The sequence below is a fragment of the Aegilops tauschii genome, chromosome 1 (assembly GCF_002575655.3).
Source record: "Aegilops tauschii subsp. strangulata cultivar AL8/78 chromosome 1, Aet v6.0, whole genome shotgun sequence".
Taxonomy (NCBI): domain Eukaryota; kingdom Viridiplantae; phylum Streptophyta; class Magnoliopsida; order Poales; family Poaceae; genus Aegilops; species Aegilops tauschii.
This window is the reverse complement of record NC_053035.3, coordinates 120246341-120318429: the sequence shown is the minus strand read 5'-3', so window position 1 is coordinate 120318429 and position 72089 is coordinate 120246341. Positions and strand designations below refer to the sequence as shown.

Here is a 72089-nt window from a genome sequence, read left to right as displayed (position 1 = left end):
CGTTGAGCGGATTCAAGGAGTAGAGAAGTATGTTTAGTGGACCGCATGATATGGGCATACTAAGCTTAGATTTTCGTTTCGTATGTTTCATTGGGGTTGTATGAGACATGTTGCATACAACAAATATTGTTTGGTAGTATTTAGATATCTTTGATTCAAGGTGCTTGGACATGTATGTCAAATAATTGAAAGATTGTTTTGATGACATGAACTCCAACTCAAATATCTTTGCTAATTGAAGTAAAAAAATCACATGTCTTTAGAATGGCATAGATGGTTGAAGTTAAAAGAAAAAAATCACATGTCTACATATTAGCAAAAGCATTGCACCAGAATCCTCAAGAGTGCACACAACATAATTATCGTGTACAATGAGTTCACATAATTAAAAAGAGCCACAAATCCGTTGTAGTCCAAGTCCACATAATTTAGTGCATATTATAGTCCAACAGAAATGCATATTACAGTCCAACAAAAGAGCATCAATACTCCACACGGATGGAAAAAATATGAATTCTCCACATCACTCCACACAATCTAGTCCTACCACAGTCCAACCATCTAAAATTCGTAGTGCAAAAGAAGGCTGGGAACAGATCCCACGCTATACATCTCTACCCCTGATGGGGACATGGGAGAAGGACGCATCGGGGCCAGCCATGTGCAGTGCTGGGCAAACCCCGAGCCTGCACATGTGGGCCCAACAGGTGGCTGCGTCCGGTTCGTCGAGCCTGCGCATGGCTGACCCCGATGCGTCCTTCTCCCATCGCACCATGTGGAGTAGAGATCAATAAGCTGGGATCTACCCCCAACCTCCTTTTCCACTACGGATTTGAGATTGTTGGACTGTAGCAGGACTAGATTGTGTGGAGTGCTGTGGAGAATTGATGCTCTTTTTCCCATGTGAGCCAGACTGTGTGGAGTATCAATGCTCCTTTGTTGGACTGTAATATGCACTAGATTATGTGACTTGAACTACAACGGATTTGTGACTCCATTTAATTATGTGAATCCAAACTGTACAGGATAATTATTTTGTGTGCAGTCATGAGGATTCTGGTGCTTTGCCTTTGCTAATATGTAGACATGTGATTTTTTTAAACTCCAACCATGTAGTGGAATTGTCACGGCAGATGTCCTCGAGCTAGGACTTAGTCGTGGAGCCATCGCAACTAGGAAGCTTGAAGGGGTTAAGTGGGACAAGGAACATGAGGGTTTGTACTGGTTCGGCCCCTTACGGTGAAGGTAAAAGCCTACGTCCAGTTTGAGGTGGTATTGATTAGGGTTTCGATGACCAGGGAGCTAAACTGCTATGTCTGGCTCTCGACGAGATCTCTCTTGTCCTTAAACCGCTGCCGGGTCGTCCCTTTATATAGGGAGGTCGACGCCCCGCAGCTCTTAGAGTCCCGGCCGGCTCATCAGAGTGTCCGGCTCGGACTCTCAACTATTCTTGCCTTACACTACAAATTCTACCATAATAATGATTGTAACTACGGGCCTTAAGCCATATCCGGGTCTTAAGCCCATCTCTGGCCCACCGTCTTCAAGCTTGGCGCCGGGCTTCTGGCGATGACCATTATGAGTAACCCGGCCCCTTCTGGCGGGTGACTCTAAGGTCTATATCCTCAACATTAGGCCCCAGATTGATTTGAGCCGGCTCATGTCAATCTTCAATTCTTTCGATAGAAAAAATCTCCGGCTTACCATTTGTGTGAAGGCCATAACCCGGCGTGACGTCATCCTCTGGACTCCGGGTAATCCGCCGTGACATCATCTTCCATTAAGCCCGTTTTTTTACTCCACCAGATCCGCAACGGATCTTATCTTTACTGCCATCCCGAAAATCGAGGCGTTTTATGGGGAGATAACCACGCCGCGGTCTCCTCGTTTCTCGCGCCCACTTATGAGCTCGCCCTTATAAATAGCCCGGCCCGACGGGCCTTCAGCCACTCTTCTTCCTCCTCGCGCCACTGTTCCTCCGCTCGAGCTCGGACTCCGCCGCCGCCGCCGCGCCCCCGGTCTTCGTCAACCTTGGCCACTGCATCACCCTGACTCGGTCCAGACAAACGGCGGCAACCTCCGCATTTCTTCAGCACCGGTAAGTCCTCGCTACCCCGTAGAACAGATCTGCAGTAGGGTTCGTCCGTGTTCGTCCGTGTTCGTCGCCGTCTTCCACAAGCTCCGGTAGTTTTCATTTTTACTGCCCTTTTTTGATCTTAGCCCTGTATAGAACCACTGCGGTAGATGTTTTAGCACCCATTTCACACGCAAGTAGACCTCTTTTCACTGCATAAAGGCCTCGTTCGAGCTCAAGAACTCCCTCGCGTCTGTTTCTAGGTCTAGAAATTTTCTTTTTCAGCTGACCACTTGATCCAAATTATTTACCGCAATGTGTGAAACTTGTTTTCACCACACTTAGTAAAAAAAACTGCACTTGCTGAGCCATGGCGGCTTACATTTCTGGTTTAAAGAAACCACACGCCGTAGAACCTTCCGACTCAAAGGAGACCACGCGCCATAGAATTTTCCGGCTCATCTGTGATAAGGCTGTAGATAATTGAATTACTCTCAACACCTTGGGCGGCTTAAATAACCTGATGCACCTAGATATATGTCATTAGTCCCCTCCATAAGCCGCCACTTTAACATTGAACTGTAAATTTCCTCCGGCTTATAGTTAAACGGCCATTTCCTTTTATCATAGGCTGCCGACTTTCACCATGCCTCCCAAAGCTCCTAAAGCCTCCATCACTTGCAACTAGATGAGGTCCAATGTCACCAACGAGACGTTAGCAGATTTTGTCAAGTCAGGCTACCTGCCCAAGAAGGATGTCATGTCCTACCGTGCCCCTGACCCGTCAGAGGAGAGACCACAGCCAAAGGACGGGGAGGTGGTCATTTTTGCGGATCACATGAGCCGGGGCTTCGCACCGCCCGGCTCAAAGTTTTTTAGAGACGTGCTGAACTTCTTTGACCTGTGGCCACAAGATATAGGACCTAACTCGGTGTCCAACATCTGCAACTTCCAAGTGTTCTGCGAGGTCTACCTTGGAGAGGAGCCCACCCTGCTGCTCTTCAGAGAGCTCTTCTACCTAAACCGTCAGAATGAGTGCGCCAATGGGCCAAGTTTGGAGCTTGGTGGCATCTCCATTCAGCGGCGGAGGGACTGCCTTTTCCCTTACGCAGAGCCGCCAAGCCACCCCAAAGACTGGAACCAGACGTGGTTCTATTGCCAAGACACGTCGCCGGCTGATGAGAGTCCGTTGCCCGGCTTTCGCCCCTCGCGTCTGGAACCAACACACCCACTGTGAGACAAGCTGACTCAAGCGGAGCGCCAACCTTTGCTCCCCACCATCAACAAGATCAAGGCCCTCCTGGGCAATGGTCTCAACGGAATCGATCTGGTCCGGGTCTGGATCTCGTGGCGGGTGATCCCATTGAGCCGCCGCCCCGGCTTAATGTGCGAGTACACGGGCCAAAAGGATGACCCCCAGAGACACAGCCGCAACGATCTTCCTAAAGATGTTGCAGAAGATATGACCAAGGCTCTCTTGAACGAGAGCCTGGCAGACTGCGGGAGGACCGGGTTAGCCCCCTTCTGCAAGACCAACCCAGCCCCAGCGGTAAGCCACTGATCTGAACATCTTATCTTCTTCTGTATATAACTTTCATCTGAATCGTTTTAAGAAGTCATCATTGTATTTTTCAGGCTGATGACAAGTTCTGGCGGGTCAAATATGACCATGAGGCGGCCAAGAAAGCCAGAAAGGCGAAGAAAGCCGCCAAGAAAGCCGCTCCCCATAAGAAGGGAAGTGGGCCAACTGCTTCAGAGCTGATGCAATTAAGCGACAGCTCCGAGTCAGAGGTAACCCCTGAACCTGTAAGCTCTTGCTATATCTGCTATTTATTTTTGTCCACCTTATCCATACTATTCATCAACCATGACACCGGCGCAAGTAACCCGGTGGTTGAAGAGGTAATGTCACTTTCCTCCGACTCGGAGCCCTTGCCAAGGCTGAAAGTCCGAAGGGTAACCCGGAAAGTAAGCTTTTCACATCCTTTAGCTTATCAAGACCCTCAATTTATTTTGAAGCGACAGGTTCATGAAAGCCAGCGGCACACCCGGACAAATAAAGACACTGACCTCTCCTCCGGGTTACCTGACGCATCGAGGAAACGCCGGACCGAGGTGATCTCAAAGTTGTACCCTTTTCATCCTTTGGCAGGTGTTATACGTCAACCGCTCAATTCTTCTGACTCAAATTATCAGGAAACGTCCCCTTCTTCTGGCGACTCTATGCAGTCGAACCTGCCGGCTTTCAAGACCGTGCCCGGGTAATGATGACCATCTCATGTCATACTTGTCTTTACTTACACTTTTGTGCTTAATCTTTTTTGTCTTTTCAGTGCCCAGGCAAAACTTACCAAGAAGGCGAAGAAGAACAAGCCGGCCGAAGAGCCGGACTTGCCTGAACCAGAGGTAGCCGCTCAAGAGCCTCCAGCTGCCTCTGCTCCGGAAGCCACAGCCCCAACCGACAAGCCAATAGCAGAAGCTTCTGTTAACCCGGAGGCCTCCAGCTCGGCTCAACTAGCAGATGACCCGGACGTGGTAATCACCCGGACGGAATTTGTTGAGCCGGGGAGACCTACTGCACTGGCCAAGTGTTCTGCCAAGGGGGAGTTGCTTCAGCCCCGCCGGGTTAATCTGGACCTCACCGACTACACCAACCTGAGCATCGGAGAACTCGTCTCCGGCTACGTCAGCCAAGTACACAAGAGCCGGGATGCTGAGCTTGCCATGGTGAACCAGATTCAGCAGAAGTCTGAGGTATTATGCTTCTGTCTTCTTACTTACTGCATAGTTACCTTTACCATGCTAGCCCCCAAGTCGACGACTTATGACTGAATATGTTGTAGACTTAAGTTCCGGCTTACTCAATTGCACCGGCAATTTGTAGATAGAAACGTTCAATATGCATTAGCCCCCAAGTGCCAAGTGTCTTTGCTTGGAAAGTGCTTGGGACTTTAAAAGTGTGCAATAACTGTTCATCCTATAACCCGGAAATTATGCAGGCTGCTTGTAAAAAGTTTGAAGCTGACATCTCCGATCTGAAGAACCGGCTGAAGACGCAAGAAATGGAGACCCGAAAAGCAAATGCCAAATTTGTGTCCAGTATTGCTGCACAAGAACAGCTGAAGACAAACTTTGATGCTGAACGGAGAGCCTGGGCCGAAGAGAAGGCCACTCTGGTGAACCGGGCCGAACAGGCGGAGAAAGCTCTCTCAGAGAAGACCGCCGAACTCTCCGGCTTAAAGCGCCAGGTGTCCTAGATGGTAGCCGCAATCTTCGGTAAGTCATCTCACCGGCTTTCATCAAGATCAGAATCTGTACATCTCATAACTCATCCTTGTCGGCGGCTTATCTTATCCTGTTAAACAGTTTCCAGAAGCGCCAACCTCAACCAGAGTGTGGTAACCAAGCTGAAGGCCGTGTACACCCTGGTGGAGCAACTCTACACCGGGTCACAACGTGCCTTGGCTGTGGTGGCCCTATCCAACGAGGTGCCGACTCACCTGGCGGAAGTTCTTCGCCGGCTCGCCGTTCTGCCTCAACATATCCAAGAGCTGCGACGGGCCTCTGCAAGAACCGGAGCGATCGTCGCGCTGAGCGGGCCAAGGCGTTCCTTCGAGAGCTAGACCCGGCGGACATTGCCCTTGGCTATCCAAGTTTGAAGGAAGACGGCACAGCCTTCGACCAAAGGGATTTTGCCGCCTGCGTGAAGATCGTGCGCCCGGTGGCCACCCTCATTGGAAACGACACAGATCTGACCAAGTACCAGCCGGGTTACAATGCGGAAAATCAGAGGATCCCGACCCCGCGCTATGAAGCCCTCAACTTAATCCCGCCGGCTCGTCAGCACACCTTCGCCCCGGAGATTGACCCGGCCGGGTTAATTGACGAGGAAGCTCAGTTCGAAGCTCCGAGCGGCATCGACTGGAAGTCGTCAACTTTCCAGGCCTTGGGAACAGCCGGAGGAGAAGAGAGGGATGAGCCGGAGACTTCAACCCAGCAAGCGTGTTAACTCTACAGGCGGCTTATAAACAATGCTCCACCCTTTTGGACTCGATGAGTCTTGTAATAGAGTAGGACCAACACTTTAACTCTGCCGTGCCATCGTGCACGCGTTGAATGCCGAAGTCCATTGAAGTTGTCTCCTTTATATTTCTCCGGGTCATGATTGATCATTTATTTTCCTTAAGCTCAAAATAGTTGCCCTTAACTATCCTGCATAAAAGGACAAATCACAAGTCTCTAGGCGGCTTACCGCACTGAGAATCATATGTTTTAGATATATAACCCGGAATACGAATCAAAAAAGACTGTACCTCAATTATGTCCTTAATACAGCCGTAATAACACACTTAGCGGCCTGCAAGCATACTTCCGGTTTAGATAACCCGGGTAATAAGGTTGGTACCTCAATTCTGGTTTACCTGTCTTAATAACTAACACTGTAAATCAACGTTAAGCCGGCAAAGTGAGACCCGGCTGTCCACACTTTGAAATAATCAGAAGAAACTTGCTATAAAGCAGAAGAACTTTATGGGCTTCCGGTTCGAATACGACCAGAGACCCGGCCCAAAGGGGTTATGCTAGGATTCGAATACGATCATATAGCCCCCAGTGGGTGTGGCGATGCCAATCAAGAGGGTACCGACAACTATGTTCTCTTTGGTTCGAATACGACCCATGTTTGAACAGGAAGCCCCCAAATGACTTAAAATTGTTTAACGACGCTGATTCGAATACGATCCACGTCGGTTCCCAAAGAGGTTAAACTATGATTCAAATATGATCAAAGAAAACTCCCCGATGAGCTCGACACTTTGCCAATCACATGGGTATCGACAGCTATGTTCTCTTTGGTTCGAATACGACCTATGTTTGAACAGGAAGCCCCCAAGTGACCTTATTGCCTATGGCTAGATTCGAATACGATCATAAGCCGGATCCTCCTTCAAGCTATCATGTTAATCTTGCAATGAAAACAACACGTGCACATTTGGAAGAGAAAAAAGGACAGAGGTCCTGCTTTATTGCTTTATCATAATATATACATGGCTTGGAGAAATATGTACATTATGAGAGCCGGTGGCTCAAGTGTAGTAAGGCCGAAGCTGAGCTATGTTCCACGGCCGACGGGTCTCTTCCTCCGACTTACGTGAATCTTTGTGCTCCCGAATGTCAATGAGGTAATATGACCCGTTGTGCAAATTTTTGCTGACCACAAAGGGCCCTTCCCAAGGCGGGGATAGCTTGTGCGCATCTGTTTGATCTTGGATGAGCCGGAGCACCAGATCGCCTTCCTGGAAGACCCGGGATTTAACCCGGCGACTATGATAGCAGCACAGGTCTTGTTGGTAAATTGCTGAACGAGCTGCGGCCACATCACGCTGTTCGTCCAACAAGTCAAGAGCATCTTGGCGCGCCTGTTCATTGTCCGCCTCAACATAAGCCGCCACTCGAGGTGAGTCATGACGGATGTCACTGGGGAGGACTTCTTCTGCTCCATAAACCATGAAGAAAGGCGTGAAACCGGTAGACCTGTTAGGAGTAGTGTTGATGCTCCATAACACGGAGGGCAACTCCTCCACCCAACAACCCGGCGTCCGTTGCAAAGGGACCAAAAGCCGGGGCTTGATGCCCTTCAGAATCTCCTGATTAGCTCTCTCAGCTTGACCATTGGATTGAGGATGAGCAACTGAGGAAACATCAAGTCGGATATGCTCTCGTTGACAAAACTCTTCCATGGCGCCTTTGGATAGATTGGTGCCATTGTCAGTTATAATGCTGTGCGGAAAGCCAAAGCGAAAAATTACCTTTTTTCATAAATTGAACCGCCGTGGCTGCATCACACTTGCTAACTGGTTCAGCTTCCACCCACTTTGTGAATTTGTCAACTGCCACCAAGAGGTGGGTCTTCTTATCCTTGGACCTTTTAAAAGGCCCAACCATATCAAGCCCCCAGACCGCAAAGGGCCAAGTAATTGGGATCATCCTCAGCTCCTGAGCCGGCACATGAGCCCGTCGCGAGAACCTTTGGCAACCATCGCATTTACTGACCAAGTCCTCCGCATCAGCATGAGCCGTCAGCCAATAAAAACCATGACGAAAAGCCTTGGCCACAAGAGACTTTGAGCCGGCATGATGGCCACAATCCCCTTCATGAATCTCGCGCAAGATCTCCTGACCTTCCTCAGGAGAGACACAACGCTGGAACGCTCCCGTAACACTATGGCGATGCAACTCACCATTGATGACCACCATTGACTTAGACCCCCGGGTTATTTGTCTGGCCAACGTTTCATCCTCAGGCAACTCACCCCGGGTCATGTAAGCCAAATAGGGCGTTGTCCAGTCCGGTATGATATGGAGAGCCGCCACCAGTCGTGCCTCCGGGTCAGGGACAGCCAAATCTTCCTCTGTAGGCAACTTAACAGAAGGGTTATACAGGACGTCCAGGAATGTATTAGGCGGCACCGGTTTTCGCTGAGAGCCCAGCCGGCTTAAAGCATCAGCCGCCTCGTTCTTCCTGCGATCGATGTGTTCTACTTGGTAACCCTGAAAGTGCCCAGCAATGGCATCAACTTCGCGGCGATAAGCCGCCATGAGAGGGTCCTTGGAATCCCACTTTCCTGATACTTGTTGAGCCACCAAGTCTGAGTCACCGAAACACCTTACCCGGCTCAAGCTCATCTCCTTAGCCATCCGAAGACCGTGGAGCAAGGCCTCGTACTCAGCCGCATTGTTAGTGCAAGGAAACATCAACTGTAGCACATAATGGAACTTGTCACCTTTAGGGGAAGCCAACACGGCTCCAGCCCCCGAGCCCTCCAACTGCCTGGACCCATCAAAGTGAATAGTCCAATATGTGTTGTCCGGCTTTTGCTCGGGCACTTGTGACTCTGTCCAATCATTGATGAAATCCACCAAGGCCTGAGATTTAACAGCAGTGCGTGGCACGTATTTCAGACCATGGGGTCCGAGCTCTATAGCCCACTTAGCCACTCTCCCTGTGGCCTCTCTGTTTTGAATGATATCACCAAGAGGGGCAGAACTGACCACAGTGATTGGATGACCCTGGAAATAATGCTTAAGCTTCCGGCTTGCCATGAACACCCCATAAACAAGCTTCTGCCAATGCGGATACCGCTGTTTGGACTCGATGAGCACTTCGCTGACATAATAAACGGGCCGCTGAACCGGATGCTCCTTACCCTCTTCCTTGCGCTCCACCACCACAGCCACACTGACGGCTCGTGTGTTAGCAGCCACATACAGCAATAGAGGCTCCTTGTCAACTGGAGCAGCAAGGACTGGGGGCTCGGCCAGCTGCTTCTTCAACTCCTCAAAAGCAGTATTGGCTGCATCATTCTAGACAAAGTTATCAGTTTTCTTCATCAACTGGTATAATGGCATAGCCTTCTCACCCAAACGGCTTATAAACCGGCTCAAAGCAGCGATGCGACCCGCCAAGCGCTGAACATCATTTATACACGCCGGCTTAGCCAGGGAGGTGATGGCCTTGATCTTCTCCGGGTTAGCTTCAATGCCTCTGTGAGAAACCAAGAAACCCAAGAGTTTGCCTGCAGGAACACCAAAAACACACTTGGCCGGGTTAAGCATCATCTTGCAAACCCGGAGATTATCAATGGTTTCCCTTAAATCATCTATCAGGGTTTCCTCTTTTATGGACTTAACCACAATATCGTCCACATAAGCATGAACATTGCACCCAATCTGGTTATGAAGACAGTTCTGTACACAACGCTGATAAGTCGCCTGTGCACACTTGAGTCCAAAGGGCATAGACACATAGCAGAAGGCTCCAAAGGGAGTGATGAACGCCGTCTTCTCCTGGTCCTTAACTGCCATTTTAATCTGATGATATCCGGAATAAGCATCCAAGAAACTTAAGCGCGCACAACCTGCCGTAGCATCAATAATTTGATCAATATGGGGAAGGGCAAAAGGATCAGCCGGACACGCCTTGTTTAAGTCCGTGTAGTCCACACACATCCGCCAAGTGCCGTTCTTCTTGAGTACGAGCACCGGGTTAGCTAACCATTCTGGGTGAAAGACTTCAAGAATAAACCCGGCCGCCAAGAGCCGGGCCACCTCTTCGCCAATAGCTTTCCGCCTCTCTTCATTAAACCGCCGAAGGAATTGCCTGGCCGGCTTAAATTTCGGATCAACATTGAGGGTGTGCTCAGCAAGTTCTCTAGGTACACCTGGCATGTCAGACGGCTTCCATGCAAAAATGACCCTATTCTCACGGATGAACTCGATGAGCGCGCTTTCCTATTTTGGATCCAGATTGGCACTGATGCTAAACTGCTGAGATGAATCTCCTGGAACAAAATCAACAAGCTTAGTTTCATCAGCCGACTTAAATTTCATTGCCGGCTCATTTTCCGTAGTTGGTTTTTTCAGAGAGGTCATATCTGTTGGGTCAACATTGTCTTTGTAAAACTTCAACTCCTCTGTTGCACAAACAGATTCTGCATAAGCTGCATCGGCTTCCTCACACTCCAGAGCCACTTTCCGGCTGCCGTGAACCGTAATGGTCCCATTGTGGCCCGGCATCTTGAGCTGTAAGTACACATAACACGGCCGTGCCATGAACTTGGCGTAAGCCGGCCGCCCAAATATGGCATGGTACGGACTTCTTATCTTAACCACCTCAAAGGTCAATTTCTCCACCCTGTAGTTGTTCTCATCTCCAAAGGCCACTTCCAACTCGATCTTGCCGACTGGATAAGCCGACTTACCAGGTACCACACCGTGGAAAATAGTGTTGGACTGGCTGAGGTTCTTATCAATCAACCCCATACGACGGAACGTCTCATAATAGAGGATGTTGATGCTGCTGCCTCCATCCATGAGCACCTTCGTGAACTTATATCCTCCCACCTGAGGAGCCACCACTAAGGCCAAGTGGCCCGGGTTATCCACCCGGGGAGGGTGATCCTCCCTACTCCACACTATAGGCTGCTCAGACCACCGCAAGTAGCGTGGAACCGCCGGCTCAACAGCATTCACAGCCCTCTTATGAAGCTTCTGATCTCGCTTACACAGACTGGTGGTAAACACATGATACTGTCCACCGCTAAGCTGCTATGGATTGGTCTGATAACCCCCCTGCTGCTGTTGATGACCCTGGCAAGACTGCTGATTAAAGCCCCCTTGACTATTCTGAGGATTAGAATTTGAGCTGCCGCCCGGGCCATGAAAGCCGGCGGCGCCTGAGCCGCCGCCCGGGCCATTGTAATTCTTAAAGGCCTTCATGATTGCACAATCCTTCCATAGATGGGTAGCTGGCTTCTCTCTAGAGCCATGCCTTGGACAAGGCTCATTCAACAGCTGGTCTAGCGTCGGGCCTGACCCGCTGGCTCGGGGAGGGGGCCTCCCCTTGCACCGCTGGTTATTACCTTGTGAGCTGGCGTTGGCTACAAACCCTAGGCTGCCATCGGCCTTGCGCTTGCCTCCTCCTTGGTTTCCCAGGTTATGCTGAGGACCCTTGCCATTGTCGTTCTTGTTTCCCTTCCTTGTCCTTTCATCATCTGAAGCGGGGTCCTTGGTACCATCAGAATCGGCGTACTTGACAAGAGCCGCCATCAGTGTACCCATATCATTGCAGTCGCGCTTAAGCCGCCCGAGTTTCATCTTCAAGGGCACAAAACGACAATTCTGCTCCAACATTAAGACTGCAGAGCCGGCATCCATCTTATCCGAGGAATGTATTATCTCCTTAACCCGGCAAACCCAATGTGTCGTAGACTCACCCTCCTGCTGCTTGCAGTTAGTCAAATCCACAATTGACATAGACTGCCTACAGGTGTCCTTGAAGTTTTGGATGAACCGGGCCTTCAGCTCAGCCCAAGACCCAATGGAATTCGGTGGTAGCCCTTTCAACCAAGTGCGGGCAGTCCCATCTAACATCATGGTGAAGTACTTAGACATGGCCGCTTCACTGACCTCCAGCAGTTCCATGGCCATCTCATAACTCTCGATCCAGGCCGCGGGTTGTAAGTCTGCCGTGTAATTAGGCACCTTCCTAGGGCCTTTGAAGTCCTTGGGTAGACGTTCATTGCGGATAGCTGGCACTAAACAAGGGACACCCCCAGCCTTGGTAGGGATACCCACGTCGACGGAAGTCGTCGGATAAGCCGGGGGAGTCTGGTAAGCCGTCAACTGAGGCACCTGCTCCACCTCTTGCCGCGCTCTGCCTTGGTCTGCTGCGTGAAAGGCTCCATTATGAGCCGGGCCATGGCCAGGGGGCGGGTCATGGCGTCGGACGTTACTTGATCCGGTCGCTGAGACCATGTGTCTGCTGTAACTCGGGCTCCGGCCTAGACGAGGGGTCGAGTGGATCCTGTCCCGGCTGTAGGAGTACGCCTCTTGCTGCACCAGTGCTGTCTGAAGCAGTTCCCTGACCCGGCGGGTTTCAATAGCCGTCGGAGAGTCACTGTCAATTGGGAGAGCCGCCAGCCGTGCTGCCGCGGCGACCATGTTCTCCAGCGGGTTAGCATAATGACCCGGTGGTATTGGCACGTACTGAGGCGGGGCAGGGTGCACTTGGGGAGGCCCCATCACTTGTGGCTGAATAGGGGTCCTGGGCCCGGGCACTATGACCCCTGGCGGGTTACTAGACCCTGCACCCGGCGTGTTGAAGAGGTTTCGTGGATCGTAAACCGGAGGGAGTCGAGATTGGGCCTTTTGATGCCTCCTTCTCAGGACCTCATTGGACGCGTTTTGATCCATCGTAAGCCGAAAGGACTGCGCTTGAATCAACTGGGTTTGGGCATCGAGAGCCGCCCTCTCCGCAGCCATCCTGATCCCTTCTGCTGCCAGATCCTCCTTAGCTTTCACTAGATCCAACTTTAACTGTGCCACCTCCGCATCATGCTGAGCTTGATCCGCCGGGTCAACCGTGGCGGTTAACAGGGCCGTCATCTTGTCCGTGAGATCCATTAGCACCTGAGCCGGCGAGGGCACCGGGTTTCCCGCTCCAGCAGCAGGGTTCTGAACAGGCTGCGCACCGGCCATGAAGATTCCAACCCGGCTTGGCGGCTCAAACGGGTCCGGAATACTGTCACCATCGGAACAACCCATGAGCTTGCCATCTTGAAGTTGATACAACGAGTTTGACTCATCGGTGGACGACTCGCCGTCAGAGCCGGCGGCCGTCTCATCACCAGATCCAGATTGATCAGAGAGCCCTCCATGGATACATCCCACAAAAGCATGCCTTAAGGCAGGCCGGGCCCGGGCGGGTCGTGCACGCTGAGCTGTCTCGACGAGATCGGCGCAGAGATCCGGCTCAGGGCCCGGCTCACCAATCTTGCCAATGAAAACATGAATTCTGCCGAAGGGGACCCGGTACCCGTACTCAATTGAGCCGGCGTCGGGGCCCCAGTTTGCATCGTCGATGTAGAGCTTGTCGCGACGACTCTTGGTCATCCGGCCCACAGCGTATCCCTTGAGCCCTTCGAAGCTGCCCTTCAAGAACTCAAATCCACCGTGCGCTGGCCCCACGGTGGGCGCCAACTGTCGTGGAATTGTCACGGCAGATGTCCTCGAGCTAGGACTTAGTCGTGGAGCCATCGCAACTAGGAAGCTTGAAGGGGTTAAGTGGGACAAGGAACACGAGGGTTTATACTGGTTCGGCCCCTTACGGTGAAGGTAAAAGCCTACGTCCAGTTTGAGGTGGTATTGATTAGGGTTTCGATGACCAGGGAGCTAAACTGCTATGCCTGGCTCTCGACGAGATCTCTCTTGTCCTTAAACCGCTGCCGGGTCGTCCCTTTATATAGGGAGGTCGACGCCCAGCAGCTCTCAGAGTCCCGGCCGGCTCATCAGAGTGTCCGGCTCGGACTCTCAACTATTCTTGCCTTACACTACAAGTTCTACCATAATAATGATTGTAACTACGGGCCTTAAGCCATATCCGGGTCTTAAGCCCATCTCTGGCCCACCGTCTTCAAGCTTGGCGCCGGGCTTCTGGCGATGACCATTATGAGTAACCCGGCCCCTTCTGGCGGGTGACTCTAAGGTCTATATCCTCAACAAACCATCTCTGCCATTTTGAAGGCATGTGATTATATTTTGACCATTTTTTCACTTCAATCAACAAAGATATCTGAGTTGGAGTTCATGTCACCAAAACAATATTCCAATTATTTTACATACATGTAAGAGCACCTTGGGTCAAAGATATCTACAAACTACCAAACAACATTTGTTGTATGCAACATCTCTCACACAACCCTTGATGCAACATACCAAATGAGATTTGAGCTTAGTCTACCCCATATCATGCAGTCCATCCGTAACACCCATGATGCGGCTATATCTCCCACGTGTCGAGGCACGACTTAGAGGCATAACCGCATTGTGGTTTTATCACAAGAAGGGTCATCTTCACACAATCCCATGTAATGAACAAGAATGGGATAACGAGAGTAGGCTTACAATCGCCACTTCACACAATACATAAATATAATTCATACATCATCCAAAATCCACACATATAGACCGACTACGGTCAAATCCAAATGAAAATAAGATAACCCCAAATGCTAGATCCCTGATCGTCCCAACTGGGCTCCACTACTGATCATCAGGAAAAGAAACATAGTAACGACCACGTTCCTCATCGAACTCCCACTTGAGCTCGGTTGCGTCATTTGCACTGGCATCGTCGGCACCTGCAACTGTTTTGGTAGAATCTGTGAGTCACGAGGACTCAGCAATCTCACACCCGCGAGATCAAGACCATTTAAGCTTATAGGAAAGGATGGTGTAATGAGGTGGAGCTGCAGCAAGCACTAAGCATATATGGTGGCTAACATACGCAAATGAGAGCGAGAAGAGAAGCAACGCAACGGTCGAGAAGCTAGAAAAGATCAAGAAGTGATCCTGAAACTACTTACGTTCATGCATAACTCAAACCGTGTTCACTTCCCGGACTCCGCCGAGAAGAGACCATCACGGCTACACACACGATTGATGTATTTTAATTAAGTCAAGTGACAAGTTCTCTACAATCGGACATTAACAAATTCCCATCTGCCTCATAACCGCGGGCACGGCTTTCGAAAGATAATACCCTGCAGGGGTGTCCCAACTTAGCCCATCATAAGCTCTCACGGTCAACAAAGGATAAACCTTCTCCCGGAAAGACCCGATCAGTCTCGGAATCCCAGTTTACAAGACATTTCGACAATGGTAAAACAAGACCAGCAAAGCCACCCGAATGTGCCGACAAATCCCGATAGGAGCTGCACATATCTCGTCCTCAGGGCACACCGGATTGTCCAAGCTTCCGATAGACGAGCCCAGAGTTGCCCCTGGTGGCCACCGGCGACTAACAGGTTGGACCAATACTCAGAGGAGCACTGGCCCGGGGGTTTAAATAAAGATGACCCTCGGGCTCGCGAAAACCCAAGGGAAAAGGCTTAGGTGGCAAATGGTAAAACCAAAGTTGGGCCTTGCTGGAGGAGTTTTATTCAAGGCGAACTGTCAAGGGGGTCCCATAAATCACCCAACCGCGTAAGGAACGCAAACTCAAGGAACATAATACCGGTATGACGGAAACTAGGACGGCAAGAGTGGAACAAAACACCAGGCATAAGGCCGAGCCTTCCACCCTTTACAAAATATATAGATGCATTAATTAAATAAGAGATATTGTGATATTCCAAAATATCCATGTTCCGACATGGAACCAACTTCAACTTCACCTGCAACTAGCAACGCTATAAGAAGGGCTGAGCAAAAGCGGTAACTTAGCCAAACAACGGTTTGCTAGGAAAGGATGGTTAGAAGCTTGACATGGAAATATGGGAGGCATGATATAGCAAGTGGTAGGTAGCGCAGCATGGCAATAGAGCGAACAACTAGCAAAGCAAAGATAGAAGTGATTTCGAGGGTATGGTCATCTTGCCTGCAAGGTTCTCAGAGTTGTCGAAAGCTTGATCCTCGTAAGCGTACTCAACAGGTTCCTCGTTCACAAACTCGTCTCCCGGATCTACCCAAGACAAGAACACAAGCAAATGGAACCACAATCAATCACGGGAAATGCACAAGCAACATGATGCAAAACATGCATGATATGCGAGATGTGATATGCGATGCATATGCGTGCTCCAGAAGAAAAATGATGAACAAGGCAGTAAATTGGCATACCAAGCATGCCACTGGAAAGATGAGATGATTTCGGTCGAAATCGATATAAAGATCACAGGAAACGGATGCACGGTTTGCAAATGGCAAGCAAAACAAGAATAACACGAATCTGTGATTAACAGCATGATAAACGATGAACACTTAGAATGACACTTAGAATGCAACAAGTAACAATGCTAAAGCACTCCAACATAGCTACAAAGCATATGGCAGTAATCTACAGAACATGCTTGACAAAAGATGAACACTGAGCTACGGCTAGATCACAACATAACAAGCTCAAACAAGCATGGAAAAAGTGCAAAAGATATCAGGTTCACAGACTTGGTGAAATTACCGGACATGCCTGAAACAGCATCAGGTAGCAATGTTCAGAGCACAAAATCAACATGCTACAGGAATTTAACATAGCAAAACAAGGAATGGAATGAATCTACTAAAAGGATGGAACAAAAGTCCCTTACTGACCATAAGCCAAAAAGGACTAGAAGATATGATGGCAACCATGTAAACATAGCAAGTTCCGTTAACAGGTTTCAGACTTCGCAGAAAACAGATCATGGCAGAAACAGACATTATGAGGGCATCTTTGTGAGCTTGATACACTCACCACAAGGCAATTCATAACAAAACAAGCATACCTACAGCAACATGGCATGTTTATGAAGCTATCCATGGCAAGAGCAAGTACATAGCATGTATGAAACAACTACAACTGTTGGGAATCGTAGCATAATTTTAAAATTTTCCTACGCTCACCAAGATGCATCTATGGAGTCTACTAGCAACGAGGGGAAGGGAGTGCATCTACATACCGTTGTAGATCGCGAGCGGAAGCGTTCCAATGAACGTGGATGACGGAGTCGTACTCGCCGTGATCCAAATCACCGATGACCGAGTGCCGAACGTACAGCACCTCTGCGTTCAACACACGTACGGTGCAGCGGCGTCTCCTCCTTTCTTGATCCAGCAAGGGGGGAGGAGGGGTTGATGGAGATCCAACAGCACGACGGCGTGGTGGTGGATGTAGCGGGTCTCCGGCAGGGCTTCGCCGAGCTTCTGCGAGAGAGAGAGAGAGAGGTGTTGCAGGGGAGGAGGGAGGCGCCAAAGGCTGTAGTAGTGCTGCCCTCCCTTGCCCCCCCTTTATATAGGCCCCCTGGGGGGTGCGCAGCCCGAGGAGATGGGATCTCCAAGGGGGGGCGGCGGCCAAGGGGGGAAGGGGTTGCCTTGCCCCCCAAGGCAAGGGGGAACTCCCCCCCCTAGGGTTCCCAACCCTAGGCGCATGGGGGGAGGCCCAAGGAGGCGCCCCAGCCCACTAGGGGCTGGTTCCCCTCCACTTTCAGCCCACGGGGCCCTCCGGGACAGGTGGCCCCACCCGGTGGACCCCCGGGACGCTTCCGGTGGTCCCGGTACAATACTGATAACCCCCGAAACTTTCCCGGTGGCCGAAACAGGACTTCCTATATATAATTCTTCACCTCCGGACCATTCCGGAACCTCTCATGACGTCCGGGATCTCATCCGGGACTCCGAACAACTTTCGGGTTTCCGCATACATATATCTCTACAACCCTAGCGTCACCGGACCTTAAGTGTGTAGACCCTACGGGTTCGGGAGACATGCAGACATGACCGAGACGCCTCTCCGGTCAATAACCAACAGCGGGATCTGGATACCCATAATTCATACGGTGTCGTCTCACGGATTTAGACGGTGCCCTATTTAAAGTGAATGCGGCAGTCTCTAAAGCATAACCCCAAAATGAGAGCGGTAAATCGGTAAGAGACATCATAGATCGCACCATATCCAATAGAGTGCGATTACGACGTTCGGACACACCATTTCTCTGAGGTGTTCCAGGCGGCGTGAGTTGTGAAACTATTCCACATTTCCTTAAGTGTGTACCAAATTCGTGACTTAAATATTCTCCACCACGATCTGATCGTAAGAATTTTATTTTCCTGTCACGTTGATTCTCGACTTCACTCTGAAATTCCTTGAACTTTTCAAAGGTTTCAGACTTGTGTTTCATTAGGTAGACATATCCATATCTACTTAAATCATCAGTGAGAGTGAGAACATAACGATATCCTCCGCGAGCCTCAACACTCATTGGACCGCACACATCGGTATGTATGATTTCCAATAAGTTGGTTGCTCGCTCCATTGTTCCGGAGAACGGAGTCTTGGTCATCTTACCCATGAGGCATGGTTCGCACGTGTCAAATGATTCGTAATCAAGAGACTCCAAAAGTCCATCTGCATGGAGCTTCTTCATGCGCTTGACACCAATGTGACCAAGGCGGCAGTGCCACAAGTATGTGGGACTATCGTTATCAACTTTACATCTTTTGGTATTCACACTATGAACATGTGTAACATCACGTTCGAGATTCATCAAAAATAAACCATTGACCAGCGGGGCATGACCATAAAACATATCTCTCAAATAAATAGAACAACCATTATTCTCAGATTTAAATGAGTAGCCATCTCGAATTAAACGAGATCCAGATACAATGTTCATGCTCAAAGCTGGCACTAAATAACAATTATTGAGGTTTATAACTAATCCCGTGGGTAGATGCAGAGGTAGCGTGCCGACGGCGATCACATCGACCTTGGAACCATTCCCGACGCGCATCATCACCTCGTCCTTTGCCAGTCTCCGTTTATTCCGTAGTTCCTGATTTGAGTTACAAATATGAGCAACCGCACCGGTATCAAATACCCAGGAGCTACTACGAGTACTGGTAAGGTACACATCAATTACTTGTATATCACATATACCTTGGGTGTTGCCGGCCTTCTTCTTGTCCGCTAAATATTTGGGGCAGTTCCGCTTCCAGTGACCACTTCCCTTGCAATAAAAGCACTCAGTCTCGGGCTTGGGTCCATTCCTTGACTTCTTCCCGGTAACTGGTTTACCGGGCGCGGCAACTCCCTTGCCGTCCTTCTTGAAGTTCTTCTTACCCTTGCCCTTTTTGAACTTGGTGGTTTTATTCACCATCAACACTTGATGTTCTTTTCTGATCTCCCCTTCCGCTGATTTCAGCATTGAATATACCTCGGGAATGGTCTTTTCCATCCCCTGCATATTGTAGTTCATCACAAAGCTCTTGTAGCTTGGTGGAAGCGACTGGAGGATTCTGTCAATGACCGCGTCATCCGGGAGATTAACTCCCAGCTGAGACAAGCGGTTGTGCAACCCAGACATTCTGAGTATGTGCTCACTAACAGAACTGTTCTCCTCCATTTTACAGCTGAAGAACTTGTCGGAGACTTCATATCTCTCGACCCGGGCATGAGCTTGAAAAACTAGTTTCAGCTCCTCGAACATCTCATATGCTCCATGTTTCTCAAAACGCTTTTGGAGACCCGGTTCTAAGCTGTAAAGCATGCCGCACTGAACGAGGGAGTAATCATCAGCACGCTGCTGCCAAGCGTTCATAACGTCTTGGTTCTCAGGGATTGGTGCTTCACCTAGCGGTGCTTCTAAGACATAATCTTTCTTGGCAACTATGAGGATGAGCCTCAGGTTCCGGACCCAGTCCGTATAATTGCTGCCATCATCTTTCAGCTTGGTTTTCTCTAGGAACGCGTTGAAATTGAGGACAACGTTGGCCATTTGATCTACAAGACATAGTGTAAAGATTTTAGACTAAGTTCATGATAATTGAGTTCATCTAATCAAATTATTAATGAACTCCCACTCAGACAGACATCCCTCTAGTCATCTAAGTGAAACATGATCCGAGCTCAACTAGGTCGTGTCCGATCATCACGTGAGACGGACTAGTCAAGATCGGTGAACATCTCCATGTTGATCGTATCTTCTATACGACTCATGCTCGACCTTTCGGTCCTCTGTGTTCCGAGGCCATGTCTGTACATGCTAGGCTCGTCAAGTCAACCTAAGTGTATTGCGTGTGTTCCGAGGCCATGTCTGTACATGCTAGGCTCGTCAACACCCGTTGTATTCGAACGTAAGAATCTATCACACCCGATCATCACGTGGTGCTTCGAAACGACGAACCTTCGCAACGGTGCACAGTTAGGGTGAACACTTTCTTGAAATTATTATAAGGGATCATCCTACTTGCTACCGTCGTTCTAAGCAAAAAAGATGCAAAAACATGATAAACATCACATGCAATCAAATAGTGACATGATATGGCCAATATCATCATGCTCCTTTGATCTCCATCTTCGGGGCACCATGATCATCTTTGTCACCGGCATGACACCATGATCTTCATCATCATGATCTCCATCATTGTGTATTCATGAAGTCGTCACGCCAACGATTACTTCTACTTCTATGGCTAACGTGTTTAGCAATAAAGTAAAGTAAATTTCATGGCGTTATTCAATGACACGCAGGTCATACAAAACAATAAAGACAACTCCTATGGCTCCTGCCGGTTGTCATAATCATCGACATGCAAGTCGTGATTCCTATTACAAGAATATGATCAATCTCATACATCACATATATCATTCATCACATCTTCTGGCCATATCACATCACATAGCACTTGCTGCAAAAACAAGTTAGACGTCCTCTAATTGTTGTTGCAAGTTTTTACGTGGTTTGTAGGTTTCTAGCAAGAACGTTTCTTACCTACGTATGACCACAACGTGATTTGCCAATTTCTATTTACCCTTCATAAGGACCCTTTTCATCGAATCCGTTCCGACGAAAGTAGGAGAGACAGACACCCGCTAGCCACCTTATGCATCTTGTGCATGTTAGTCGGTGGAACCTGTCTCACGTAAGAGTACGTGTAAGGTCGGTCCGGGCCGCTTCATCCTACAATGCCGCCGAAACAAGAAAAGACTAGTAGCGGCAAGAAGAATTGGCAAACTCAACGCCCACAACTGCTTTGTGTTCTACTCGTGCATAGTAACTACGCATAGGCCTGGCTCATGATGCCACTGTTTGGAATCGTAGCATAATTTTAAAATTTTCCTACGCTCACCAAGATGCATCTATGGAGTCTACTAGCAACGAGGGGAAGGGATTGCATCTACATACCGTTGTAGATCGCGAGCGGAAGCGTTCCAATGAACGTGGATGACGGAGTCGTACTCGCCGTGATCCAAATCACCGATGACCGAGTGCCGAACGTACAGCACCTCCGCGTTCAACACACGTACGGTGCAGCGACGTCTCCTCCTTTCTTGATCCAGCAAGGGGGGAGGAGAGGTTTATGGAGATCCAACAGCACGACGGCGTGGTGGTGGATGTAGCGGGTCTCCGGCAGGGCTTCGCCGAGCTTTTGCGAGAGAGAGAGAGAGGTGTTGCAGGGGAGGAGGGAGGCGCCAAAGGCTGTAGTAGTGCTGCCCTCCCTCCCCCCCCTTTATATAGGCCCCCTGGGGGGGTGCGCAGCCCTAGGAGATGGGATCTCCAAGGGGGGGGCGGCGGCCAAGGGGGGAAGGGGTTGCCTTGCCCCCCAAGGCAAGGGGGAACTCTCCCCCCTAGGGTTCCCAACCCTAGGCGCATGGGGGGGAGGCCCAAGGAGGCGCCCCAGCCCACTAGGGGCTGGTTCCCCTCCACTTTCAGCCCACGGGGCCCCCCGGGACAGGTGGCCCCACCCGGTGGACCCCCGGGACCCTTCCGGTGGTCCCGGTACAATACCGATAACCCCCGAAACTTTCCCGGTGGCCGAAACAGGACTTCCTATATATAATTCTTCACCTCCGGACCATTCCGGAACCTCTCGTGACGTCCGGGATCTCATCCGGGACTCCGAACAACTTTCGGGTTTCCGCATACATATATCTCTACAACCCTAGCGTCACCGGACCTTAAGTGTGTAGACCCTACGGGTTCGGGAGACATACAGACATGACCGAGACGCCTCTCCGGTCAATAACCAACAGCGGGATCTGGATACCCATGTTGGCTACCACATACTCCACGATGAAATCATCGGATGAACCACGGTGTCGAGGATTCAATCAATCCGTATGCAATTCCCTTTGTCAATCGGTATGTTACTTGCCCGAGATTCGATCGTCGGTATCCCAATACCTTGTTCAATCTCGTTACCGGCAAGTCTCTTTACTCGTACCGCAATGCATGATCCCGTGACTAATGCCTTAGTCACATTGAGCTCATTATGATGATGCATTACCGAGTGGGCCCAGAGATACCTCTCCGTCACACGGAGTGACAAATCCCAGTCTCGATCCGTGCCAACCCAACAGACACTTTTGGAGATACCCGTAATGCACCTTTATAGTCACCCAGTTACGTTGTGACGTTTGGCACACCCAAAGCACTCCTACGGTATCCGGGAGTTGCACTCTCTCATGGTCTAAGGAAAAGATACTTGACATTGGAAAAGCTCTAGCAAACGAAACTACACGATCTTTTATGCTATGCTTAAGTTGGGTCTTGTCCATCACATCATTCTCCTAATGATGTGATCCCGTTATCAATGACATCCAATGTCCATAGTTAGGAAACCATGACTATCTGTTGATCAACGAGCTAGTCAACTAGAGGCTTACTAGGGACAGGTTGTGGTCTATGTATTCACACATGTATTACGATTTCCGGACAATACACTTATAGCATGAATAATAGACTATTATCATGAACACAGAAATATAATAATAACCATTTATTATTGCCTCTAGGGCATATTTCCAACAACAACAAGCTTGGCAAAATTGAATATCATGTTAACAATCTGCCAGAAATATTTTATAGCAAAAGTAGAGCAAGATTGAGTCATGCGACGGCACCCCATAATTTCAAACAAGGGCATGAATGGATCACCTACAACAATATCTACAAAACATCCTTACTGAACATCACCAAAATAAGCATGGATCTCTCTGTAGACACATGGATACATAGCAACAAAATAACAGCAGTCACAGACAGTAAAATTACCAAGTCTCTGAAAACAGAAACATTACGAAGCCTAGTTTGCATGCTTGTGCTAGTCAGCACAGAGATCACAAAAATACATGGCATACACCTCTGTAAATATGGCATGGCATACATCAAAACACATGTAGAGCTCATGCCTATAAGATGCACAGATTAAATGAAACAAAAACAACAAATCCTTATGTTCTGATAAGTAACAGCAGTTAACAGCAACTAGCACTCTTGCACCAGAGATTTGGGCATCAAGATGGACTCAAATGAACATGGAGTAATGGAACAAAATGAAGAGCATCTAGAGACGAACATTTTGATATATTACACGCGTGAAATGGAGCTATATGCAGAGAATTATGCCATGATGAAGTATGCAACAGAATATGAAATATCACAGACTAGGAGAAAATCGGGGGAAACATAAGTCAACCCTAGGGTTCGACCCGATCGGATCTGGCTCAAGGGAGCTCGAGGCGGCGGCTCGCCGGAGCTTTGGCCGGAGCGGGAGGAGCTGGGGAGGAGGCCGGGGGACGCCAAGGAAGGAGGGGGCCACCGGATCCGGGCGCGGGGAAGAGGTAGGCGCGGTCGCGGGCGGCGTCGGCGACCTCGGCGGGCGCAGTGGCCGTGGTTGCGAGCGGCGGCGCCGGCGGGTACGGCGGCGATGGCGGCGGAGGGCTTCGGCGGCGTGGGAGGAAGGAGGCGGGGCGCGGGCGGAGCCGGCTCAGGCTGCTGGCCTCCCGGGCCGCGGCGGCACGGCGTACGGGGCGCTGACGTGGCGGCCTCTGAGTGGACGGGGGCGGCGGCGGCTTTCGTCCGGCGTCGGGCGGACACGTCCTGCGCGCGGAGGGAGAGGCTAGGATTTCGGGGATCCGTAATTTTGGAGGGGGGCGTGTTTATATAGCTAGAGGGAGCTAGGAGAGTCCAAATGGAGCACGGTTTTCGCCCACACGATCGTGATCGAACGACGGAGAGCATGGAGGTGACTTAGAGGGGTTTTGGGCTGTTTGGAGGGGGGTTTTGCTGCAACACAAAAAAGGAACTTGCGGTTACCCGGTTAACCGTTGGAGCACCAAACGACCTACAAATGGAACGAAACTTGACAGGTGGTCTACCGGTGTTATACCAAGGCCACTTGGCAAGACTCGGTCCATTCCGAGAACGTTCAACACCCGCTCATGAAAAGAAAACAAGAGGGGTGCGCCGGAGGTGGTGGGAGTGCCGGATTGCAAAACGGACAACGGGGAAAATGCTCGGATGCAAGAGGCGAACACGTATGCAAATGCAATGCACATGATGACATGATATGAGATGCATGACATGAACAAAATGCAAAACGAAAAACAAAACCCGACCACTAAGGGAATATCATAACACCTAGCCGAAAATGGCAAGAGTTGGAGTTACAAATATGGAAAGGTACATCCGGGGTGTTACAACACTCCACCACTACGAGAGGATCTCGTCCCGAGATCTATGACTGAAAGAACTCCGGATATTCGGAACGGAGGTGGTCCTCGCGTTCCCAGGTGGCTTCTCGGTCGGAATGATGCGACCACTTCACTTTCAGGAATTTGATAGACTTGTTGCGAGTCTTGCGCTCAGTTTCTTCAAGAATAGCAACGGGGTGCTCATGATAAGACAGATCTTCTTGGAGGTCAATCTCTTCGAAGTTGATGGTACGCTCAGGCGTCTTGAAGCACTTGCGAAGCTGTGACACGTGGAACACATCGTGCACGTTCGCGAAGTTGGAAGGAAGCTCAAGTTGATAGGCGAGGTCGCCTCTTTTGCCAATGATCTTGAAAGGACCCACGTATCTAGGGGCAAGCTTCCCGTGTATACCGAAGCGACGAGTGCCTTTCATTGGAGAGACGCGGAGGTAGACATGGTCTCCGATCTCGAAAGCCAAATCACGATGCATACTATCATAGTAACTCTTCTGGCGTGATTGCGCGGCTTTGAGATTTTCACGGATAACTTTACACATTTCTTCAGCTTCTGTGATTAAGTCATTGCCAAGAAGTTGGCGTTCACCAGTCTCTGACCAATTGAGAGGAGTACGGCACTTTCTGCCATAGAGAATCTCGAATGGGGCCTTGCTCGAACTCGCTTGGAAACTGTTGTTGTAGGAGAATTCGGCATATGGAAGACAATCTTCCCATTTCATGCCAAAGGAAATGACACAAGCCCTGAGCATATCTTCAAGAATTTGATTGACTCGCTCGACTTGGCCACTAGTTTGAGGATGGAAAGCTGTGCTGAAGCGAATGTTGGTGCCCATGGCCTTCTGGAAGGAGTCCCAGAACTTAGAAGTGAAGATGCTTCCACGATCTGAAGAAATCAATTGTGGAATGCCGTGCAAGGAGACAATCCTGGAGGTGTATAGCTCTGCCAACTGAGCGGCTGTGATAGATTCTTTGATTGGAAGGAAATGAGCCACTTTTGAAAGCTTGTCGATGACAACGAAGATAGCATCATTTCCACGCTTGGACTTGGGAAAACCCGTCACGAAGTCCATTTCGATATGATCAAACTTCCATTCTGGGATAGCAAGAGGTTGGAGGAGACCAGCTGGTCGTTGGTGTTCTTCTTTCACTCTTCGACAAACATCACATTCATTCACGAATTGAGCGATTTCTCGCTTCATTCGGGTCCACCAATACGACTGCTTGAGGTCATGGTACATCTTCGTACTTCCAGGATGAATGGAAAGAAGAGAATTGTGCACCTCGTTCATTATGACTTTCCTTAGATCACCTTTAGGAACCACAATCCGGTCCTCGAAGAACAAAGTGTCTCTGTCATCAATGCGATAGCACTTGTATTTGGAAAGACCCTTGTCGATACCACGTTTCACCTTCTTCACCATGGTATCCAGGAGTTGTGCCTCACGAATTTGATCTTCCAAAGTAGGAGAGACTATGAGGTTGGCAAGAAAACCTTGAGGAACAACTTGGAGATTCAGCTTGCGGAAAGCTTCACAAAGATCCGGTTGGAATGGCTTGAGGATTAAGCTGTTGCAATAAGCCTTCCTGCTCAAAGCATCTGCAATGACATTGGCTTTGCCTAGAGTATATTCAATACTCGGATTGTACTCTTGAATCATTTCGACCCATCGAGTTTGCCTGAGGTTGAGGTTGGGCTGAGTGAAGATGTACTTGAGACTCTTGTGATCGGTGAAAATGTCCACTTGTCTTCCCAACAAGAGATGTCTCAATGTTATTAATGCATGGACAACTGCCGCCAACTCAAGATCGTGAGTGGGGTAGTTATTTTCGTTGGGTTTCAACTGACGAGAGGTATAGGCCACAACTTTCTTCTCTTGCATTAACACAGCACCGAGACCTTGAAGAGAAGCATCACAGAAAACTTCGAATGACTTGGATTCGTCAGGAGGAGTTAAGACAGGAGCTGTGACGAGTTTCTCTTTGAGAGTGTTGAAAGCAACGTCACACTCAGGAGACCAGACATACTTCACATGCTTCTGGAGGAGGTTGGAAAGAGGCTTTGCAATCTTAGAGAAATTCTCAACGAATCTTTGGCAATAGCTTGCAAGACCAAGAAAACTACGGAGCTGCTTGACATTCTGAGGAGGTTCCCAATTCACAATTGCAGACACCTTCTCGGGATTAACAGCGATGCCCTTGGCGGAGATGATGTGACCAAGGTAAAGAATTTCATCAAGCCAAAACTCACATTTGGAGAACTTCGCATAAAATTGATACTCTCTGAGCTTGTCGAGCACCAATCGCAAATGTTTGGCATGATCCTTCTTATTCTTGGAGAAGACCAAGATATCATCGAGATACACCAGGATGAATTCATTGGTATAGGGGTTGAAGATGAAATTCATCATCCGAGAGAATGTTGGAGGAGCATTGACAAGGCCGAAAGACATGACAGTATATTCATAAGAACCAAAGCTTGTTCTGAATGCTGTCTTGGGAATATCTTCTTCACGAATGCGAATCTGATGATAACCCATACGAAGGTCAAGCTTGGAGAATACTTTAGCGCCTTTAAGTTGCTCGAATAGCTCATTGATGTTGGGAAGTGGATACTTGTTCTTGATTGTCTTCTTGTTCAATGGACGGTAGTCGACACAAAGTCATTCCGTGCCATCCTTCTTCTGGACAAAAAGAACACCACAACCCCATGGAGATGACCTCGGTCTGATCAAACCCAGACGCTCTTGTTCATCGAGCTGTTTCTTCAATTCCTTTAGCTCCTTGGGTCCAAGCTTGTATGGATGCTTGCAAACGGGTTCCGTGCCAGGCTCAAGATCGATAACGAACTCAACTGGCCGGTGAGGAGGCATACCCGGAAACTCTTCTGGAAAGACATCTTGGTACTCACAAACGACTGGAATCTGAGAGATGGCATTCAACTCGCCCTTCTCATTGAAAGAAAACAACCGAATGGTTTCATCACGAGGGGCATAAATAATCACATCCTCAGAAGAGTGTGTCAATTGAATTTCCCTGGCAGCACAATCAAGTTGAGCCTTGTGCTTAGAAAGCCAGTCCATCCCGAGACTAAGATCAATATCCGAGTCACCAAGAACAATTGGTTTAGACAGAAATTTATAGTTCCCCATCTTGATGGAAACATCCGGAACCATGTAGCTTGCGTTCATGCATTTGCCCGGAGAGACAACTGCTAACGTTCTAGGCAATTCTTGGAAATGCAATTCATGCTTGGATGCAAATGGTCTTGAGATGAAACTAAGTGATGCACCAGTGTCAAAAAGAACTTTTGCAGGAATATCATTAACTGAGAGATTACCCATTATCACATCAGTAGATTCCTCCGCTTGGGCTGTGTTCATCATGTTGACCTTTGCAAACTTTGGATTATGCTTGACCACTGCATTGCTGGAAGATCTGACAGGAGGAGGAGGCGGAAGGCGCCTTTGTGTTGGGAATCGTAGCATAATTTTAAAATTTTCCTACGCTCACCAAGATGCATCTATGGAGTATACTAGCAACGAGGGGAAAGGAGTGCATCTACATACCCTTGTAGATCGCGAGCGGGAGCGTTCCAATGAACGTGGATGACGGAGTCGTACTCGCCGTGATCCAAATCACCGATGACCGAGTGCCGAACGGACGGCACCTCCGCGTTCAACACACGTACGGTGCAGCGACGTCTCCTCCTTCTTGATCCAGCAAGGGGGGAGGAGAGGTTGATGGAGATCCAGCAGCACGACGGCGTGGTGGTGGATGTAGCGGGTCTCGGCAGGGCTTCGCCGAGCTTCTGCGAGAGGGAGAGGTGTAGCAGGGGAGGAGGGAGGCGCCCAAGGCTGTGATCTCGCTGCCCTCCCTCCCCCCCACCTTATATAGGACCCCTGAGAGGGGGGGTGCCGGCCAAAACCCATCTAGGGTGGGGGGCGGCGGCCAAGGGGGGTGCCTTGCCCCCCAAGGCAAGTGGGAAGCCCCCCCCCACCCTAGGGTTTGCAACCCTAGGCACATGGGGGGAGGCCCATGGGGGGGCGCCCAGCCCACTAGGGGCTGGTTCCCGTCCCACTTCAGCCCACGGGGCCCTCCGGGATAGGTGGCCCCACCCGGTGGACCCCCGGGACCCTTCCGGTGGTCCCGGTACAATACCGGTAACCCCGAAACTTTCCCGGTGGCCGAAACTTGACTTCCTATATATAATTCTTCACCTCCGGACCATTCCGGAACCTCTCGTGACATTCGGGATCTCATCCGGGACTCCGAACAACTTTCGGGTTTCCGCATACACATATCTCTACAACCCTAGCGTCACCGAACCTTAAGTGTGTAGACCCTACGGGTTCGGGAGACATGCAGACATGACCGAGACGCCTCTCCGGTCAATAACCAACAACGGGATCTGGATACCCATGTTGGCTCCCACATGTTCCACGATGATCTCATCGGATGAACCACGGTGTCGAGGATTCAATCAATCCCGTATGCAATTCCCTTTGTCAATCGGTATGTTACTTGCCCGAGATTCGATCGTCGGTATCCCAATACCTTGTTCAATCTCGTTACCGGCAAGTCTCTTTACTCGTACCGCAATGCATGATCCCGTGACTAACGCCTTAGCCACATTGAGCTCATTATGATGATGCATTACCGAGTGGCCCAGAGATACCTCTCCGTCACACGGAGTGACAAATCCCAGTCTCGATCCGTGCCAACCCAACAGACACTTTCGGAGATACCCGTAGTGCACCTTTATAGTCACCCAGTTACGTTGTGACGTTTGGTGCACCCAAAGCACTCCTACGGTATCCAGGAGTTGCACGATCTCATGGTCTAAGGAAAAGATACTTGACATTGGAAAAGCTCTAGCAAACGAAACTACACGATCTTTTAAGCTATGCTTAGGATTGGGTCTTGTCCATCACATCATTCTCCTAATGATGTGATCCCGTTATCAATGACATCCAATGCCCATAGTCGGGAAACCATGACTATCTGTTGATCAACGAGCTAGTCAACTAGACTCTTACTAGGGACACGTTGTGGTCTATGTATTCACACATGTATTACGATTTCCGGATAACACAATTATAGCATGAACAATAGACAATTACCATGAACAAAGAAATATAATAACAACCATTTATTATTGCCTCTAGGGCATATTTCCAACAGTCTCCCACTTGCACTAGAGTCAATAATCTAGTTACATTGTGATGAATCGAACACCCATTGCATCATGGTGTTGATCATGTTTTGCTCTAGGGAGAGGTTTAGTCAACGGATCTGCTACATTCAGGTCCGTATGTACTTTACAAATATCTATGTCTCCATTTTGAACACTTTCACGAATGGAGTTGAAGCGACGCTTGATATGCCTGGTCTTCCTGTGAAACCTGGGCTCCTTCGCAAGGGCAATAGCTCCAGTGTTGTCACAGAAGAGAGTCATCGGGCTCGACGCATTGGGAATCACCCCTAGGTCGGTAATGAACTCCTTCATCCAGACTGCTTCCTGTGCTGCCTCCGAGGCTGCCATGTACTCCGCTTCACATGTAGATCCCACCACGACGCTTTGCTTGCAACTGCACCAGCTTAGTGCTCCTCCATTCAAAATATACACGTATCCGGTTTGTGACTTCGAGTCATCCAGATCTGTGTCGAAGCTAGCGTCGACGTAACCCTTTACGACGAGCTCTTCGTCACCTACATAAACGAGAAACATATCCTTAGTCCTGTTCAGGTACTTCAGGATATTCTTGACCGCTGTCCAGTGTTCCATGCCGGGATTACTTTGGTACCTTCCTACCAAACTTACAGCAAGGTTTACATCAGGTCTGGTACACAGCATGGCATACATAATAGACCCTATGGCCGAGGCATAGGGGATGACACTCATCTTTCCTCTATCTTCTCCCGTGGTCGGGCATTGAGCCGTGCTCAACTGCACACCTTGCAATACAGGCAAGAACCCCTTCTTGGACTGATCCATATTGAACTTCTTCAATATCTTCTCAAGGTATGTACTCTGTGAAAGACCAATGAGGCGTCTTGATCTATCTCTATAGATCTTGATGCCTAATATATAAGCAGCTTCTCCAAGGTCCTTCATTGAAAAACACTTATTCAAATAGGCCTTTATACTTTCCAAGAATTCTATATCATTTCCCATCAATAATATGTCATCCACATATAATATGAGAAATGCTACAGAGCTCCCACTCACTTTCTTGTAAACACAGGCTTCTCCATAAGTCAGTGTAAACCCAAACGCTTTGATCATCTCATCAAAGCGAATGTTCCAACTCCGAGATGCTTGCACCAGCCCATAGATTGAGCGCTGGAGCTTGCATACTTTGTTAGCATTCTTAGGATCGACAAAACCTTCCGGCTGCATCATATACAACTCTTCCTTAAGGAAACCGTTAAGGAATGCCGTTTTGACATCCATCTGCCATATCTCATAATCATAGTATGCGGCAATTGCTAACATGATTCGGACGGACTTCAGCTTCGCTACAGGTGAGAAAGTCTCATCGTAGTCAACCCCTTGAACTTGTCGATAACCCTTAGCGACAAGTCGAGCTTTGTAGATGGTCACATTACCATCCGCGTCCGTCTTCTTCTTAAAGATCCATTTATTTTCTATGGCTCGCCGATCATCGGGCAAGTCAGTCAAAGTCCATACTTCGTTTTCATACATGGATCCTATCTCGGATTTCATGGCTTCTAGCCATTTGTCGGAATCCGGGCCCGCCATCGCTTCTTCATAGTTCGAAGGTTCACCGTTGTCTAACAACATGATTTCCAGGACAGGGTTGCCGTACCACTCTGGTGTGGAACGTGTCCTTGTGGACCTACGAAGTTCAGTAACTTGATCCGAAGCTTCATGATCATCATCATTAACTTCCTCCCCAGTCAGTGTAGGCACCACAGGAACATTTTCCCGCGCTGCGCTACTTTCCGGTTCGGAAGGGATGACTATCACCTCATCAAGTTCCACTTTCCTCCCACTCAATTCTTTCAAGAGAAACCCCTTCTCCAGAAAGGACCCGTTCTTGGCAACGAAGATCTTGCCTTCGGATCTGAGGTAGAAGGTATACCCAATAGTTTCCTTAGGGTATCCTATGAAGACGCATTTTTCTGACTTGGGTTCGAGCTTTTCAGGTTGAAGTTTCTTGACATAAGCATCGCATCCCCAAACTTTTAGAAACGACAGCTTAGGTTTCTTCCCAAACCATAATTCATACGGTGTCATCTCAACGGATTTCGATGGAGCCCTATTTAAAGTGAATGCGGCAGTCTCTAAAGCATAGCCCCAAAATGAGAGCGGTAAATCAGTAAGAGACATCATAGATCGCACCATATCCAATACAGTGCGATTACGACGTTCGGACACACCGTTTCTCTGAGGTGTTCCAGGCGGCGTGAGTTGTGAAACTATTCCACATTTCCTTAAGTGGGTACCAAATTCGTGACTTAAATATTCTCCACCACGATCTGATCGTAAGAATTTTATTTTCCTGTCACGTTGATTCTCAACTTCACTCTGAAATTCCTTGAACTTTTCAAAGGTTTCAGACTTGTGTTTTATTAGGTAGACATACCCATATCTACTTAAATCATCAGTGAGAGTGAGAACATAACGATATCCTCCGTGAGCCTCAACACTCATTGGACCGCACACATCGGTATGTATGATTTCCAATAAGTTGGTTGCTCGCTCCATTGTTTCGGAGAACGGAGTCTTGGTCATCTTACCCATGAGGCATGGTTCGCACGTGTCAAATGATTCGTAATCAAGAGACTCCAAAAGTCCATCTGCATGGAGCTTCTTCATGCGCTTGACACCAATGTGACCAAGGCGGCAGTGCCACAGATATGTGGGACTATCGTTATCAACTTTACATCTTTTGGTATTCACACTATGAACATGTGTAACATCACGTTCGAGATTCATCAAGAATAAACCACTGACCAGCGGGGCATGACCATAAAACATATCTCTCAAATAAATAGAACAACCATTATTCTCGGATTTAAATGAGTAGCCATCTCGAATTAAACGAGATCCAGATACAATGTTCATGCTCAAAGCTGGCACTAAATAACAATTATTGAGGTTTAAAACTAATCCCGTAGGGAGATGCAGAGGTAGCGTGCCGACGGCGATCACATCGACCTTGGAACCATTCCCGACGCGCATCGTCACCTCGTCCTTCGCCAGTCTCGGTTTATTCCGTAGTTCCTGTTTTGAGTTACAAATATGAGCAACCGCACCGGTATCAAATACCCAGGAGCTACTACGAGTACTGGTAAGGTACACATCAATTACATGTATATCACATATACCTTTGGTGTTGCCGGCCTTCTTCTTATCCGCTAAGTATTTGGGGCAGTTCCGCTTCCAGTGACCACTTCCCTTGCAATAAAAGCACTCAGTTTCAGGCTTGGGTCCATTCTTCGACTTCTTCCCGGTAATTGGTTTACCAGGCGCGGCAACTCCCTTGCCGTCCTTCTTGAAGTTCTTCTTACCCTTGCCCTTCTTGAACTAAGTGGTTTTATTCACCATCAACACTTGATATTCTTTTCTGATTTCCACCTCCGCTGATTTCAGCATCGAATATACCTCAGGAATGGTCTTTTCCATCCCCTGCATATTGTAGTTCATCACAAAGCTCTTGAAGCTTGGTGGAAGCGACTGAAGGATTCTGTCAATGACCGCGTTATCCGGGAGATTAACTCCCAGCTGAGTCAAGCGGTTGTGCAACCCAGACATTCTGAGTATGTGCTCACTTACAGAACTATTTTCCTCCATTTTACAGCTGAAGAACTTGTCGGAGACTTCATATCTCTCGACCCGGGCATGAGCTTGGAAAACTAATTTCAGCTCCTCGAACATCTCATATGCTCCATGTTTCTCAAAACGCTTTTGGAGACCCGGCTCTAGGCTGTAAAGCATGCCGCACTGAACGAGGGAGTAATCATCAGCACGCTGCTGCCAAGCGTTCATAACGTCTTGGTTTTGTGGGATTGGTGCTTCACCTAGCGGTGCTTCTAGGACATAATCTTTCTTGGCTACTATGAGGATGATCCTCAGGTTCCGGACCCAGTCCGTATAGTTGCTGCCATCATCTTTCAGCTTGGTTTTCTCTAGGAACGCGTTGAAATTGAGGACAACGTTGGCCATTTGATCTACAAGACATAGTGTAAAGATTTTAGACTAAGTTCATGATAATTAAGTTCATCTAATCAAATTATTTAATGAACTCCCACTCAGATAGACATCCCTCTAGTCATCTAAGTGAAACATGATCCGAGTTAACTAGGCCGTGTCCGATCATCACGTGAGACGGACTAGTCAAGATCGGTGAACATCTCCATGTTGATCGTATCTTCTATACGACTCATGCTTGACCTTTCGGTCCTCCGTGTTCCGAGGCCATGTATGTACATGCTAGGCTCGTCAAGTCAACCTAAGTGTATTGCGTGTGTTCCGAGGCCATGTCTGTACATGCTAGGCTCGTCAACACCCGTTGTATTCGAACGTCAGAATCTATCACACCCGATCATCACGTGGTGCTTCGAAACAACGAACCTTCGCAACGGTGCACAGTTAGGGGGAACACTTTTCTTGAAATTATCATAAGGGATCATCTTACTTACTACCGTCGTTCTAAGAAAATAAGATGCAAAAACATGATAAACATCACATGCAATCAAATAGTGACATGATATGGCCAATATCATTATGCTCCTTTGATCTCCATCTTCGGGGCACCATGATCATCTTCGTCACCGGCATGACACCATGATCTCCATCATCATGATCTCCATCATTGTGTCTTCATGAAGTCGTCACGCCAACGATTACTTCTACTTCTATGGCTAACGCGTTTAGCAACAAAGTAAAGTAATTTACATGGCGTTATTCAATGACACGCAGGTCATACAAAATAATAAAGACAACTCCTATGGCTCCTGCCGGTTGTCATACTCATCGACATGCAAGTCGTGATTCCTATTACAAGAATATGATCAATCTCATACATCACATATATCATTCATCACATCTTCTGGCCATATCACATCACATAGCACTTGCTGCAAAAACAAGTTAGACGTCCTCTAATTGTTGTTGCAAGTTTTTACGTGGTTTGTAGGTTTCTAGCAAGAACGTTTCTTACCTACGTATGACCACAACGTGATTTGCCAATTTCTATTTACCCTTCATAAGGACCCTTTTCATCGAATCCGTTCCGACTAAAGTAGGAGAGACAAACACCCGCTAGCCACCTTATGCAACTAGTGCATGTCAATCGGTGGAACATGTCTCACGTAAGCGTACGTGTAAGGTCGGTACGGGCCGCTTCATCCTACAATACCACCGAAACAAGAAAAGACTAGTAGCGGCAAGAAGAATTGGCAAACTCAACGCCCACAACTGCTTTGTGTTCTACTCATGCATAGTAACTACGCATAGGCCTGGCTCATGATGCCACTGTTTGGAATCGTAGCATAATTTTAAAATTTTCCTACGCTCACCAAGATGCATCTATGGAGTATACTAGCAACGAGGGGAAAGGAGTGCATCTACATACCCTTGTAGATCGCGAGCGGAAGCATTCCAATGAACGTGGATGACGGAGTCGTACTCGCCGTGATCCAAATCACCGATGACCGAGTGCCGAACGGACGGCACCTCCGCGTTCAACACACGTACGGTGCAGCGACGTCTCCTCCTTCTTGATCCAGCAAGGGGGAAGGAGAGGTTGATGGAGATCCAGCAGCACGACGGCGTGGTGGTGGACGTAGCTGGTCTCGGCAGTGCTTCGCCGAGCTTCTGCGAGAGGGAGAGGTGTAGCAGGGGAGGAGGGTGGCGCCCAAGGCTGTGATCTCGCTGCCCTCCCTCCCCCCTTTATATAGGACCCCTGGGAGGGGGGCGCCGGCCAAAACCCATCTAGGGTGGGGGGGCGGCGGCCAAGGGGGGTGCCTTGCCCCCCAAGGCAAGTGGGAAGCCCCCCCCCCCACCCTAGGGTTTGCAACCCTAAGCGCATGGGGGGAGGCCCATGGGGGGCGCCCAGCCCACTAGGGGCTGGTTCCCTTCCCACTTCAGCCCACGGGGCCCTTCGGGATAGGTGGCCCCACCCGGTGGACCCCCGGGACCCTTCCGGTGGTCCCGGTACAATACCGGTAACCCCTGAAACTTTCCCGGTGGCCGAAACTTGACTTCCTATATATAATTCTTCACCTCCGGACCATTCCGGAACCTCTCGTGACGTCCGGGATCTCATCCGGGACTCCGAACAACTTTTGGGTTTCCGCATACACATATCTCTACAACCCTAGCGTCACCGAACCTTAAGTGTGTAGACCCTACGGGTTCGGGAGACATGCAGACATGACCGAGACGCCTCTCCGGTCAATAACCAACAGCGGGATCTGGATACCCATGTTGGCTCCCACATGTTCCACGATGATCTCATCAGATGAACCACGGTGTCGAGGATTCAATCAATCCCGTATGCAATTCCCTTTGTCAATCGGTATGTTACTTGCCCGAGATTCGATCGTCGGTATCCCAATACCTTGTTCAATCTCGTTACCGGCAAGTCTCTTTACTCGTACCGCAATGCATGATCCCGTGACTAACGCCTTAGCCACATTGAGCTCATTATGATGATGCATTACCGAGTGGGCCCAGAGATACCTCTCCGTCACACGGAGTGACAAATCCCTGTCTCGATCCGTGCCAACCCAACAGACACTTTCGGAGATACCCGTAGTGCACCTTTATAGTCACCCAGTTACGTTGTGACGTTTGGTGCACCCAAAGCACTCCTACGGTATCCGGGAGTTGCACGATCTCATGATCTAAGGAAAAGATACTTGACATTGGAAAAGCTCTAGCAAACGAAACTACACGATCTTTTAAGCTATGCTTAGGATTGGGTCTTGTCCATCACATCATTCTCCTAATGATGTGATCCCGTTATCAATGACATCCAATGCCCATAGTCAGGAAACCATGACTATCTGTTGATCAATGAGCTAGTCAACTAGAGGCTTACTAGGGACACGTTGTGGTCTATGTATTCACACATGTATTACGATTTCCGGATAACACAATTATAGCATGAATAATAGACAATTACCATGAACAAAGAAATATAATAATAACCATTTATTATTGCCTCTCGGGCATATTTCCAACACTTTGGTTGAAGCATTTGTTAGCATAGTGACCTTTCTGCTGACACTTGTTGCAAGTCACCTCTAAGAGTGGACGATGATAAGGAGCATTCGACTTTGGAGCTTGATTCTGAGACTTGTTCTGATAGCCAGAGTTGGAAGAGTGGGAAGATCCATGGCCACATTTGTTCTTCTGCTGGTAAGGCTGACGAAACGGAGGAGGAGGAGGCAACCAGAACTTTTGTTGCTTAGCAGCCACTAGTGAGGAAGAAGAAGACTGAACTGCGTCTCTGACTCTCTTCTTAGAAGCCTCACACTTGAGCTGAGCAGCCTCTTGCTTCAGTGCCATGTTATAGAATTGATCAAACTGAGTAGGCTCAACAAGAACGAGAGCTAACTGCAGATCCTCTCTAAGGCCACCTCTGAAGTGATAGATCATGCTCTTTTCATCAGGAACGTCTTGTTTAGCGAAGTGAGCAAGTTTCTGAAACTGGATGTTGAATTGATACACGAACATGTTGCCTTGCTTGAGATTGCGGAACTCCTCACGCTTGCTCTCAACAACACTTTGTGGAATGTGGTGCGCTTTGAAGTCCCGACAGAAGTCAGTCCAAGTGATCACACGACCTCCTCTGGAATCTTTGTATTGTTGATACCAATCAGCAGCTTGGTCCTTGAGCTGAAAAGAAGCGAACTTGACATAGTCCTCCGGCCTGACATTGCTACATTCAAAATGCTTGTTGATCTCCACGAGCCAATCATCGGCATCTGTGGCCTCGGCACAGTAGCTGAAAGACTTGGGCTGATTTGCGAGAAACTGGTTGAGGGTAGCGAAGTGAAGCTGATTCTTGCCTTGGCCTTGATTTCCTTGATTGCCTTGCCCTTGGGTGCGTTCTTGCAAGAGTTCCAGAATCATCTGGGCATTGGCGTTGGTGGCTGCCATGATAGCTTGCCATGCCTCCGGAGGCGGAGGTGGTGGCGGAGGGTTCGCCTGACTCCCTTCATTGCGTTCCGGATTCTGACGCGTTGGTGGAGCCATCCTGAAGAGGGTGACATCCGTTAGCATCTTGATAGACAAATAGTCAAGTTGAATCAACGAGTAGAAATTGCAACATATAGTCTTCACAATAAACATTCGAACGAGGATGAACGAATGAATTCCATAGTAAAACATCACACTTCCATTAAGTTGAGAAGCCACTTAGAAAAAAAAGGTATGGAATCAATATTTGACTTCGAAGCAACTCGAATACCACAATTCAAAACAAAACAAAGGATTGGCTTGCAGAATAAGCCGGAACAAACATATGATTGAGATTTCGTCCGAAGTTTTCGTGGTGGGGCCCACACAGGCTCAATCGTACAGCACCATCATGTACAAGGCAGTGCACATGACATACGAAGCGTCCCTGAGTCGGCATAGCCAAGGACTCTTTAAGACACTACGAGACCACTGTAAAACCAACCGTGGAAAGGCGGACCACTAGACGTCGAACCCCAATCTCATCTCATGCGTCTGTCGGAAAGATATCCTAGGAGCTACTTGAATTCCCACTTATAAACTCCCGAAACTTTCTGGTTATGCAATCTGGTGTTGGGGATACAGGGGACACAAAATATATCACCCAAACAAGCAATCCCTAGATCCAGCTGTATCCATCCGTCAACACATAACCAAGAAACCTTCAGAAATCATGTACCTCAACCTTCGAAAAGCATCCGTTATACGAGTTATGGCAATACTCCCGAACTCCCGCCCCAGTACTGGGTGGCGTCGAGGTGATCTCACCAACAACTGCATAAAAGAGATTTCGATGTCGGCGAAACTCAGATATTCCAGAACTGCAACGATAAATTTGTGACGACAACACCTCGAAGCTCAACTCCCCGGGACACTGCCACAACCCCTAAATGTCAGGAGGCACCAAGAACAATGTTCTCGTCACAAAACCATCGGAACGATTCTAAGATACCCGCGTGATCCTAAAAAAAATTTAGTGAAATTTGAGAAGAGAAGAGTCAAAACTTCTACGTCAGGAGACCTCACCAGAGCGACGAAGGGACTGAGGAGTAAAAGAATCCTACTCTCCGATATATATAATCCTAAGACTCAAAACATTTTTGTTCTAGACTCAACAACGCCAGCGATGCGATCAAGCAGGGGGCTCCTAAGTCGGGGATGGCTCTGATTACCAACTTGTAACACCCACGATGCGGCTATATCTCCCACGTGCCGAGGCACGACTTAGAGGCATAACCGCATTGTGGTTTTATCGCAAGAAGGGTCATCTTCACACAATCCCATGTAATGAACAAGAATGGGATAACGAGAGTTGGCTTACAATCGCCACTTCACACAATACATAAATATAATTCATACATCATCCAAAATCCACACATATAGACCGACTATGGTCAAATCCAAATGAAAATAAGATAACCCCAAATGCTAGATCCCCGATCGTCCCAACTGGGCTCCACTACTGATCATCAGGAAAAGAAACATAGTAACGACCACGTTCCTCATCAAACTCCCACTTGAGCTCGGTTGCGTCATCTACACTGGCATCGTCGGCACCTGCAACTGTTTTGGTAGAATCTGTGAGTCACGAGGACTCAGCAATCTCACACCCGCGAGATCAAGACCATTTAAGCTTATAGGAAAGGATGGTGTAATGAGGTGGAGCTGCAGCAAGCACTAAGCATATATGGTGGCTAACATACGCAAATGAGAGCGAGAAGAGAAGCAACGCAATGGTCGAGAAGATAGGAAAGATCAAGAAGTGATCCTGAAACTACTTACGTTCATGCATAACTCAAACCATGTTCACTTCCCGGACTCTGCCGAGAAGAGACCATCACGGCTACACACACGGTTGATGTATTTTAATTAAGTCAAGTGACAAGTTCTCTACAACCGGACATTAACAAATTCCCATCTGCCTCATAACCGCGGGCACAGCTTTCGAAAGATAATACCCTGCAGGGGTGTCCCAACTTAGCCCATCAGAAGCTCTCACAGTCAACGAAGGATAAACCTTCTCCCGGAAAGACCCGATCAGTCTCGGAATCCCGGTTTATAAGACATTTCGAGAATGGTAAAACAAGACCAGCAAAGCCACCCGAATGTGCCGACAAATCCCGATAGGAGCTGCACATATCTCGTTCTCAGGGCACACCGGATTGTCCAAGCTTCCGATAGGCGAGCCCAGAGTTTCCCCTGGTGGCCACCGGCGACTGACAGGTTGGACCAATACTCAGAGGAGCACTGGCCCGGGGGTTTAAATAAAGATGACCCTCGGGCTCGCGAAAACCCAAGGGAAAAGGCTTAGGTGGCAAATGGTAAAACCAAAGTTGGGCCTTGCTGGAGGAGTTTTATTCAAGGCGAACTGTCAAGGGGGTCCCATAAATCACCCAACCGCGTAAGGAACGCAAACTCAAGGAACATAATACCGGTATGATGGAAACTAGGACGGCAAGAGTGGAACAAAACACCAGGCATAAGGCCGAGCCTTCCATCCTTTACAAAATATATAGATGCATTAATTAAATAAGAGATATTGTGATATTCCAAAATATCCATGTTCCGACATGGAACCAACTTCAACTTCACCTGCAACTAGCAACGCTATAAGAAGGGCTGAGCAAAAGCGGTAACTTAGCCAAACAACGGTTTGCTAGGAAAGGATGGTTAGAAGCTTGACATGGCAATATGGGAGGCATGATATAGCAAGTGGTAGGTAGCGCAACATGGAAATAGAGCGAACAACTAGCAAAGCAAAGATAGAAGTGATTTCGAGGGTATGGTCATCTTGCCTGCAAGGTTCTCAGAGTTGTCGAAAGGTTGATCCTCGTAAGCGTACTCAACAGGTTCCTCGTTCAAAAACTCGTCTCCCGGATCTACCCAAGACAAAACACAAGCAAACGGAACCACAATCAATCACGGGAAATGCACAAGCAACATGATGCAAAACATGCATGATATGCGAGATGTGATATGCGATGCATCTGCATGCTCCGGAAGAAAAATGATGAACAAGGCAGTAACTTGGCAAACCAAGCATGCCACTGGAAAGATGAGATGATTTCGGTCGAAATCGATATAAAGATCACCGGAAACGGATGCACGGTTTGCAAATGGCAAGCAAAACAAGAATGACACGAATATGTGATTAACAGCATGATAGCACTTAGAATGAAATAAGTAACAATGCTACAACACTCCAACATAGCAACAAAGCATATGGTAGTAATCTACAGAAGATGGTTGACAAAAGATGAACACTGAGCTATGGCTAGATCACAACATAACAAGCTCAAACAAGCATGGCAAAAGTGCAAAAGATATCAGGTTCACAGACTTGTGAAATTACTGGACATGCCTGAAACAGCATCAGGTAGCAATGTTCAGAGCACAAAATCAACATGCTACAGGAACTTAACATAGCAAAACACGGAATGGAATGAAACTACTAAAAGGATGGAACAAAAGTCCCTTACTGACCATAAGCCAAAAAGGACCAGAAGATATAATGGCAACCATGTAAACATAGCAAGTTTCATTAACAGGTTTCAAACAGCAGAAAACAGAGCATGGCAGAAACAGACATTATGAGGGCATCTTTGTGAGCTTTATGCACTCACCACAAGGCAATTCATAACAAAACAAGCATACCTACAGCAAGATGGTATGTTTATGAAGCTATCCATGGCAAGAGCAAGTACATAGCATGTATGAAACAACTACAACAAGCTTGGCAAAATTGAATATCATGTTAACAATCTGCCAGAAATATTTTATAGCAAAAGTAGAGCAAGATTGAGTCATGCGACGGCACTCCATAATTTCAAACAAGGGCATGAATGGATCACCTACAAGAATATCTACAAAACATCCTTACTGAACATCACCAAAATAAGCATGGATCTCTCTGTAGACACATGGATACATAGCAACAAAATAACAGCAGTCACAGACTTAGTAAAATTACCAAGTCTCTGAAAACAGAAACATTACGAAGCCTAGTTTGCATGCTTGTGCTAGTCAGCACAGAGATCACAAAAATACATGGCATACACCTCTGTAAAGATGGCATGGCATACATCAAAACACATGTAGAGCTCATGCCTATAAGATGCACAGATTAAATGAAACAAAAATAACATATCCTCAAGTTCTTCTAAGTAACAGCAGTTAACAGCAACTAGCACTCTTGCACCAGAGATTTGGGCATCAAGATGGACTCAAATGAACTTGGCGTAATGGAGCAAAATGAAGAGCATCTAGAGGCGAAGATTTTGATATATTACACGCACGAAACAGAGCTATACGCAGAGAGTTATGCCATGATGAAGTATGCAACAGAATATGAAATATCACAGACTTGGAGAAAATCGGGGGAAACAGAAGTCAACCCTAGGGTTCGACCCGATCGGATCTGGCTCGAGGGAGCTCGAGGCGGCGTCTCGCCGGAGCTTCGGCCGGAGCGGGAGGAGCTCGGGAGGGTGCCGGGGGACGCCGAGGAAGGAGGGGGCCACCGGATCCGGGCGCGGGGAAGAGGGAGGCGCGGTCGCGGGCGGCGCCGGCGACCTCGGCGGGCGCGGTGACCGCGGTTGCGGGCGGCGGCGCCGGCGGGTACGGCGGCGATGGCGGCGGAGGGCTTCGGCGGCGTGGGAGGAAGAAGGAGGCGGGGCGCGGGCGGAGCCGGCTCGGGCCGCGGGGGCCGGCTGCGGGCCTCCCGGGCCGCGGCGGCGCGACGTACGAGGCGCTGACGTGGCGGCCTCTGAGTGGACGGGGGCGGCGGCGGCTTTCGTCCGGCGTCGGGCGGACACGTCCGGCGCGCGGAGGGAGAGGCTAGGGTTTCGGGGATCCATAATTTTGGAGGGGGGAGGTGTTTATATAGCTAGAGGGAGCTAGGAGAGTTCAAATGGAGCACGGTTTTCGCCCACACGATCGTGATCAAACGACGGAGAGCATGGAGGTGACTTAGAGGGGTTTTGGGCTGTTTGGAGGGGGGTTTTGCTGCAACACAAAAAAGGAACTTGCGGTTACCCGGTTAACCGTTGGAGCACCAAACGACCTCCAAATGGAACGGAACTTGACAGGTGGTCTACCGTTGGTATACCAAGGCCACTTGGCAAGACTCGGACCATTCCGAGAACGTTCAACACCCGCTCACGAAAAGAAAACAAGAGGGGTGCTGTAGGAGATATGCCCTAGAGGCAATAATAAATGATATTATTTATCTCCGAGTTCACAATTATGTTTATGTTCCATGCTATAACTGCAATGATTCTCGAGTCTGCAATATCCACGAGGCTCGGAGGAAGACTCATATGCACATGTGGAATAATAAACGGTAAGAAGTATTCCTAGTCTGGCCTCTAAGATTAGCTCAAGTGTTGCATGATGATTCTGTTTTCCTGGTCATGGGCATGTCTATGCCAGCAACTTTGAGGGCACAATGTTAGGAGAACATTTGTGTTGAATCGACCCGGATTGATGTTATGCTATGAGATTCATTCGTCACAAGTTTATTGGTACATAACACAGAGATGGTTAATGTTTGCATAATTCCTTAGACCATGAGAGTATCGAGTTTCTTCATGCTTGCTTCATGAACTTTGGGGTTTGTTAAACGTCATCCGTAACTGGATGGCTATTACGGCGGCTTACGGGTTCATGGGAAAGTATGTTAAGTAACTTGATAGCTCGAGATTGGGATTTGCTCCTCCGACGATGGAGAGATATACTCGGGCCCTCTCGGTGTTACGGTGTCCATCATCGTCTGGCCAGACACATTGTGATTTGATCACGGGGATGCCGGAACACGAAACGAGAAAAGAGAACAAAACCGGTAACGAGGTAACTTGCATAGTGGACAAAGTGTTGGCCCACGGGGATGCAATAAATCTCACCTCAGGTGTTTGTGATATATCGTGAAGCAACAGGAATAGCTCACCTCAACTGGAGGTTCACTCGAATATTCATTCGTGTGGGTATAGGGGTCAATATGGGTGTCCACGGCTCCGATGTTGATCATTGATCGGAAGGGGTTCCAGGTCATGTCTATACTTCACCGAACCTATAGGGTCACACGCTTAAGGGTCATCTATCTGCTGAATACTATACAGGGAGTCTGAGAGAAAATTACCGAAAAAGTTTCGGACACCGAAAAGTTTCGGACAGCGGAATCGACCGCAGAGAGAGGTCACCGGATGAGTTTCGGTGAAACCGAAAAAGTTGTTTTGGGGTATGCCATTAAGTTAAAATGGTTTCGGCACATGCCTGATAATTCTTGGAGGGTGCCAGAATCATTCTGAAAACTTTTTGGAATTTTCAGAAATAAAAACCGAAAATGTTTCGGAGCTGCCGGTACTGCTTTGGCTTTTTTCGCAGATGAAATTCACTAATCTGAAATTGTTTCAGAACGAATCCAAAATCATTTTAGTGGGTACTAGAATTATTCTAAGACCCACAGAAATATTTTCGGATTTAGTGGACGCGAAAAATTGTCTTCATGAATAGTGAAAACGCATTCTTGTTTGCTTTTCGCAGATGAAAATCACTAAACCGAAATTGTTTCGGAACGCGTTGAAAATTATTTTAGTGGGTACTGGAAATGTTCTGAGCCCACATAAATATTTTCAGTTCGAACGGACGCTGAAAAATGTCGTCATGAATAGTGAAAGTGCTTTTTGCTTGGCTTCTTGGAGAAGCCACCTTGAGGGCCTTTTTGGTATTCCCCCCCCCCCTTGGCTTCTTGGAGAAGCCACCCTTGGGCTTGGCCTATAAATAGGGGTGGAGGCGGCTGCCTAAAGGATCATCCCTTGCTCTCATACACATGCCATGCATTATCTGGCTTCTTCTCTCCCTCCCATGAAAAGAGTTTCGTAGAGCCGTAAGGCTGTCTGGGTTCCGGCAGGAACTAGTTCTGGACGGCGAAGCCCTGCCGGATAGATGACACCGTATGTGTGCAACTCTGTAGAGAGATCGTAGTTTCGGTCTTAGTTCGTGAGTGCCTCCCGAAGGGCTGTCCGTGTGACCGTCCGAGTTTCGAAGGTCCTCCCGAAGGGCTGTCCGAGTGACCGTTCAAGTTTCGAAGGTCCTCCCGAAGGGCTGTCCGCGACACCGTCCCGGGGGCTGTTCGACCGCCTCCCGGAGGGCTGTCTGAGGAGCAGATGAGGGTATACATCCTCGCGGTTGGGAGGTTGTAAATCCTAGCTGCGGGGATCTGCACCGCCGATCGTCATCGACTCTACTTCCCGCTGCGCTACGAGTCGGTAACGAAAAAGATCAAACCATGTATGCAGTCTCCATAGTGGTCCTGGGCTGGTGCGTAGGTCGGAAATTTTTTGTTTTCTGCTGCGTTCCCCTACAGGTGCGCCGGAGGAGGTGGGAGTGCCGGATTACAAAACGGACAACGGGGAAAATGCTCGGATGCAAGAGGCGAACACGTATGCAAATGCAATGCACATGATGACATGATATGAGATGCATGACATGAACAAAATGCAAAACGAAAAACAAAACCCGACCACGAAGGGAATATCATAACACATAGCCGAAAATGGCAAGAGTTGGAGTTACAAATATGGAAAGTTACATCCGGGGTGTCACACCATCAAATACACTTCTCTACTCCTTGCATCCACTCACCCTGGACAGTCTCAGCCAAGCTCTTTCATGCAATGCAGGCTAGAGCCCCTAGGGAACCAAACACGCCCTAAGTGAATAACGATGTAAACCCATGTCCCACCGGTGCGGCAAGTTGCAAAGCGTCAATGACTTGTCGACTTAGGGCATCTCCAACATGGACTCTCAAAACGCACATAAATGTTCGAATGTAGCTGCCTGGACCGCAGTTTGTCATCCAACGTAGTATCCCATCAGTTCGCTGACCTGTCCGGCTGTCCAACATCCCGCATATTGGACGCAAACCAGGGGGCTCTGCGGGCATTCGGGCCGCTGCCACGTACGCATCCGACACCTCGAACCCACCCAAAATCCTCTCTTGCTTCTGCGCCCTCTCCCGTCCGAAGTGGTTGCTGCGCATTCATGTTGGTCAGCGCCAGAGCGGATCCGACCTCTCAATGGAGTTGACATTGAAGCAGCGCGCCGTGGCTAAGAGAGACGCCCGCGCCACATCCAGGTCTTTGCGCATATTCATTGCCCGAAGAATGTGACTACACGCATGCAAACACGGCTGCCCAATCATCCGCTTGTCGGCATTAAATAGGTGCAGATACCAAGAATCCAACTCCGACATCTACATTGACACAGCCCACATATTGGCCTGTCTGTCACCCGCTATTTAAATGCGAACTCGCCAGGCATGATCCGCACTGCACCACATATGCTTCCAATCCTCCTTCATGCACCATCTCTGCTATGATCGTGAGCTCTAGAGCAATGTGAGAGAGCCTCTCGATGGAGCAAAAGCACGAGGTAGCTGGCCTTGCGGCCGGCTAGCAGGATGTCGTGCAAGGCGGATACAAGCAAGCTCGTTGGCGTGCTCGTCAGAGGTGAGCAACGAGGACCCGATGATGAGGAAGCTTCCGACGATGAGCCGACACCCCCACCCACGCCAGTCCATGACGGCTTCGCCATGGAGCAGGCGCAAGCGCCCTTCAATGCCGTGATGGTAGAGGCTTGTCGGTGCCGCAGGTGTCGGCGGTCTGGTGGGCGCAGGACGAGCAACGCTATAACTCGCCCTCCTCGAGCATCACCGGTTGGCGGAGGGCCAAATCTACGGCGAGTGCGGAGGCCGTGGCAGCCATGGCCGTGAGGACCCGAACTTCGTCGAGGAGTAGCGGGCGCACTACGAGGCCACGCGCAGCGCTCGCACAGCAGAGTCGGACGCGCATGCGGTCGTGGACGAGAGCACCGGCAGCTGCGTGCCATTGGCGCCACTAGGACCACGAGGCCGGCCCGTCCACGCGCATCGTTGACCACACTTCCACCAACGACGACTAGACTGCGGACTCCGATTAGAAGGAGTAGGACATGGGAGATGGCGATGCCTTGTGTCCCATGTGAGCCAGTCTGTGTCACATGTCTTACTCTTCCTTGCCAGTGTCCTGAAACTTCACTTTCCGTGGCCCACGGCCGCCAAGGATGCCGAACATGGGAACAACAAGGACTTGGAGGATGGCCGCTGGAAAAGATCTTGACAAGCTTAACTTCCGGACACTTTTTCTTAATGAAATATGTCAAAAAATGTAATGAACGTGTTCCGGTTTACATGAAAATTGTCTGATTGTTCAAATCTCGTTTGAAATATATGCGGACACAGTTAAATGGCTGGACGCGTCCACTACACACGTGTCCGTTTAAGAGGTCCACGTTCCGTCCCCTGCCTTCGCTCACGACCGAGCCTCTATATTGACCGTGTCGAGTAAACTGGCATTTTTGTGTTGCGCGTCGTCAAACACGGTGGTGCTGTGATGCTTCCAAATCCACCACGACACGAACATGATCTTCGAGAAGGTGTCCCTGCGCAACATGGGCGGATGGCCAGATAGTACTAGTTCACAACCACCAGTCTACAAAATCCTCCAGTGGCAGGCGACCCAGAGGAGGCAAGTCTTGAAAATGGGCCACTGGTCTCAAAGCAAACACTTCGAGAAATGGTTTTCGCATGCGAGCCAAATGAAGAAAAGACTTGTCGTAGTATTGAGCATCGATAGCCCAACGACTTCGGCTTGAACAGCCTATCCAGCCGAGTCCACACATGGAAACGTCAAAAGACGAAGTTAGCAGCGTGGCAAAAGTGCTATGTTGAAAAACTCCGATCCAATGTGTACAATAAGTTCACGCAGATAGCGGTGCTACACTTAAAAATCCCGATTTTGCTCAAAAAAAACTTAAAAATCCCGATTTTTACAACCCTTTCTTTTTCAGCTCTTCGCGTCACGTAAAGTGGCTGTCCAACTAGGTGTAGATGCAACATCAGTTATTCATGCAAGTGAACAATACCTTGTGGATCAGTTAATTTTCGACAGTCAACAAGACACAATGATTTCGGAACTTGAATTCCAGTTCAAGTTGCAAGTAAACAGCAGATACAGGCTGCGCAGAAACTGCTCGAGGCTAATAAGAATTTCCACAAGGTATTCCTCCAGCGTCTGTAGTCACAGGCAATATGTTGGTCTAATATTCAGTACGACTAGATTGGGAACGCGCCTTGGCGCGAGGGTGCCGGTCCCAACGTTTTGATCAAGCAGGTAATGGTAAGTTAGTAGGAATTCAGATTTAGCAGATACATTAATACATGATAACAATAAGGAGAAGAAAAAACACTCAATTGCAATATAAGCAAGACAAAATGATGCTCAGATTATAAGGCAGGATGAAGCTCAGTGTGTTCATAAACCACAAAAGATATCCACTCACATGAAGTTCGATACAAAAAGCGAGAGTATAGAAGAGGAGGTAATAAGAGTAGGAACATAATAAAGGAGAGCCAATGACGAAGCCATAGCTAAGTGCGGCTTGCCGCACCCGGCAGCACCGCTGGTGCTGCCGGGTATACTCATATCCAATCCGGTAGTACAATTATTGAAGCATTGCAAATATAAAAAATAGCATAATGTAGTTGTGTTTACCAATCAAATATATCAAGTTTATATCAGAAGCATTGCATCGATACATACATCCAGTACATAGCAATTGATCCAGACAACTACAAAAGGCTTTAGTCCAAAAGCAAGCCAAGACAATCCATTATAACATAACAAATACAATAAACCAGGTCATGGCATGTCTTGATCAAGAGAGATGCAATGGGAGATAATAAACCTACTTAGTTAGGCTATACCCTAACACTTGATAGCTCTACCGGGTTGTCTCCTTGATTAAATCCTTACACATCACGACCTTTGCGCTTTCGTGCCTCTCCAACAGACATTTTGACATATATAAACACGTCTTGTTTCAGTAAATAGATCAAGCATCCCACTTGGATATTCATACATGCAACCTGTAATATGTATGGCAACACAAAAAAATGCAAACAAATAGAGGCAATGAGAACCTGAATGAGAACACTAATACATTTGCTTGTGTATTTTTTTGAAAAATACTATTGGAACTAAACCTACTGAATGAACCAGGGAGCAAAATCAAATGTTTGTAGCTAACTAATTCAGCTATCTGATCTAACAAATATTGCTCTGAACTAAATATATGTGTGTAGCTGTATAGTTCTAAACCATATATAGTTCTTGGAACTAAAAAGTTCTCATGAATATATTCTAAATTTATCTTGTTACCAAGAATGGTCGAAGAAACCTATATTATGGCCTTACGAGTATGCAAGTTCTACCAGCTTGTAAAATAATTTAGAGAAAGAGAACGAAAAGTGACATCTCACCACCTGAACGGGACACAGGGGTGTGGCAGGAAGGAGCATCATCCATTTGGTTGGGCTTGATCCCCTTGTGTGTGTGCCGCTGCTTGGTGGAGGGACGGAGACATGGAGCTCACGGATGTAGGCCACAAACGCTTGGACTCCAGGGCGGGGAGGGAGAGTTCAGCTGAGATCTGCCTTGTAATGTATCAGCGTCTTACCCGGTGACGCCGAGTTGTATTGGAAGGGGATGGCAAGTCCTTTCCTAGAGAAGTTTTGCCCCATCATTACCTTCTGATGGTTCTAATACTTAATGGTATGCCCTATTTCCACAACTCATTAGACAATGCCCATTGTGTCCTTGTAGTGCTTGAGCTTGTCTCGTACACCATAGAAGCCAGTTCCTATTATTGCGTCTATCAAATGAAGTCTATTGCATGCATTAGAACAAAAACAAAATCACATAAAGCACAAAAAGGAATGCATGTGAGAGGAATAAAACACACATCACAATAGGATAGATAATAAATGGTGTAGCCGGGGGTGGAGTCACGAGGCATTATATTCAGGGCTAGGTTGAGTAGCTCGATCTGGACGTCCAGCCAACGGGGATCTCCTTGCTCTGGACACACTTCCTCGCCGGCTTCTTCTTGTCATCCTTGTTGGCTTCCTCGGTGCCCCACTTGGTTTTGGCCTTGCCAACGGCGCCAGGCTTGGACTTGGCCTCCCACTTCCACTTGAGGTCGAAGTTGTCGTCGTTGGGGGAGGCGAGCTCTGTCTCCCACTTGAGAGCCTGCCCCCCGCCACATGCCTTCTCCCCGGTCGTCCACTTCATCTTGCGGCCCCCGGGGAGGCGGCGGCGTAGGTGTACTTGCGGCAAGCCGGATGCGACCCCCAGGGAGCCGGCGGAGAGGGTCGCGAGCTAATCTTCTGGATAGACCGGTGTGCACACATGATTGTGCATGATAGAACTCCGTAAGCATGCACTTACAATTGAAGTACCTGTAACACAATAAGAATAAACTGTTGTAGAGCAATGTATCAAAATAAGGGGGAAATGCAAACTGATTAAAGGCTAAACATACAGAATGATTCAAAAGGCTAAAACTGATTGAAGGCTACAATAGGAATAAAATGTTGCAAAGAAATGAACCAAAATAAGAGCAATGAAGTTCAGATAGCAGGACCACTGACTGGCACAGTGCACTTGTGAGAATGTGAGATAAAGGATAATAGAACTGATATGATTATTTTAGATGAGGAAGTGCACAAATGAATGCTTGATGTTTAGTTAAACACATTTCAGTATTCTATATTTCTATTTACCTTCGGCCCTTACTTTTCTATATTTTCTCTTCAAACCTCAATATAAACTTTAAGCCTGATAGCATATTCTACCATCCAATTGGCTTGTTCAGCTTGAGTACTCCATATGCATTTGGGCGATGGTTTTTCTATATACTGCTCGAATAAAACTATTGGACGATTTTGTTCATACATGTTCGTTTTTTGTTCATACATGTGTACTGCTCGACTAACAGTACTGAACAATTTTGCTAATACAAGTTTTCTTTTTTCTTCATACATGTTAAGAAAGAAAGTGGCATATGTGCCTAATTATATCCTTCGTATTTGTTTAGATCGCCTGGGAGACCTATATTATATGACAAAGAAGTATGCTACAGATAATTCAAGTAATTTTTATATCTTAAAAAATAAAAGTGACATGCATTTTATAGAAGGCTTTGAACTGTAGTTTTTCCTCCTTTTCTCAAGTAGACACCAAAGTTAAAAATATGGGACCAAATGTTGGATAAACACAGGACATACATGGGTCAACTAACTAATGAAGACATCAGTTCTCAAAATGCTTGCCCTCACTACTCCATGTGTGTAACAAATGTATGAAAGAAAAGGAAATCTGAGAACATTCATAAACTATAATTATAAGAGGGAATCAAGAGACGGAGAGAGGCAGACAACAACCTGGAACACCCAGTGTGGGGATGTTAAGCAATGGAGGGCTAGGTTAGGTTGGAGGCGGTGGTGGAAGGCGTTGCGCGAGAAAGGAAGTGGGCATATCCAGCGCCGCTGGTGAGCACATCAGGCCACGACCTGGGCGTTCGGCTAGCTGCTGCATGAGTGAAATCCCTTTTATTCTAAATATTTGACAACGAACAATCAAGTAAATATGCATGCACCAAAGCGTTTACCTTTGTTGATGCTAAGAGCAAGGAATTAAAGGTACCAACAGTGCAACACCCAGCTGCAATTTGTTAACAACCCACCAAACAAAAACTTCACCTAATAAATATCAAAGCTTTATATCAAAACAAATTGGCTTGCAGTTTTGGACGAATGTAAGGTGAATATGCATCATAGAGGTGAACATACATGACGGTGTAGCACAAGATGGTGAAATACCTGATCGAGCTCCTTTTTTCTGTAGATCGGCAGAGAGAGACCCCTGTAGGTTGAGCAGCCACCAATGAGATCCAGTACGGTCACATCAAGGGGAATCAACACATTTAGATGGCAGAGCACGAAGGCGAACTTTCTCCTGAGGTCTACCAAAATGTAATAAATGAGAGCTATAAAGTTGATTCCTTGCTATATATATGAGAGGGAATAGCATCAAACAATTGGAGTATGTGTACTAGTTGATTGGCAAGGATACGTACAGTCTTAAAGAGATTTTCTCCGCTGCAAAATAAATAGATGCTCTAGGCTGGGTAGTGAAACCATTCTTGTTCTATCACAACTCCTAAAATATTATGAACCAGCTTCCATATCCCCTCCTCGGGAAATCATGTAAACCTTTGATCCATAGAGCAACCGGGGATATTTTGATCCATAGTCAAATGCCAACTTCACAAATCTAATACTGGCAACAAAAATCAATTCACTGCTTATAAGATTCAAAAAAAATTCTGAATTTTGTTGTTTTTAGAGTGTAGAATTTACCTGATAGTTGATATTACTAACCTAACTATGAAGGACTAAATTCATAATCATCACTTATATGGCTTTATGAGAATACAACGCTACTGAATTAAATGATGAAAGTTGAAACAACCAGCAAAGTGGAGCAATAATGGATGCAGAATCGATGGCTTAGCGTTGTAACATCAGAGACTTGGCTCCAGCATTTAGTATGGTTCTTCATCTTTTTTTAGTATAATCAACAGTAGCAACATTTTCACAGTTATATTAGAATGCTCATAAAGGAACGTCTAATGAGAAATCACAACAACTAATCTATCTTGCATCTTATAAGGGAAGCTACAGACTGCAACATAATACATCAATTACAAAAATGCATCTAGATCCAATGTTTGACCGCATAATAAGCCACCAACGGCACAAGAAAAGCCTAAATGTCCCCTTCCTTGGAACCTAGCTAGACTAAAAGCAACAAAAACAAGCTCACCTCGACCGGCGCCACCTTGCTCCACCGCTCCCTCCTGCGCGCGTCCGCCACTCCCTCCTGCGCGCGTCCGGCACTCCCTCGCGAGGGCCGACTGCGAGCCGCGCTCTTCCTGATGAGCACCAAGGGGGCGTGGAGGAGGAAACGGCACGACAACGCGAGGGCGAGCAGAGGCGGAGGCGGCGGCGCAGCCACGTCTCCCGTGCTCCTCTTGCCGTGTGCACGCGAGGACGACGACGTCGACGCCGTGGACGCAGACGGCGGGGACCGGCAGGCCGGGAGAAGGAGCCGGCGGCGGTGTGGGGTGCAGCTAGGGTTAGCGGGTTGAGGCTGAGCCCCCTGCCGCCCCGCAACGCCTAGAACTGCCGCTTGGTGGCGGGCTGGGCTTCTGGGCGCGGGCGGGGGTTGCTGCTTCTTTGAGAGGCGGGAGGCGGTGGGGAGGAGAGGAGGCGGGAGGCGGTGGGGAGGAGAGGAGAAGAGGGGAAGAGCGCGGGGAGGAGAGGAGGCGGGCTCGAGGGGGAGGGGAACGACCAGCAGGCTCTCAACCACTTTCCCAACAATGTGAAATTACGAAAATGCCCTTGGCGGGGCACGAGAATTACACGCGGTGGCATGAGATTTTTACAGCGAGAGGTAACTATTCATTGCAACAGTGACACCTCTTCGATCCGACGGCCGAGGTCTTCCAAGGACTTGATCCGACGGCCGAGATCCGATCAAGCAACCAGATCCGACGGCCAATATTCGCTAAACTCTGAGAACGTTCATGTTCTCCCAACTAACATATATCTGGATCTGGATATCACCGATAGCATGTCTGTGTAAGACGCAAATAACAGAGAAATGCATACATGAACTGAATACCTAGAAACATATACTCCCTCCGTTCCATAATATAAGATGTTTTTTGGAGTATAGTAAAAGCAATTACAACTCAGGTACCTATTTTTTATACATTGTACAAGCCTTTCAAGTTCAGGATGGGCTTCCTCAAAGTAGTTATAGCAGCGGAGGAGTAAAATATGACTGTGGCACATAAACCAATTTTGGTCGCAGTTACCTCCATAGTTCTATCCTGCAATGTAGAAATCACGGTACTTGTACTGCGGAAACCTCTCCAGGCAATTCACAATGAAATTGTATGAATCATGAGGATTCACAATGAAATTGTATGAATCATGAGGTTCTGTAGTAGGTGGACAACTGAATAACAGAATCACAACCTCTTTAGTCTTTGCCCATATGAACACTTCACACTATCTACATACTCCTATTATTTACTAGGATGCCAATGGCAAGGTTGAAAGAGGAGACAACAGCATTCCAAAGGATTTTCTTGGAAAGAAACCACCCTAGTATTAACAGCCTTCCATGCCTGTAAAAAAAAACAGCCTTCCATGCCGATGTAAAAAGAAGAAGAAAAAGCCTTCTACGCCTTAATAAAGCCTGTCGCGGCACTGTGGAGAACCACAATGGCAGTATTTGACTTTTACTTCGCCATTCATGTCACGAACATGATCTATTTCGTAATTATAGTCATAAGTCAGCTCCTGTAGAGGTGAAATATTCTCAGCAGCAAAGAACATGATATGTGGCACTCTTTTGTCGTCATGGTCCCAAAGAATATTCTGTGCGTAGAGGTTTGGTGAACAGCTATGGTTGATGAATCTTCCAATATTACCATACTCAGCTGCATCTATTGTGAAGGCCCTATCATCGTCCATGGTCACAGAGCGAGGGCCAGAAGAACTCAGACCTGGAACAACTGATGGCATCCCTTTCCAGATATCATAGTTATGTCCTATGTCGAACAAGTATTCGTCATTCATTCTCTGGTTAGCTTCGTCGCTATGCAACAGCTCACCAACATACTCACATATAAAGCTGCCAGCAGAGATGGACCTTAAGGATCTTACACCCCAACCTGTCTTGGTTGTTCTGAATACTTCCAGTGGTATTTTCATACCATGCTGGCTGACCCTGCTATGGCATGAAGGAGGGCACCTACAGGATGGACCACACTCATATATGAGGGGCTTTGCATGGACAACTGCACCATTGAAGTTAAATGGGAATTCTCCTCCATTCTTCAAAACACAAGCACAGCTAGCAGAATCTGAGCAGCCATTGGTGCAGTCACAACCCTGATGACTTCTTTTTGCAGTTAAGGATGAACCTTTGATTCTAGTAATGTATTTAAATGATGCTGGACGTGCAGCATCAATATTATTGACCACACAGATGGGGATCTTCTCCTTCCCTTGCGATATATCTGCTATGCACAGGCCAGGACGCGCTACAGACTTTCTCAACACTTTAGCAACATGCAGAGGTAACTCTGGTTGTCCAGAAATCCTTTGCAACCTGTATTTGAAGACCCTTGAACCTGGTAGACCTTCTTGCCAGCACTGCACCACATGATAGAGCCCATCATAAGTAAATATTGAGACTTCTTTGGCCTTTGAATGACTACCTTCCTCTCTATTTGGACCTTTAAAACCATGAATTACTCGGACAGGCGTCTCTGTTTTGATACAATTCTTCAGGGCAAGGTTCCCGCGCACAAGCTTTTGATCCTCATTCTCCTTTTTGCCAGCAGGCTTTCCTCCAGAGCCAGTGTATATTATTTCACCTGAGCTCGACAAGTCGTCAGGGTAACCTCCAGACGCAACAATGCTTATGGCAATAGGCATACCATTAATATCCTTTGTGGTGTCAATGCCTCCTTGGTACGGGCGGTGAAGACCAACAATGGCTAACTCTACTCTGTATAAAAATTCATCACCAATTTCAACACCAGGAACTTTACCTACAATAGGCCCCTGTTTGGTAAAGCCCGGTAATTTTCTGATTAGTTTATCAGCGGCAAGATCAATTCTACGGCTCTTCAGTGAACCTTGTTCCACAGCTTGAACGATAGTCCTGCATATAAACTGAAACCTTCTGCAAATCATCCTGACTTTGCTCCGAGCATCAGCGGTCTGACCACCATGTTGCATGTGACGCCATGAGGGATCATTGAGGTACATCTCAAGCTTTCCTTCATGAACAGCTATTGCATTCAAAACTTCATCATCTTCCAAGTGGGAAGCCTCTTCATGCTTCAAATTTTCCTTGCTAGAAATGGTATTCATGGGAAGATATTTACTTTGAGCTGGACCTTTTATCTTTAACTTCTTCCTGGGAGCAAAGGATTCGCTCATAGTGACAACAGACTCCTTCACATTGCCCATAGAACATGGTCTATCGAGATTAACCAGCGGGGACTTATGATTTGCTTCAACAGCTATTGCATTCAAAACTTCATCATCTTCCAAGTGGGAAGCCTCTTCATGCTTCAATTTTTCCTTGCTATGCAATACAGATGTAGAAATGGTATTCATGGGAAGATATTTACTTTGAGATGGACCTTTTATCTTTAACTTCTTCGTGGGAGCAAAGGATTCGCTCATAGTGGCAACGGACTCCTTCTCCTTGCCCATAGAACACGGTCTATCCAGATTAACCAGCGCGGACTTATGATTTGCTTCAACAGGTAACCGAGATGTTTTTCTAGCTGTGAATGATACCACACGTCTCATGATACCGTCACCATGTACCCCCGCTGCCACATCAAGAGGTGCACTACTTTCAGACACTTTCTTATCCACAAGATATTCTTTCAGAGGATCTTCAGGAGAAGGTTTACTAGCACCCTTGGGTGAATTGCCTTCTTCAGGATAATTTCTAGCTGTGAATGTTACCATACGTCTCATGATACCGTCGCCGTGTACCCCTGCTTCCACATCAAGAGGTGCACTTTTCATGCTACAACTTTCAGACACTTTCTTATCCCCAAGATATTCTTTCAGAGGATCTTCAGGAGGAGGTTTACTAGCAGCCTTGGGTGAATTGCCTTTGCATTTTTTCATCACCTTGAGATCTTCAGCAACTTCCCATGATACACTCTCCCCCTTGTGCTCCAACATGTTCACAGGGATCTTCTCATTAGATAAATGCCTCAAGGGAGGTTCCGCATCAACCATTGACGGCACAACACACTCAAGGGTACCAGCTGTAAGCTCATGCAGGCTATTATTGTGAGTAACTGGGTTCTCTTGGAGGACATGGTCAGGCTCCGTAGGAAGCTCACCTTCCTCCAATTCCTGTACCTCTACTATTACATCCAAAGCATTCTTGCGGACCGCTTCTGTAGTATCCCCAAGATATTCTTTCAGAGGAGCTTCAGCAGAAAGTTTACTAGCAGCCTTGGGTGAACTGCCTTCGCATTCGTTCATCACCTTGAGATCTTCAGCAACTTCCCATGATACACTCTCCCCCTTGCGCTGCAGCATGTTCACTGAGATTTTTTCATCAAGTCCATCAGCCGTAAGCTCAGGCATGATATTGCTGTGAGTAACTGGAAACTCTTGGAGGACCTGATAAGGCTCCGGAGGAATCTCACCCTCCTCCAGTTCCTGTACATTTACTATTGCATCCAAAGCATTCTTGCCGACCGCTTCTGTAGTGCCCATGGCAGTGGCACACACATTGGAACACCGGCCGTCCTCCAATGCACCCAAACCACCACCAGGAGGCAGGGCTTCAAGCTGCAAACCAACCTCATCACCTCCTCTGCTAGCAAGTGGAAGCACCACCACGTCCATCCCGCAGCCTGGAGGGAAGCGGCGGTTGGCAGATATCATCCTCCGCTTCGCTAGCAATCGCGAGATTGGCCGTGTCCTTCCCCTGCCTTTCACCACCAAATCAGCACCTCTTTCTGTGCTATCCGAAGATTTCACCTCCGCGGCCTCTGGACCACGATGATCCCCATCTGACACTGGAGCGCCACTATCAGAAGCCGTCAGCTTCTCCGGCACAGGCACATCAGCATTGGCAGGCGCAGTTTGCAGCGACAAGCCACCCTCCTCTCTGGCACTGCTGCCCGCGGGACGAGCACCACTGGAAGGTGCAGTTCCAACCGGCAAACCGTCGTCGTCGCCGCCCACGATCAGAGGCGGCGCGTCCCTCCCGCAGCCAGGTGGAAAGTGTCGCACGGCGGAGACGGCCCTCCGCTTGGGCGGCGGACGCGCGGGGAACTCCAAACCCCTCTTCCTCTGTAGTTTACCGCCTCCGCATCCCCTCTCCTCCAGAGCCACCAGGCCAGAAACCCCCGCCGCGCTGTCCCCAACCAAACCGCCGGATACCGCGACATTATCCCCTCCCGCCGCAACCGCCACCTCCTGGCGCTCCGCTCCGTCACCGCCCCCTTGGCGTCGCCCACGGGCCACCTCCGCCTCGCCGCGCACCCGCACGACGGTCCCGCCCGCGGCGAGAGGAGGAGAAAGTGGATGCGGCGAAGGTCGAGGAAGCGCGGCCATGCGTCCGCCGCAGAGCTGCGGGAAGCCGCGCTCCGCGGACACGCCCGTCGGTCTCGGTGGCCGCGCGGCGTGGAACATCACCTCACCTCGCGGCGGTCAGTCCCGCCGGTCGATCGACGCGCCTGCAATACCCCAGCCGCACAAGTGGCGAAAAATTAAAACCCGAATTACAAACCGTTACGACACGACGGTGCAAAACGAAGCGGCGGAGGAGGCCTGGGGACGGTTTGGAGTGTGCTCACCTGTCGGCGGCGACCGACGGCGGAGGCGGCGACCGACGGCGGAGGCGGCGGGGACGCCGGCGAGGTCGGACTCGGAGGCGCGCCGGGGTAATTTGGGGATGGGGAGGGAATGGAATGCCGGACTGGTGTGGGTCTCTGCGCTCGGGTTTTGATGAGAAACGCTCTCTTCGCCGGCTCGCACACACTGGTTTGACAGGTGTCGGGCTCGGGTGACCGGGCTAGCAAGGTCGGAGTTGGACTTTGACTCGAGCCTGAGGTGGACTGCACTGGACCGGCTCGTCTCCGCGCAAGCCGCAAGGCGCAACGGCTAGCTTTGCTATGCCGTGGGTGTGTGTGTGGCGTGCGTGACCCAACCATTGATTTTTCTGTTGTGGAAATAATGACCCTTTATTTTAAGTCCGGAAAATAATAGCAATGATTTTTTGACGGATAATATCAATGATTTATTGTGGAAATAATGACCCTTATAATAATGATTTGACTCATTATACTTACTCCTAAACGGTAGCCATAAATCTTACATCCCGGTAAAAACTCGATAAGTATCAAATCGACACTCGCATTAAGCTGGGATAAGATTAGACTCCCCAAGTCCAAAGATGGTATTGGTTTCCATGATAAGCATGCTTTTAATCAAGCCTTGCTAGAAAAGCAAGTTAGGCGTGTGCTTGATTTCTTTTTTTGCGGGTATTGGCGTTTGCGGGCATTGATCACACCAGAGCGCAATTGTCGCTTTTTGGCTAGCTGATTTTCTTTGATGAGTACGGTGCTTGAGACATGAATTCCCATATTTTACCTATGGATGTCTCGGAGTTATTGAAAAATCACAAATCGCCAAGACAGCGCCTGGACTTCTTTACTTGGCAACCTGAGAAAAATGGGCAGTTTACTTTGAAGAGTGCTTATCCGCTTGCGACCGTTGATCACGATGAAGCCTTCAGCGAGGGAGTGTTTAGTAGCTCAAGCGAGATACATCATTATGGAATTGTATCTGGAGGTCGTCAGAGCCACACACACAAAAATAACGGTCTGGAAGGCTGCGACGGGGCACTGGCTACACGCGGCACATGCCTCATGTGTAGTGTGGAAGGCAAAAGCAACTACCATGTTGGTTGTGTGAAGGCATGATCGAAAGATTTGGAAACTTCTGCGGTGTTTGTGCCCTTCACCTGTTAATGATCGATTGGTAGATAATGGGAAGGAGTGGTTGTTGAATTTTCTGCTAGATTGCACGGATACCTCTAGGGACATGGTGATTGTGCTTATATGCCCTATCTAACAACTAAGAAATGATTTGATACGTGATAAGGAGGTCCCTCTGGTAGAAATTACGATCGATCTACGTGCGCTGCTACACCGCTGCCGCCTGAGCGAGTCATCAGCGAGACGGCGGGATCGTCAACGCATGGGGCGGGGAAAGCCATGCCAACGACTACGGCGAACCTGGTGGTTGGTGGGGGCGATTATGGGGCTCCCTCTGCGGACGCCGCCCGCCCGAAGCCCTCCATCAGGGGATCTGCAGTAGCCACGGCTATGAACCCACGCGTGCAGGACCTGATCATATGGAAGCGTAGAACAACGAAGACGCTGGAGGGGCAGCAGTCTCACATACTTGGAGATGTTCGTGACCAGGACATGCTGGAGGTGTCAAGCGACAAGGAGGCAGTCGGCCGAGGGGCCGCCGACGAACTGATGGGGCCGGCGGAGCCCCGTCAGGAGCAATGAATGTCTTAAGTTGGAACTGCCGAGGGGCGGGGAACCCTCGGACAGTTCGTGATCTTGTGAGTCTTGTTCAGACTCACTCCCCTAGCATTGTTTTTCTTTGTGAAACTCGACAGTCCAAAAATAAAATGAGTAGGTATCGTGCTCGCTTAGGTTTAAAGGGTTTTGATGCTTCTGATAGTGTTGGTCTTAGTGGAGGTCTTGCTTTGTATTGGCATGAGGCGTTGTGTGTGGATGTAAAAACAATAAATGAAAGATATATCGATGCGTATGTGACGAGTGTGGCGGGCGAGCCGCCTTGGAGGCTCACTTGCATCTACGGCGAGCCCCGTACGGAGGACCGACATCGCATGTGGTCCATCCTCCGTGATCTGCACCGACAAGCCAACATGCCATGGGCAGTGGTTGACGATTTCAACGAGGCCATGTGGGGCTTCGAACACTTTTCTGCTACACCAAGATCGGCAGGTCAGATGATCGACTTCCGTGATGTGCTTGAAGTATGTGGCTTGGGTGATCTTGGTTTTGCAGGGCTCCCATATACATATGATAACCGGCGAGGTGGGCGGGCAAATGTCAAGGTACGCCTAGACCGGGCCGTGGCAAATAACTCCTGGAGGGATCTGTTTACACATGCAAAGGTGGAGCACTTGGTGGCTCCTAGTTCAGATCATCTACCTATCCTGCTCCGCTGTTCTAGGGAGGAGCCGAGGCAGGAGCATGGGAGGAGGTGCCGCCAGTATGAGGTTATGTGGGAGAGGGATCCCACGCTACCGGAGGTAATTATGAACACTTGGACAGAATTGGGTTCGATGCTTAACCTTGGTGAAATTGCTTCTGGGTTGGGAAACTTGATGAAGAAGTTGCATGATTGGAGTAGGAAAAAGTTTGGTAATGTCATCAAGGAAATTAACAAGTCTCGCTCTCGCCTAGAGGAGCTTATGTCTATGAATGCAGATAGGAAGGAGATTAGAGAGGCAACAGACAAGATGAATGAACTCTTGTATCGTGAGGAGATGATGTGGATGCAAAGATCACGGGTTGCATGGCTGAAGGAAGGCGACAGGAACACACAGTTCTTCCATAGGAAAGCTGTTTGGCGCGCCCAAAAAATCGCATTAAATCATTAATGGATGCTGCAGGTGTCATTCACAGGGATCATGAGGCTATGGCGGCTATGGTTACTTCATATTTTGCGGATCTTTTTTCAGCTGATAACTCATTATGCGCGGACCCTGTGATTGATCTCATGAATGATGCTCTCTGCGTAGATTTCTCGGACAAGGAAATTGCGGATGCCTTGTTCCAGATTGGGCCCTTGAAGGCTCCGGGACCAGACGGGTTTCCCGCTCGTTTCTTCCAGAGGAACTGGGCTGTGATGCGGGACCAAGTCATCGCAGGAGTTAAAGAGTTTTTCCGGACGGGACTAATGCCGAAAGGGGTGAATGACACTGCCATAGTTCTCATCCCCAAGGTTGATAACCCGAAGAAACTGACAGAGTTTCGGCCTATCAGTCTGTGCAATGTGATTTATAAGGTGGTCTCAAAATGTCTGGTAAATCGCTTGCGCCCTATCCTTGATGATATCATCTCCCCCGAACAAAGTGCATTTGTTCCTGGCCGGATGATCACAGATAATGCGTTAATTGCGTTTGAATGCATTCACTATATTCAGCAAGAGAAGGACCCTGATAAGAGCTTTTGTGCTTATAAGCTGGATTTGTCTAAAGCTTATGATAGGGTCGATTGGATCTTCTTGGAGCGAATGATGCAAAAGATGGGTTTTGTTCGTCGGTGGGTGAACTGGATTATGGCATGCGTCACCTCGGTGAGATACACAGTTAAATTTAATGGAACCCTCTTGGATTCGTTCGCACCGTCGCGCGGGCTACGGCAAGGTGATCCCCTCTCCCCGTTTTTATTCCTGCTTGTGGCTGATGGTCTCTCCGCTTTGTTAAAGGATGGAGAGCGCAAAGGTGATTATACTCCGTTAAAAATCTGCCACAGAGCTCCGGGTGTTTCTCATTTATTGTTTGCAGACGACACTTTGCTTTTCTTCAAGGCTAAAGAGGAGCAAGCTAGGAAAGTACAAGAGGTGCTAAATACGTATGAAAAAGCTACAGGCCAGTGCATCAACCCAGCTAAGTGTAGTGCTCTGTTTGGAAATTCATGTGCCATTGAGGACCAAGAGAAGGTGCGTGATGTCCTACATATTGAAACAGTAACTTTTGAGGAAAAGTACCTGGGGTTACCTACACCGGAAGGACGTATGTCTAAGGGAAAATTTCAGAATTTACAGTCTCGTCTGCTGAAGAGGATCATTGCTTGGGGCGACACCCTCTCGCTTGCAGGGAAAGAAATAATGATAAAAGCCATTGCCCAAGCTATCCCCACATATATCATGGGAGTTTTCAAATTACCTATGTCTGTCTGTGATGACCTGAACAGAATGGTGAGGAACTTTTGGTGGGGCTCCGCTGAAGGCAAGAGGAAAACTCATTGGTTGGCATGGCCAAAAATCTTAGCTCATAAAACGAAGGGCGGCCTGGGCTTCAGAGACTTCCGTGTTTTTAACCAGGCTCTCCTTGCTCGCCAGGCATGGCGGCTGCTTATCAAGCCTAACAGTTTATGTGCGCAGGTGCTGAAAGCTAGGTACTACCCAGATGGACGCCTAGAGGACACAGTCTTCTCCGGAAATGCTTCTTCTACGTGGCAGGCCATACAATATGGACTAGAGCTACAAAAGAAGGGCATTGTGTGGCGGGTAGGGGATGGCCAGAAAATCCGCATATGGCGGGATCGGTGGGTCCCCCGGGAGCCATCGCGCCAACCTGTCTCCCAGCAGGGCACATGTCGGCTCCGGCGGGTGGCCGAGCTCCTTGGCCCGGACGGGACTTGGCGCATGGACCTACTCCGGCGCTACTTCCTTCCGGCAGACGTCGACGCGATCGCCAGCATCCGCACTTCATCTCGTGTCACCGACGACATCATCGCATGGGCTCCAGAGAAGAACGGTATCTTCACTGTTCGATCCGCCTATCGCTTTGCCATGGACGAGCGCGAGCGTCCATCAGCCATAGCCATGAGCAGGGCACCGGATGGTCGTCGCGCCATCTGGAAGATCATATGGGGGTGCCCTGCTCCCCCGAAGGTACGCGTGTTTGCATGGAGGATTGTTACAAACTCACTTGCTACCTGGGCAAACAAATTCTCTCGGCACCTTGAGATTACTGATATTTGTCCCCTTTGTGGTGTGGAACGAGAGGATGGGTTCCATGTGTTCTGCAGGTGTCCACTAGCTAAGGAATTATGGCATGCTATGGCCTTGGACTGGGCTATACCGAGTGTCGACGCCATCCATAATGTTGGGCCGGAATGGCTCTTCACACTTCTGGAGCCACTGGATGAGGTGACACGGATGATTGTGCTCATGATCATATGGAGGATTTGGCATGTGCGGAATGAGATTACGCATGAGAAGAAGCCACCACCCACAGAAGCTTCTTGCCGATTCCTGTCGGGAATCGTAGCATAATTTTAAAATTTTCCTACGCTCACCAAGATGCATCTATGGAGTATACTAGCAACGAGGGGAAAGGAGTGCATCTACATACCCTTGTAGATCGCGAGCGGAAGCGTTCCAATGAACGTGGATGACGGAGTCGTACTCGCCGTGATCCAAATCACCGATGACCGAGTGCCGAACGGACGGCACCTCCACGTTCAACACACGTACGGTGCAGCGACGTCTCCTCCTTCTTGATCCAGCAAGGGGAAAGGAGAGGTTGATGGAGATCCAGCAGCACGACGGCGTGGTGGTGGATGTAGCGGGATGCCGGCAGGGCTTCGCCGAGCTTCTACGAGAGAGAGAGGTGTAGCAGGGGAGGAGGGAGGCGCCCAAGGCTGAGATATTGCTGCCCTCCCTCCCCCCCTTTATATAGGCCCCCTGGGAGGGGGGGCGCCGGCCAAGTCCCATCTAGGGTGGGGGGCGGCAGCCAGGGGGGTGCCTTGCCCCCCAAGGCAAGTGGGAAGCCCCCCCACCCTAGGGTTTCCAACCCTAGGCGCATGGGGGGAGGCCCATGGGGGGCGCCCAGCCCACTAGGGGCTGGTTCCCTTCCCACTTCAGCCCACGGGGCCATCCGGGATAGGTGGCCCCACCCGGTGGACCTCCGGGACCCTTCCGGTGGTCCCGGTACAATACCGGTAACCCCCGAAACTTTCCCGGTGGCCGAAACTTGACTTCCTATATATAATTCTTTACCTCCGGACCATTCCGGAACTCCTCATGACGTCCGGGGTCTCATCCGGGACTCCGAACAACTTTCGGGTTTCCGCATACACATATCTCTACAACCCTAGCGTCACCGAACCTTAAGTGTGTAGACCCTACGGGTTCCGGAGACATGTAGACATGACCGAGACGCCTCTCCGGTCAATAACCAACAGCGGGATCTGGATACCCATGTTGGCTCCCACATGTTCCACGATGATCTCGTCGGATGAACCACGATGTCGAGGATTCAATCAATCCCGTATACAATTCCCTTTGTTAATCGGTATGTTACTTGCCCGAGATTCGATCGTCGGTATCCCAATACCTTGTTCAATCTCGTTACCGGCAAGTCTCTTTACTCGTACCGCAATGCATGATCCCGTGACTAACGCCTTAGTCACATAGAGCTCATTATGATGATGCATTACCGAGTGGGCCCAGAGATACCTCTCCGTCACACGGAGTGACAAATCCCAGTCTCGATCCGTGCCAACCCAACAGACACTTTCGGAGATACCCGTAGTGCACCTTTATAGTCACCCAGTTACGTTGTGACGTTTGGCACACCCAAAGTACTCCTACGGTATCCGGGAGTTGCACGATCTCATGGTCTAAGGAAAAGATACTTGACATTGGAAAAGCTCTAGCAAACGAAACTACACGATCTTTTATGCTATGCTTAGGATTGGGTCTTGTCCATCACATCATTCTCCTAATGATGTGATCCCGTTACCAATGACATCCAATGTCCATAGTCAGGAAAACATGACTATCTGTTGATCAACGAGCTAGTCAACTAGAGGCTTACTAGGGACACGTTGTGGTCTATGCATTCACACATGTATTACGATTTCCGGACAATACAATTGTAGCATGAACAATAGACGATTATCATGAACAAAGAAATATAATAATAACCATTTATTATTGCCTCTAGGGCATATTTCCAACAGTCTCCCACTTGCACTAGAGTCAATAATCTAGTTACATTGTGATGAATCGAACACCCATTGTGTCCTGGTGTTGATCATGTTTTGCTCTAGGGAGAGGTTTAGTCAACGGATCTGCTACATTCAGGTCCGTATGTACTTTACAAATATCTATGTCTCCATTTTGAACACTTTCACGAATGGAGTTGAAGCGACGCTTGATATGCCTGGTCTTCCTGTGAAACCTGGGCTCCTTCGCAAGGGCAATAGCTCCAGTGTTGTCACAGAAGAGAGTCATTGGGCCCGACGCATTGGGAATCACCCCTAGGTCTGTAATGAACTCCTTCATCCAGACTGCTTCCTGTGCTGCCTCCGAGGCTGCCATGTACTCCGCTTCACATGTAGATCCCGCCACGACGCTTTGCTTGCAACTGCACCAGCTTACTGCTCCTCCATTCAAAATATACACGTATCCGGTTTGTGACTTCGAGTCATCCAGATCTGTGTCGAAGCTAGCGTCGACGTAACCCTTTACGACGAGCTCTTCGTCACCTCCATAAACGAGAAACATATCCTTAGTCCTCTTCAGGTACTTTAGGATATTCTTGACCGCTGTCCAGTGTTCCATGCCGGGATTACTTTGGTACCTTCCTACCAAACTTACGGCAAGGTTTACATCAGGTCTGGTACACAGCATGGCATACATAATAGACCCTATTGCCGAGGCATAGGGGATGACACTCATCTTTTCTCTATCTTCTGCCGTGGTCGGGCATTGAGCCGTGCTCAATTGCACACCTTCCAATACAGGCAAGAACCCCTTCTTGGACTGATCCATATTGAACTTCTTCAATATCTTGTTAAGGTATGTACTCTGTGAAAGACCAATGAGGCGTCTTGATCTATCTCTATAGATCTTGATGCCTAATATATAAGCAGCTTCTCCAAGGTCCTTCATTGAAAAACACTTATTCAAATAGGCCTTTATACTTTCTAAGAATTCTATATCATTTCCCATCAATAGTATGTCATCCACATATAATATGAGAAATGCTACAGAGCTCCCACTCACTTTCTTGTAAACACAGGCTTCTCCATAAGTCTGTGTAAACCCAAACGCTTTGATCATCTCATCAAAGCAAATGTTCCAACTCCGAGATGCTTGCACCAGCCCATAGATTGAGCGCTGGAGCTTGCATACTTTGTTAGCATTCTTAGGATCGACAAAACCTTCCGGCTGCATCATATACAACTCTTCCTTAAGGAAGCCGTTAAGGAATGCCGTTTTGACGTCCATCTGCCATATCTCATAATCATAGTATGCGGCAATTGCTAACATGATTCGGACGGACTTCAGCTTCGCTACGGGTGAGAAAGTCTCATCGTAGTCAACCCCTTGAACTTGTCGATAACCCTTAGCGACAAGTCGAGCTTTGTAGATGGTCACATTTCCATCTGCGTTCGTCTTCTTCTTAAAGATCCATTTGTTTTCTATGGCTCGCCGATCATCGGGCAAGTCAGTCAAAGTCCATACTTCGTTTTCATACATGGATCCTATCTCGGATTTCATGGCTTCTAGCCATTTGTCGGAATCCGGGCCCGCCATCGCTTCTTCATAGTTCGAAGGTTCACCGTTGTCTAACAACATGATTTCCAGGACAGGGTTGCCGTACCGCTCTGGTGCGGAACGTGTCCTTGTGGACCTACGAAGTTCAGTAACTTGATTCGAAGCTTCATGATCATCATCATTAACTTCCTCCCCAGTCGGTGTAGGCACCACAGGAACATTTTCCCGCGCTGCGCTACTTTCCGGTTCGGAAGGGGTGACTATCACCTCATCAAGTTCCACTTTCCTCCCACTCAATTCTTTCGAGAGAAACTCCTTCTCCAGAAAGGACCCGTTCTTGGCAACGAAGATCTTGCCTTCGGATCTGAGGTAGAAGGTATACCCAATAGTTTCCTTAGGGTATCCTATGAAGACGCATTTTTCTGACTTGGGTTCGAGCTTTTCAGGTTGAAGTTTCTTGACATAAGCATCGCATCCCCAAACTTTTAGAAACGACAGCTTAGGTTTCTTCCCAAACCATAATTCATACGGTGTCGTCTCAACGGATTTTGACGGAGCCCTATTTAAAGTGAATGCGGCAGTCTCTAAAGCATAGCCCCAAAATGAGAGCGGTAAATCGGTAAGAGACATCATAGATCGCACCATATCCAATAGAGTGCGATTACGACGTTCGGACACACCATTTCGCTGAGGTGTTCCAGGCGGCGTGAGTTGTGAAACGATTCCACATTTCCTTAAGTGTGCACCAAACTCGTGACTTAAATATTCTCCACCACGATCTGATCGTAAGAATTTTATTCTCCTGTCACGTTGATTCTCAACCTCACTCTGAAATTCCTTGAACTTTTCAAAGGTTTCAGACTTGTGTTTCATTAGGTAGACATACCCATATCTACTTAAGTCATCAGTGAGAGTGAGAACATAACGATATCCTCCGCGAGCCTCAACACTCATTGGACCGCACACATCGGTATGTATGATTTCAAATAAGTTGGTTGCTCGCTCCATTGTTCCGGAGAACAGAGTCTTGGTCATCTTACCCATGAGGCATGGTTCGCACGTGTCAAATGATTCGTAATCAAGAGACTCCAAAAGTCCATCTGCATGGACCTTCTTCATGCGCTTGACACCAATGTGACCAAGGCGGCAGTGCCACAGATATGTGGGACTATCGTTATCAACTTTACATCTTTTGGTATTCACACTATGAACATGTGTAACATCACGTTCGAGATTCATCAAGAATAAACCATTGACCAGCGGGGCATGACCATAAAACATATCTCTCAAATAAATAGAACAACCATTATTCTCGGATTTAAATGAGTAGCCATCTCGAATTAAACGAGATCCAGATACAATATTCATGCTCAAAGCTGGCACTAAATAACAATTATTGAGGTTTAAAACTAATCCCGTGGGTAGATGCAGAGGTAGCGTGCCGACGGCGATCACATCGACCTTGGAACCATTCCCGACGCGCATCGTCACCTCGTCCTTCGCCAGTCTCCGTTTATTCCGTAGTTCCTGTTTTGAGTTACAAATATGAGCAACCGCACCGGTATCAAATACCCAGGAGCTACTACGAGTACTGGTAAGGTACACATCAATTACATGTATATCACATATACCTTTGGTGTTGCCGGCCTTCTTCTTGTCCGCTAAGTATTTGGGGCAGTTCCGCTTCCAGTGACCACTTCCCTTGCAATAAAAGCACTCAGTTCCAGGCTTGGGTCCATTCTTTGACTTCTTCCCAGTAACTCGTTTACCGGGCGCGGCAACTCCCTTGCCGTCCTTCTTGAAGTTCTTCTTACCCTTGCCCTTCTTGAACTTAGTGGTTTTATTCACCATCAACACTTGATGTTCTTTTCTGATCTCCACCTCCGCTGATTTCAGCATTGAATATATCTCAGGAATGGTCTTTTCCATCCCCTGCATATTGAAGTTCATCACAAAGCTCTTGTAGCTTGGTGGAAGCGACTGAAGGATTCTGTCAATGACCGCGTCATCCGGGAGATTAACTCCCAGCTGAGTCAAGCGGTTGTGCAACCCAGACATTCTAAGTATGTGCTCACTTACAGAACTATTTTCCTCCATTTTACAGCTGAAGAACTTGTCGGAGACTTCATATCTCTCGACCCGGGCATGAGCTTGGAAAACCAATTTCAGCTCCTCGAACATCTCATATGCTCCATGTTTCTCAAAACGCTTTTGGAGACCCGGTTCTAAGCTGTAAAGCATGCCGCACTGAACGAGGGAGTAATCATCAGCACGCTGCTGCCAAGCGTTCATAACGTCTTGGTTTTGTGGGATTGGTGCTTCACCTAGCGGTGCTTCTAGGACATAATCTTTCTTGGCTACTATGAGGATGATCCTCAGGTTCCGGACCCAGTCCGTATAGTTGCTGCCATCATCTTTCCGCTTGGTTTTCTCTAGGAACGCGTTGAAATTGAGGACAACGTTGGCCATTTGATCTACAAGACATAGTGTAAAGATTTTAGACTAAGTTCATGATAATTAAGTTCATCTAATCAAATTATTTAATGAACTCCCACTCAGATAGACATCCCTCTAGTCATCTAAGTGAAACATGATCCGAGTTAACTAGGCCGTGTCCGATCATCACGTGAGACGGACTAGTCAAGATCGGTGAACATCTCCATGTTGATCGTATCTTCTATACGACTCATGCTTGACCTTTCGGTCCTCCGTGTTCCGAGGCCATGTCTGTACATGCTAGGCTCGTCAAGTCAACCTAAGTGTATTGCGTGTGTTCCGAGGCCATGTCTGTACATGCTAGGCTCGTCAACACCCGTTGTATTCGAACGTCAGAATCTATCACACCCGATCATCACGTGGTGCTTCGAAACAACGAACCTTCGCAACGGTGCACAGTTAGGGGGAACACTTTTCTTGAAATTATCATAAGGGATCATCTTACTTACTACCGTCGTTCTAAGAAAATAAGATGCAAAAACATGATAAACATCACATGCAATCAAATAGTGACATGATATGGCCAATATCATTATGCTCTTTTGATCTCCATCTTCGGGGCACCATGATCATCTTCGTCACCGGCATGACACCATGATCTCCATCATCATGATCTCAATCATTGTGTCTTCATGAAGTCGTCACGCCAACGATTACTTCTACTTCTATGGCTAACGCGTTTAGCAACAAAGTAAAGTAATTTACATGGCGTTATTCAATGACACGCAGGTCATACAAAATAATAAACACAACTCCTATGGCTCCTGCCGGTTGTCATACTCATCGACATGCAAGTCGTGATTCCTATTACAAGAATATGATCAATCTCATACATCACATATATCATTCATCACATCTTCTGGCCATATCACATCACATCACACATGCTGCAAAAACAAGTTAGACGTCCTCTAATTGTTGTTGCAAGTTTTTACGTGGTTTGTAGGTTTCTAGCAAGAACGTTTCTTACCTACGTATGACCACAACGTGATTTGCCAATTTCTATTTACCCTTCATAAGGACCCTTTTCATCGAATCCGTTCCGACTAAAGTAGGAGAGACAGACACCCGCTAGCCACCTTATGCAACTAGTGCATGTCAGTCGGTGGAACCTGTCTCACGTAAGCGTACGTGTAAGGTCGGTCCGGGCCGCTTCATCCCACAATGCCGCCGAAACAAGATAAGACTAGTAGCGGCAAGAAGAATTGGCAAACTCAACGCCCACAACTGCTTTGTGTTCTACTCGTGCATAGTAACTACGCATAGGCCTGGCTCATGATGCCACTGTCGGGAATCGTAGCATAATTTTAAAATTTTCCTACGCTCACCAAGATGCATCTATGGAGTATACTAGCAACGAGGGGAAAGGAGTGCATCTACATACCCTTGTAGATCGCGAGCGGAAGCGTTCCAATGAACGTGGATGACGGAGTCGTACTCGCCGTGATCCAAATCACCGATGACCGAGTGCCGAACGGACGGCACCTCCGCGTTCAACACACGTACGGTGCAGCGACGTCTCCTCCTTCTTGATCCAGCAAGGGGGAAGGAGAGGTTGATGGAGATCCAGCAGCACGACGGCGTGGTGGTGGATGTAGCGGGATGCCGGCACGGCTTCGCCGAGCTTCTACGAGAGAGAGAGGTGTAGCAGGGGAGGAGGGAGGCGCCCAAGGCTGAGATATTGCTGCCCTCCCTCCCCCCCTTTATATAGGCCCCCTGGGAGGGGGGGCGCCGGCCAAGTCCCATCTAGGGTGGGGGGCGGCGGCCAGGGGGGTGCCTTGCCCCCCAAGGCAAGTGGGAAGCCCCCCCACCCTAGGGTTTCCAACCCTAGGCGCATGGGGGGAGGCGCATGGGGGGCGCCCAGCCCACTAGGGGCTGGTTCCCTTCCCACTTCAGCCCACGGGGCCCTCCGGGATAGGTGGCCCCACCCGGTGGACCTCCGGGACCCTTCCGGTGGTCCCGGTACAATACCGGTAACCCCCGAAACTTTCCCGGTGGCCGAAACTTGACTTCCTATATATAATTCTTTACCTCCGGACCATTCCGGAACTCCTCGTGACGTCCGAGATCTCATCCGGGACTCCGAACAACTTTCGGGTTTCCGCATACACATATCTCTACAACCCTAGCGTCACCGAACCTTAAGTGTGTAGACCCTACGGGTTCCGGAGACATGTAGACATGACCGAGACGCCTCTCCGGTCAATAACCAACAGCGGGATCTGGATACCCATGTTGGCTCCCACATGTTCCATGATGATCTCATCGGATGAACCACGATGTCGAGGATTCAATCAATCCCGTATACAATTCCCTTTGTTAATCGGTATGTTACTTGCCCGAGATTCGATCGTCGGTATCCCAATACCTTGTTCAATCTCGTTACCGGCAAGTCTCTTTACTCGTACCGCAATGCATGATCCCGTGAATAACGCCTTAGTCACATAGAGCTCATTATGATGATGCATTACCGAGTGGGCCCAGAGATACCTCTCCGTCACACGGAGTGACAAATCCCAGTCTCGATCCGTGCCAACCCAACAGACACTTTCGGAGATACCCGTAGTGCACCTTTATAGTCATCCAGTTACGTTGTGACGTTTGACACACCCAAAGTACTCCTACGGTATCCGGGAGTTGCACGATCTCATGGTCTAAGGAAAAGATACTTGACATTGGAAAAGCTCTAGCAAACGAAACTACACGATCTTTTATGCTATGCTTAGGATTGGGTCTTGTCCATCACATCATTCTCCTAATGATGTGATCTCGTTACCAATGACATCCAATGTCCATAGTCAGGAAAACATGACTATCTGTTGATCAACGAGCTAGTCAACTAGAGGCTTACTAGGGACACGTTGTGGTCTATGCATTCACACATGTATTACGATTTCCGGACAATACAATTGTAGCATGAACAATAGAC

The 72089-nt window shown here is 48.4% G+C and overlaps 1 protein-coding gene and 1 long non-coding RNA gene across 2 annotated transcripts; both read right to left on the bottom strand.

Annotated features, from left to right (window-relative positions):
* Positions 1-48391: 48391 nt before the first annotated feature.
* Positions 48392-51123, bottom strand: LOC109771885 (uncharacterized). Its single transcript, XR_002234949.4, has 2 exons — positions 49172-51123; positions 48392-48775 (listed from the first exon to the last, which is right to left on the bottom strand). It is a non-coding gene; the product is annotated as an uncharacterized lncRNA (long non-coding RNA).
* Positions 51124-53703: 2580 nt separating this feature from the next.
* Positions 53704-58314, bottom strand: LOC109771886 (uncharacterized). The gene is made up of 2 exons (XM_020330575.4): positions 58174-58314; positions 53704-58053 (listed from the first exon to the last, which is right to left on the bottom strand). Exon 2 carries the CDS (start codon positions 58007-58009, stop codon positions 54008-54010), a length of 4002 nt encoding a protein of 1333 aa, XP_020186164.1. The 5' UTR covers positions 58010-58053; positions 58174-58314; the 3' UTR covers positions 53704-54007.
* Between the last annotated feature and the right edge of the window lie 13775 nt (positions 58315-72089).

Coding starts and splice junctions, on each gene's coding strand:
- LOC109771886 (XM_020330575.4), bottom strand. CDS start 58,009: ATGTTCCACGCCGCGCGGCCACCGAGACCGACGGGCGTGTCCGCGGAG.